General features: G+C 42.8%; 1 protein-coding gene across 2 annotated transcripts; it reads right to left on the bottom strand.

Annotated features, from left to right (window-relative positions):
* Window positions 1-15533: 15533 nt before the first annotated feature.
* On the bottom strand, window positions 15534-54358 carry DSP (desmoplakin). Of its 2 annotated transcripts, none has more exons than XM_014885856.2 (24): window positions 54138-54358; window positions 45082-45184; window positions 43278-43426; window positions 42753-42927; window positions 40051-40179; window positions 38848-38898; window positions 37711-37872; window positions 36684-36788; window positions 35404-35499; window positions 35065-35190; window positions 34149-34301; window positions 32965-33119; window positions 32430-32556; window positions 31679-31883; window positions 30989-31206; window positions 30092-30258; window positions 29641-29779; window positions 27537-27730; window positions 26507-26669; window positions 25817-25900; window positions 24801-24908; window positions 24072-24170; window positions 20936-23227; window positions 15534-19411 (listed from the first exon to the last, which is right to left on the bottom strand). In XM_014885856.2, exons 1-24 carry the CDS (start codon window positions 54341-54343, stop codon window positions 16220-16222), a joined length of 8598 nt encoding a protein of 2865 aa, XP_014741342.2. In that variant the 5' UTR covers window positions 54344-54358; the 3' UTR covers window positions 15534-16219. The 2 variants fall into 2 exon arrangements, with proteins under 2 accessions (XP_014741342.2, XP_014741343.2); XM_014885857.2 differs by having other exon boundaries at window positions 22262-23227; window positions 54138-54343.
* Window positions 54359-65105: the final 10747 nt, after the last annotated feature.

Here is a 65105-nt window from a genome sequence, read left to right on the forward strand (position 1 = left end):
CTCCTTCAGCAGGGCTGCCTTGGCCACAGCATGGCCTGGGCCAGCCCCACGGGGCTTGGTGTGCCTGGGGACCCTGCCCAGGCAGGAAGGAGGAGACTGAGGTAGTGCTCCCCACAAGCAGCATGGTGGCTCCAGGCTGGTTCTGCCAGCTTTGGCTCCTGCAAGCCCAGACAACATATCAGGCTGGAAATCTTGGTGGGATGGAGAGCCCCACTCCTTGGAGGTGTCCCGCAGCATTCCTTTGGTCTGGAAGTCAGAAAGTCTCAAGGTCTCTCTCCCACAAGCCCTTAGGATTGTCAGGGCCAGTACCTGTCTCCTTGTGGAGCAATGTTCAATAGTGTTGTGACCACCTTCTCAGGGTACTCGTCAGCCATCTTCACCAGCAGAGAGTCGAAGCAGTGCTGAATTGCTAGTTTCGGGATGTCTTGCAGGCTGTCATAGATGCAGCTCACAATCTTTTGCACCTGGAGGGGACACAGGTGAGAGTGGTGCTGCCGCTGGAGTGCAGCTATGTCCTCAGCTGCCTTTTCCATCCCTCTCTGCTGCCTCTAAGGTGGCTTCAGGTGCCTGAGACACCTGGGCTTGGGAGGGAGGGATGGACAGAGGAGCAAGGCCTGACAGGGCTGTAAGGCAGAGCAATCCAGCCACAGGTCACTTACATCCATCAGCCAGAAATCCGGGTCTCTCATGGCTACTTCCAGAATGTGTTGTGCCACCATCTTGTCAAAGACAGTGGTTTCTGTCATTACCTCCATGGCTGCAAGGATGATGTGTGTCCTCTCAGAAGGCGTGAGGTACCTTTCAAAGGGCTATGCCAGGAAGGAAGGGAGCAGAGACATGTCACACCAAGCACCCTGATGGTGTTGCTTAGCAGGGTAGAGTGAGCTGTCACAGGGTGAGAACCAGGGCAGGAGGGCTGGAGCTGGAGCTGCTACCTTAGTATTGTGCAGGTTGACACAGCGCAGCAAGGAGGTGGTGTCACCTTCTCCATGGAGTTGTGTGTTATCCTTCAGCCTTGACCTGCCTAAAGAGTGGGGCAGATGCAAAAGTCATAAGACACAGCAGCTTTGCCAGCAAGCTTTCCAAACTTGAGATCTGTTTGTGAGATGGCAGGAGAGAAGCAGTCAAGGAGATTGTGGAGGGTGTCATACTGGGCTTCACAGATCAGCAGGGTTGAAGATGGTGAAAGGATGGAGGAAGGAGACCAGCAGAGAAAAGATCCTGGATATGAGGAGAGCACTTGGCTTCAGCAGCAAATGACAGCTGGATGATATGGGAAGCTTCCAGAGGGGCAAAGACGGTCAAGCAGAGAGGCAGAGCTTTGAGGAGATGTCTGTGTGGAGGGGAATGAAGCCCACCACAGTGTCCCGTATCATTTTGCTTACAAATGAATTCACTGAGGTGATGAAGAGTGCTCAAAGCTGTTTCCTTTTCTCTGGAGGAAGTTTGTAAAAGGAGAAGACGTCCCAGCAGTTGTCCCAGGATTGAGATCTGGATGTCTTCATAGCAGACAGTGCAGTCCTTTTTTCTAAAGAGGTCCCAGTCCTGTGTGAGGGAGGCAGAAGAGCAGCAAGGCTAATAGGCAGCTGGTGCTGAAGCCCCACACCCAAGTGTGTCCAGGGCTGGATCCCTGGATTTACAGAGCCCACATCCCAGAGCAGTCAGCTGGGCAAGGGTGAGCAGCACAGCATGTCTAGATGGTGCCATGGCCTTACTTTCTGTGTGGAATAGTTGTACAGGAAACGGCTCAGCACTTCAATCCTGCCCAAGGCCCTTGACCACACTTCCTGTATCCTAGAGTTGGTGAAGTCCAGCAGCACCTGGGCAGAGAGAAGCTGGTGGTGAGCCCCACAGCAAACACCCACTTCAGCAGCAGCAGGGCAGCTCCAGTCCTGCATGGGACTTGCATTATCCCTCAAGGCTTCCTCTGGCCTCAAGCAAAGCCTATAGCAAGGCTCCTGCCCCTGGGCTCCCTTGCAGGCCCTGGGCCAACCCTGTGGCTGTGCAGGCAGGCTGGTGCCACCCTCTGTGCTCCTGAAGGAACCTGGTAAGAGCCTGGTGACAGCCTCTGCTTCCCCATGGCAGGTGGGCACTGTCTTGCGAGGCACTGGTCTGGGGGGATCACTCACCCACGAGTGGGCAGCACCTCCCCTTCAGGGTGAAGAGCAGCCCTGGGACCCCCACGCTTTGCCCAGGCCATACCTGCAAGATGTTCTGCAGCTCCTCGCTCATTCTGGAGGGAGGAGAGCTGAGCACTATTGCCCTCAGCATGGAGTCCATGCTTCTCAGGGTCTGCAAGGAGATCAGAGAGTGGTGGCAGTGATTCTCAACTGATCTGAGACTGATCTTAGCTGCCAGTGTCAGGGGAGGACGCCCATGCTGCCCAGGAGAGACCTAGGAGCTGGCAGCCAGCAGCGTTGGACATGGCTGGGCCCTGAGAAGGGGATGAAAGGACTAGGGCAGGAAAGCAAAACTGAGACCCTACCCTGCCTTGGACCTCTGGTCATGGGGCAGGAAAGCAAAGCTGAGACCCTACCCTGCCTTGGACCTCTGGTCATGGGGCAGCACAGAGCAGCCAGGAAGCAGCCCAGAGGGACTGGGAGCTTCCACAACTCCCCCAGGACTTACACTCTTTAGGAGGAGTTGTTGATCTTTGTTTAAATGAGAGTGTGGAGGAAGCCAGAAGACAGTTTTGAAGCATGTCTCTAGGAGGCTTCTCTTTTTGTCTACCAGCACCACTTCTGCTGTCTTGCTGAAAGAGAGAGCTTATCTGGACACTGGGAGCAGTGCCTTGAGGCCTTGTGCAGAGGGATGCTGTCCTCTGGGGAAGAGTCCCTGGCAGGGACAGGCAGGTACCTCAGTATTTCAATGGTACCTCAGTATTTCAATGGTGAGCATGGCGACCTGCCGCAGCTCTGTGGACAGCTGGTACCAGGGCTCATCTTCCAGCAGCACCTGCAGGGCACAACAGAGCTGCCACCTGCCAGCACCCAGTGCCACCAGACCCTAGCTCTGCCCAGGTGTGGCTCTCACGGGGTGGCAGTGCCCCTTTCCCTGAGAGCTGGGTGTCCTCTCACCTGGATCCTCTCTACCAGGCCATATCTGCGGCAGAAATCGATCAGGCGCTGTGACGAGCCAAAGAACGCCGTGTTTATGCACAGATCCATGATTTTGTAAAGAAGGGTGATCTTGCATTTCACATCCTGGCAGCCAGGGGATAGATATACAAACGGAGAGCATGAGACTCCAGCAGGACTGGAGTTCTGAGGGGCAGCACCATGTGGAAACAGCAGCTCTGTCCAGCCAGGACACCTCCAGCATCCATGTTCCTGCCAGCAGATGCTGGAACAGTCACCGTCCAGCTGGCCACAGGTACCTGGCTGAGGTTGCTGGCAAGGATCTGGATGGAGTCCACAACTTCCTCTTCCTCTCTGGACATTTGTAACCAGCTGGCATCTAACAGAGGGGTAGAGCAGGGAGGGCTACTGAAGGTCTGGCAACAGTAGGGAGCAGAGGAAGATCTGCTCTCTGCCCGCCCCACACACGCTCCCCTGGCATGGCCTTCCCGTGTAGCCCCAGCTGAAGGGGGCCCAGCAGAGGAGCTGCCATGCTGGAGCACGGCATGGTGGGGAAAATGCCAGGGCCCCAGGCTGAGGAATGTGCTGGCAGATAGACAGGAAAAGTCCAGTGCTCCACAGCACTGCTGCCTCCCACCAGCCAGCTGCCCTTTGCTGCCCACACCATGGAGCAGGAGCTGGGACCCCTCCCTGGGAGAGGCTGTGCTGGGATCAGTGTGCTGGGGCAGCCCTGAGCATCCTCAGCACTCAGGCATCACATCAGGTCCCTCCAGGACCCTCACAGCCAGCATGCCTGGGAAACATGGTGCTGGCATTGTGCAGGATGTGCTGGCAGCCCCAGTCCTGCCCAGTCCAACAGGACCCCCTCCCTCACCTGTGTGCAGTGGATCCACCACAATCATCTGGCAGAGATCTGCTGGAGAGCTGCTTTTCTGGGAAGCACCATCCTCCACCCAGGCCATCCTGGGATGGCTAGGGGGTGTCTCCTCCATTCTGCAGGAGAAAAAAAATGAAAAATAGGAAAGGGACAAGTGAGAAGATTTGTGAAAAGACCTCAGCACGATTGGGCTGCTGAGACAGCAGGGAAAGTTGGGCTATACTTGGAAGCTCCTCACCAGCTCCATCATCTTATCCTATCCCATTATCCTGCTGGACACAGCACCTGTACTGGCCACACATGCTATAGTGGGGTGTCACAAAGGGTCTCCCTGTGACCCACCACCTGCCCCTAGCACTGTTGCAATGTTCGTGGACATGGAACCAACCCCTAGCTGTGGGTACCAGCAATAAAGAAAACCATGCTATGTGATTTTACATAATATATTTTCAAGTTCATCTTATTTTAAAAAACACAAAACAATAAAACAAACAAAAAACCCACCAAACAAAACCCCAAAAAACTTTATTATTATATTGTTTAAAAAAAAAAAGAACGTATAGGGGGTTTCTTCCCAAACTTATTCAGTGACAAAAATCCTTGAATCTCTGAGATCTACTTTTTTTAAACTCATAGTAGATTATTGAACTGTTATACTTTTTGTAAACAATACTCAGGTCTTACTTCTAATTTTAAAAATAATTGCAATTTAAGTAAATGCCTAACCTAAGCCTAGTACTTCCCATTGGCATGCACTCAAGCCTTGCATATTCCAAGTATTATAACTAAGATGGTAAAAAGATTTCCCCCTCTGAGATGAACATATTATTTTATTGTAGGTGATAATTTTAAGTTCCTCCTGAGGGCTGCAACTCCTGGTGCTAGAGGCGTTTGTGTAAAAGAGTAAAAGACTAATTCCTCTCTAGGAAAAAAAGCTTTCTGCAAAAGCTGTGCAACACAGCATTTTATTGCATCTGTATACCTAAAATACTGCAGTAATTTACCTACCAAGAAATCACAAAAAATATGTATTAATGAAGGTGCTAAGTCTCCCTGAAGGGTAACTGTTCTTCTCAGCAGATTATTATGTTGCTTTGGCCTAGTGTATCATCACAGGACCATTGGATCATTCCAATGATCCAGTGTTGGGAAGGTCATCTAGGCCAAAATCACTTATCAAATACAAGGCAACAGTATGAACTCAGAACTTAAAAAATCCTGAAGAGTCCAGAAAGACACTGTAGATCTGCCATGGGCTGACAAACTTAGTCTTTCTGTGATTACACAGGTCCTGATGGTCTTTGGCTGTACCAGCAGTTTGGCCCTGTGACATGGATAACAGTGGGAGCCTGGACTCTAATCTGCCTTGCTGTGAAGCCATTCCACAGCAAAAGAGAAGAGCTGTCTGGACACAGTTCAGTTACATGATATTAAATCAATTAACTTAGTTTGACAAAAGGCAAAAGTAAATAGAGAGTACATCTATTTTTATTCTTTCCAGTTAGTTTATTGATATCTTCATTAGGTTTCCCAGATCTAAAATATTGTATGAGAATTATTTTATTTTTACTCATTTACCTAGATATTTCTCCTTCCTTAAAAGTGTTACAATATATTTAAAGCCCTCTTTGGTACATTTATTGCCCTTCCACTGACAGCCATAAATCCCTGTGACAGCTAGCATTAATGGAAAAAAATAAATTTCAAGAGGATTTCATAATGTTGCAGTGACAACAAAGAAGAAATACTTTTAAAATTGTCCTGTAGTTGGTTTCTAGATTTGTTCTTCCTGAGGAATACTCCATTGCCTTTCAGAAGGAAAAGGAGCCCTTCTAAAATGACATGGGAGATAAAGGGCAGAGAGGCTGACCAGTTCAAGCTACTTCTTCATGGGGAGAGCAAGGCAATTAGTATCTGCAGTGCAGCTGAAAAAGGGTCTGGCAGGGAGAGACCCATCTTTGAGAACATGGGAAAGGTTTTGGATGGAGCCTGGCACAAACTTGCAAGGGGAAAGGGGAAGCCTGCTCACTGTGTCAGTCCCTACAGAACAAGGAGGGCAGGTGGAGATGGTGCCCTGGCAAGGTAAGCCCAGGACAATGTCACTCCCTGGGTGATCATCAGGACCTTACTGTATATGTGATCTCCACTGGATCTCGGCTGCCAAGAATTTGCCTATGCATAACTTTGATTGTGTGCTATAATAGCAGGAATTTATTACTTCATCACCATTGGGATTACTGTGATAGAAACAGAGCTGTAGCTAGTGGTCTGGAAACAGTGTTTGTTTTACTTCAGGTGCAAAGGATGTGCTCACAGTAACTAGAAGTGACTGGCTCAAAAGTCTTTAAAACTTTTGTTGAGCAAAAGAGACTGTTGAGTGTGTCCTGCCTTTTGCTTTGGTTCCTCCAAAATACAGAACAAGTCTCTGTTCCATAGTCAAAATAGCTGTGGAGACTGAAACTGGCAGTCATGGCATTTGTCTTCCCTGTGTGGCTCTGACTTGCTACAAAATGCCACCATTGAAACAACACAGGGCTATCCAACCTGGGAAAAGCAACATAGGATTTCACACACAAAAAATTCTAGAAACTCACTTCCAGCTGAGATTGCTTCAGACCATACCACACTCCAAACAAAATGCACAATAGATTTCTTGATGTTTAATTTTTTCACAATTAGTTCTTACTATGAAAGCACCACCACATCAGAAATTCTCCCTATCCCATGCAGACAAATTCTCAAACTTACCGAAGTCCTTCTCCCACAAAATGGGAATTAGTTCAGTCCCATATTTGGGAAACTCTTGCTATGCTAGTGAAGGTGTCTCTGTGGATAAGCAGTCAGACTGGACCTAGAGAAGGTGTCTGTATGGATAGGGAGACAGACTGGACCTAGAAAGTAACTGTTCAGAAAGCTTAATACCTGTCTTCCTGTCCACTTATCCTGTAGCAATCTGTGCCACTGCTAGAACTTTTTGCAGATCATAGCATGGCAGCAGAGGAAACCTGCTGTGAAGTTCCTGGAGTGGTAAGCTGACTGACAGCAAATAAGACATCTTTGTTGTTTCTTTTCCCTGAGGTTTTAAACAAGTTAATTTGCCTAGCTTTCACTGTTGTTATTTCCTTCACGTCCTCCTTACAGGAAGATGAGCAGGCAACTTTCTTACTTTATTGATTTGTAAATATGGAAATTAGACATTTATATATATGTATTTTTACGACTTAGTACACACAAGGGAAGTGTATATCAAGTAATGCTTAAATGAACCAAGTTTAGACTATTTATTCTTTAATTGTTTGCTTTCCTTATTGCATATTTCTTCCCTTTACCACTAGAAATGAATGAGAGAGAGAGATAGTTTGGGATATACGGAAACTCCCAAAAGATTGGAGCAGTGCTTTTCAGAGAGCCAGGTCATGCCAGTTTTCCTGGTAAGAAGGGCAGACATTTACATTATAAAGCAGAGCAACCATCTAACAATACATGAAACATAAGGGGGTTGCAAGACATTTGCTTAAAAAATTGAATTTGTTTGAAAATATTAAAGGACTAAGGTGGAAAACTGGTCGCACTGGAATCAGTAGTCTGTTCCCTGTTCTTTCTGCAGAGCCAGAACTTAATCCTAGATCTCCAGAAGGCAAAGCCTTTCTCTTTATAGCTGCAAATCAAAGTACTTCTAATTCCTCTTAATTTACCTAAGATTACAAAGAGGTGTGGTTACCCTGATTGAGATCTGTATTTGAATCCAAGTGTAAATTTCAGCTCTAGAGCAAATTTAAATTCTCAGAAGATAGGCTTTTCCTAGTCTCTGAATATTTTCCTTCATTCTTCATAGGCACATTAGTTTTTACCAAGAGTGATATACACTGGGTTGGGAGAAGCCATAAATATCAAAGAGAGCAAAATGTTAGTATATTATATATTATTCTGTAATTCTACGATTCTAGGGAGGACAACCTAGGAGTGTAGTCAGACCTAGAAATAGCAAATAATACTTATCTGTTAAACGTTTAGAAAAAAATTTTTTTCATGCTCTAAATTTATTCCAGATATAAAAGACAGTATCTTGCATTTGAACTGCATCTAACTGAAAGTGATGGGGTCTGTTAATATGGTGACATGTATGAAATGCTAAGAATGGCTATAAAAAAAAACAGATACTACAAAAAAATCAGTGAGAATAACATTTTTGACAAAGCTGCCCACTCCTCCACCCCATGACCCACAGATCCCTTCAACACATTCATTGACTTTTCCTAGACAGCTTTTTAATCCAAAATTCCTTCTGTGTTTAGGTAATAAGTGCTTTCTTAATCAGACTAATCCTTATCTTCTGACTGCTAGTACTAAAAAGGAAAGAAAGTACTGAAATAAAAGTTATACTCTTGTTCCTGAAGATGCCTAACTAAAAGCATGTGAATGGAACACTTTGGGCAAAACTCCAGCTTTGAAGCAGTTCCTGATTTGCCTTGGAAATTACTATCTAGTGGTACGAAACAAGATTATTGAAGAATTCACTAATATATACAAACAATAGCAAAAAGATCTTCTGAAAGACTAGGAAATATTGAGCAAGGTGAGGAGCTTTATTTGGAGTGCTTTGTCATTTTCACAGTGATGAAAGGTACGTGGGATCTCAGGCGTGGATGGCAGTACAGGGAAGTGAGTTAAGGCTTGCTTCAAAATGCCAAAGAAACCACTTTTCAGGCAAAAAGGCTTATCCTGGCAAAGATTCCATTGTTTGCTCAGGGTCTCCCAGGGATCACAGCACTAGGAGGTAAAAAAGAATTTCTGGGTCCCAAAGACAATACAGTGTGTCTGGAGCATTAAATCAGTTTTAGTACTCAGAAGAAGTGGAATGAAGAATAAAAAGAAATAAAATTATAGCAGAAAGTAACATCTTCCAAAACTTTACCTTCCAACACTATGCAACTGACTTTAATGCAAAAATCCTTGCCAAAAATCTGATAGTGGCTAAAGAGCCCCAGATGATTTCACAGCCTATTTTTTTACACCAAGAGTCTTGCCATGCAATCCAGTAATATCCTTGGCTACTGCTTTCTAAGCTTCTTCCTCCCTGCTAGTCAGGGTTGCTGTAAAAATGAACTAGAAATAGATATTTTATGGTTTCTCTAGAACTAAAAAATAAATAGAAGTTTCATAATTCATGATAATTCTGACTTTAAAACTCTCTTAAGATTCACCTTAACTGCTTTGTGAGCTCGTATCAAAGTCTATTTCCATTAACTGCCATTTTCTGGAAGTGAATAATTCCAGATGTTTTCAACTGCCTTGGCAGGAGGTAAGAGTGAGCAGGGCCAAGGAGGCTCCCGAAGAAGACTGGGCTTTATTGCATTACACAGCACACACAGACTGCATCTTCAGTAGTGGAACTTGGGCACCAGTTTTAGGTCCCAGTGTGGTACCAATACATGTGATAGTGTATCTGCCATGTGCCAACATGGTAGGAAGCAGAATTTTTAATTTTTTTTTTTTTTTTTTACTTCTTCAAATACCATCTCCAGCTTGCTGCAAAGTCCAGCAGGACTTCCACGTCTGGAGGAAAGCTGGCAGATGGCAGGAAGATGCCCTGGTACTGAGGCCTAACAGCACCTTCTCAGGGAAACAAAGAACTACAATCTTCCTGTGAATTATGTGTATATCTGGGATATGGCTGGGACAAAGGGAAGCCCTGCTACATATCCCTGCTACAAGCAGAGTCCTACTTACCAGGTGCACATGGCAATATGCAACACTCAGAGCTCAACAAGGTGTGATGAGAATTGCACCTTCTGTTAACAGAAGGTGTTTCCAAGAGGGGGAAAGTCTTGTTTTTAGGAGCCACTTTTGTTTCCAGAAGTGGGGTGGAGGGAAGAAAGATCTTCATAAATATTTCTGGAGACCTGTTCACCAAAACTTTGAGAGAGTTCAAGATCCAAGTCTGAATTTAAGACAAAGATATTTCAAACACTAAAATTAAAGGACTGTAAAGCTGGCAAATCTCAGAAAATCTGCTCTAAAAATGACCTTTAGAAGAATATGCCAAAAGTGTCATATGGGGGAGAATAGGTGGTAGGGGTGGAAGGCAAACTCACAAACCTCGCACTAAGTATATATAAAAGTAACTAAAGAAAATTAATGCTCTATTAATGTCAAGTAAAATCAAGCAAATGTATAACTGATCTTTTCTGCAGCCTCTGTGCATATTAGTGGAGAACTCAAGACACTGCCTGCTATTTTATATCCTCTGGAACAGATCTAATTTCTGGTTAAGAGAGAACTGAAAATAGTTCTTGCTTGACTTGTGAATATAAGTAAAATGTCGACAGATGTAAATAGAGCCTGATTCAAACAACAGTGTGAAATCTTTGCTTGCTGGGAGCTTGAGAGTACTAATTCAGCTAGTAGCCTGTAATTGCCCTCATAGCACTTCCCACATGTACCTATAAGAAACCAAATGAGTTTAATATTAGTGGCATTTACCATCTCCTGAACTTGCTCCTCCAGATGTAGAATTCTCAGCCATTCATCACTGCATCAGCAAGTGGTGACAGTTTACTCTCATATCTAACAGTTATGTCCACCAAAAAACCTGATCTGCCTTGGCAGGTTATATTTATATCATAATTTAATTTTTATGGTCTTTTAATTTTTTATGGTCTTTTAAAAGTGACTCCTGAAATATTAGCCATTCTTTAGCTTCCTTTGCCAATAGTTCACATACCTGGTTGTGCCTCTTCACCCTTCCATCTTGAACTGAAGGGCAATACCCACTAATATGTGAGCAAGTCTCACCCTCTGCTTGAGAGCACCACCAGTTCTTGAGTGTCCTCCCTACCCCTTGCCAGAAGTGTGGCGTAGCTCACTTGCAACACAGTGATGAGCTTCCTGAGAGAAATGCCTCGATGATGCTCCATTCAGTTGTCACTAATTTTATCCCTTCTAAAGCTTGTAATCACACAGCCTCACATGTGTGCAACACAAGCAACTTAGTCCCATTCAAAAATTCCTATATTTGCCAGTCTCAAGGCCTTGGAAAGATGTGATTTAGCAAAGATATCTCCCATCTCCCAAGACAAGTTCCTCACCACCCACAAATTCCCAGATCACCATGATTGCTCCGGGGTCCCAAATAGAAGGAATTTTCTCTTAATCACCACCTGCCACAGGCCATAGTTGTTCAAACTCTTTACAACTACCAGATGACCAATCCTAGGATGTCACCTGACAACTGAGCAATTTGGTGCAGACTCTGGACCTGAGCACTACGAACCACTCCAGAAGGTGTGGCAATACCCAGACGTCCATCCCAAGTGCTGGAATACAGGATGGCATCACAGGTAGATAAGGGTAACCAAGTTCTGATCCCTCAAATTGCCAAATTAAGGGTTTATATGTACATGGCTTTCCCATTAACTTGGCCTGCAAAGTACATCACTCATGGGATAGTACATCCCTTCAAGATGTCCACTTTGTCAAATGGCTGCTCACCCTGCTTTTACAACCTGTTCAGTTTTTCTAGTAGAAGCAGCTCAAATATCCCAGCCCATGGGTCCACATATAGATATATCGAGGTGTTTTTCTGGAACTATCTGGGTCAATTATATTGAGAGATATGCTATTAATTGCCCACACCAGACAGCCACTGTTCACATAGCAATCCTTTGCAGGCTGGATGTAAAACTGTGGCACTTCTCCCCCTGTGTTTTGAGGTCTGTCAGATCACAAGAGACCTATAAAATTTCAGAAAAAAAGTTGTATTCCTCCCCAGATTTACTTAATAGAACCAAGTCATCTGCAAAGGCCAGTGTTGTCAAATGTGTCTAACAATGGTGAGACTCATTCCCTTCCTTCTCCAACTTGCATAGCAGAGGGTCCACAGGCAAGAATACATTTGGCAACATTAGATTTTAATCTCTAATAGCAACCTGAAAGAAATGGAAGCTCTAAAGTTTCCAGGCTATAGATAAGTGCATTCTTCCTACTCTCCTCCGTACACATCCCTCAAACTATTTTCCAGGAAAACTGACAATGCTAGATCAATTACAACTACTTTGAAACATGTGCTAAATGCTGTGAACAGTTTCACAGGTGAAAAAAGAGTTAGAGAGGTAAAAAGTTTTCCTACTATTTCCTAAATGTAAATATTTATAGCTACACTTTAAAATTGAACTGAATTTCATACAGTTTTAAAAATAAAACCATATGAAAAAGAAACTTTGGATTATGTTTTTTTAACTCCTTAGCTCAGCCAAGAAGTCAAGCACTATCCCAGTTCTACTTTTGGCTGCTTGTAAAAATTTTCCAGTACTTCGATTTCATAGGAGAAAAAAAAATAAAATAACAACCACATTACTTTTGGCCTAATTGAAAAAAAAAAATTAAATCTGCAATATTTTAAAAAAGAGAAACCTAATCTGCCTAGACTTAATGGTGAGCCTGACCCCAGAGGACCTGAGGGATTTTTTGGAGTGAAAGAAACAGCTGGGAAAGAAGGTAGGAATCCAAAAGCCCCTAGGGTCAGTTCACAAAGAAAAGTTGTGCCCAGATGTGCTTCTCTTATTTTGTGCCCTTCGAGAGACAAAGGCTTTAAGAGGTAAAAGGGCAATTTGGGTAGAGGTCTCTCTGGCTTAGACAGATGCCAAGGTCTTGGAGGTAATATTCACACTGAATGACAGCCACCTCTTATGGAATACTTTCATCCTATATTTACCATCAATTCAACCATTAAATGAAATGTTTTAGGAGTGGAAAGCTTTGCATACAGTATGGGGCTTATTTGTAATCATATAACAGAACACAGCAGCAGCAGCGGCTTCCATGTATTTACTGTTGTAGCTGTGCTGCAATGTCAGTACTCATTTAACCTCTGTCAGAAACTGACTTTGACAGTTTCCACCACGCAGGCAGATAATGGGATGTGTCCCTAGGCCTTGGTGAGAGAAATGGCACAAGTATGTTGAAGGAAAGGGAGAGAAAGATGCTTTGTCTCCCAGCAGCGTTTTCAGTGCCAGGGAACCCAGCCCACTCTCCCTTAAGCATCTGCCCTGTGGTGATCAAGTGATAATGACTCCAAAGCCCTAAACGTGGCACTTAGGGACATGGTTTGGTGGTGGACTTGACAGTGTTAGGTTAACAGCTGGACTCAAAAATCTTAGAGGTCTTTACTGTCCTCAGTGATTCTATGACTTGCATGAGGAGGGTGCTGCTGGAGAACCTAAGAGAAGGCAGGCCCTTACCCAGTGCTTTGCTGCTCAGTTTCCACTGACCTCCTAATCCTCAATGGTATTTCTCATGTGCATGTTCTAGGCCTAAATCCTCCTCAAATTTTACACTAGTAGTTTCACCCTCTCTCACAGAGTCACTCCTGGTCAAAGCAGCAGGAATTAGACTCATAATTTTTGGCCATGTAAAAAAAGCATTTTTTAGTGTAGCATTATTCTGAGAGCATTACACGCATGTAAATTCTGCTCATTTCAGAGCAGCTGAGGATCACAGAGAAGCCAGCAAAGTAAATGACTCTTCCAGATTTATATTATAAAAATATTAAAAAATTGGAACAAACTCAACCCACCTTCTGCCTAAATACTTACAATTTGCTAGTAATTTAAACATTGTTATACTAAGTCACGTTGTTGCTATTCTGTAAATCTCCCCACCCCTCTTCCATATTCATAAGGCTGGACTATTAATTAACCACGGCAGTACACATTTCCAAATAGCTTAAGACTGACAAAACTATGTCTTAAGCATTGCTGTTGTGCAAACCTCATGGTGCATGACAAACTTTGAGACCTAACCAGCAGTTGTCTCCCAGCCTCAAAACGAATTAAATCAATCAGTAAAACCCTCATGAATGAATTGTTATCCTGCTCAGAGCAAAGACCAATTCTGTAAAGAGTTGAGTCTGCTAATGACAACCTTCCCAGCCATCGTGTTGAGTCAGCACGCTGTGCACACATTTGCCTTGAACAGGGTAAGAATCACCTACCCCGAGGCACAAGGAAAAAGCAAGAGGCAGCAAATTCAGGAATGGCTGGAAAGTATGAGGTTGCCAGTGAGTACATCCAGCTCAGAACTTCTCCTGAACAGGGAAGTACTCACAGCTACAGGCTGAACCAGCAGGTACACTCAGGCTTTGCAATATCAAGGAGTTACTGTCTCAGCAGCAATCATCCAAAGCTGCCAGTCTTTCTTTTTAAAATGCATGAATGGAGTTAATTTCACCTTCGGTGCAAAAGAGCTACAGACCTTAAGAACATCCTGCCCCAAATACACAGCAGCAGCCCTCAACTAATGCCCATGCTCCTGCTACACCCCAGTACAACAAACCACAGCCTTCCTATTCTTTGACATCCAGGCAAGGCTCTCCTAGCCTAGAAATGCTGAGCACTGCTGCAAACACAGTCTCCACACTGCCCCGCCAGGTGTGCTCACCTGTCATGTCTCTCTGCCAGCTGACCTCTCCACAGGGCTGCAAATGGAAGAAAGAGATTCCTCCAAGAAAGGAAGAGAAACTTCCTCAGCACCTTTTGATGGTGGAGGAAAACTCTCATCTCTTTAGCATCCCACATCAGCAGTGCCCTACCCCACCTGCTGCCTACTCTGGCTCAGCTGCTACTTGGACCCCGGGCACCTGAGTCTCACACCTTTGGCCACAGAAAGTCACCACTAATACCACACTAGCAGCTGCTCCTGGAATATGTGCAATGAGAAAGCACTGTCACCATAATTTCTGTGATCTCATCTCCTATTTCAGTCACCATGAGAGGACCACAGCATGTCACTGAAGCAGCTGTATGAAACCATACTAAATTCTTGTAACTGATCAATCACTCTGCTGAGAACGTTGTGCCTACCCAGAGGTACCTGCACTGTGTGCCACAGGGGAGAGGACAGGACAGCCTCCATGTATACAAGTAATTTTCTGAGCTGGGTGAAGTGATTTCAAATCACTCTTGTGTCCCTTAATACAGTGGTCATTTAGTCCTGCTCTGCTTTCTCAACTCAGATAAGAGGAGTCAGCAGGATGACAGCAAGAGATCATGCAAGCACTGATACACTACCGTGGTCTTCTCAGCCTAGGCTTTCAGGAGTCAACAGAAGAGGCAGAAGGACGTTACAAGAGGCAATTGTTCAGGTTTTGAAAGATGTTCCTGTGCCACAGTTGGCCAGCTAAGCCAGCCAGTTTTTTGCTCTGCTCATTGTCCAAAGTTACATGGATGTGTAAGGGAAAATCTGACTCAGTCCCTTGTAGCTGCAGAGACAATGAGCTGGATCACAAGCAGAAGAAATATGCTTCCCATTATCATCATGAACTCTATAAACAAGTGTATAAACAGGCATCCTGCTTCTGGGGCATAGCTTCTATTATTGGTCTTATATTCATTTTTCTACTGAAAAATCAGAAGTCCTCATTCATAAAAATGATTGCTCAGCATCATGAAATGTAATGTGCCTGCACACTTTTTACAACAAAGCTGCTTTACAACAAATGTCTGCTTCTTTTAAATGTGGTTCTTTCTCTAACATGCACTTCCAAGAATGTCCATAGATAAAATTATTAAGTACACACCAAATACTTTAAAACTTCAGAAGTTTATTGTCCAGAATAGCTCACATGGTACAGTTAGATTTTTTAAATTTTCTTTGTTACAGGGAAATCAAGCAAAACAGTAGCAAATGTATATGGTTTAACAGTAAAACGAAAGCCCAGCCTAATAATAGCCCTTTACATCCACCAAGTTATACTTCAGAAAATGACTAGCCAAACATAAAGAAGTAGAGCACCTGAAAGACAGTTTCATGTTTATGGTATAGATTCTAAACCAGTATTAATGGCATTTTCTGTCCGTATTGCATATCTTTTTTTCATAATAGCAAATTGAGAAAGGTCTATGTGAATAAAAAGTTAACTACTGCAAGACTTTCAAACCTCAGTTATCACCTTATAGGTTGATAGTTACAGATAACAGGAGAAGGCACATAAGAGTCTTAAAATATACAGAGACCTATCAAAATCCAAAGACTAAAAGGAAATGGGAACCGAAACTCAAAATTCACAAATATTACTTTTGCATTCCCTAATCTATAAGTTTGCATTCAAGCATTTTACAGCTTTTTCAGAAGAAAAGTGTAACACGCTCAGAAAAGACTTCAAGGCTTTGCTTTGAGTTACTTTGTTGGTGTTTTTTTTTCTTTTAGTAAATGGAATATAGGATAATCTAAACAATAATAAAATGCAGACATATTCCCTCACTTGTTATTAGCGCCCAATAGATCCACTGCTGAAGGTTGAGTATGAGTAGGAATATGAAGAAGTTGCTGAGGCATCAAAGCTTCCTCTCCTAGACCCACTGCGTGAGCCTGAACGCGAGCCAGAGCGAGAGCCAGAGCGAGAGCCAGGTGCCGAGGAGACATTGTAGGGACTGGATATGCCTTTAGAGGAAACAGAGGCTGCTTCCAACAGTTTAAGCCCAGTGATGTCTTCCACCATTGACCGGTTCATTGCATCTTTGTAGGATATTTTCAGCTTGGTCTTGGGGCAGGTCAGAATTTTGGGATAGCTGTTGGTGTCTTGTAATTTCTGGGCAGCACGACCGTCAATCAATCCATTCCTAATGGCTTCTTCAGTAGTTATTCTTCCACGCACTTCTGGGTCCACAAGGCCTCCAGTGAGGTACTGGAATTCAAGGAACCGCTGCCCAGCCTCATAAGGCAGCCATTTCTCCTTCACTGCTTCAGCTGCTGACATCCTCTTGCGTCCGCCCTTTATGCCTTCGAACCCTATGAAAGCCTTCTGGGCTGGTTTGAGACGTGTGGCCATATCCTGATCAATGATGCCTTGGCTAGTGGCTTCCTGGAGGGAAAGCCTCTGGCCAGTGGTAGGGCATATTATGCCACCAGTGCAGGCCTGGGCTTCTAGTAACCGCTGCCCAGTGATGCTATCCACAATGCCCCGCTGTATAGCTTCTGAAATGGAGATTTTCTCCAAGTTTTCTGTGTCAAATATGGCTGCAATAGGACTGCACTCATCTGGGGTCTCTGAGAAAGAACCACTCCTGATCACTGAAGAACTCCTGACACTCAGCACAGTGGGAGACCGAGTCACAGACTCGTGCCGGAACACCTCGTCAGTGCCATTACGGCAGGAAATCATGTCTGCAAACTGGGTCAGGCTCAAGCTGCCAGAACGGTACTGGTCAAAAAACTTCCTCTCCACCAGGCCTTTATCAATGGCATCTTGGATGTCATACTGGCTACCTGTTTTTCTGTCAACGAGGACTACTCTGCTGCTGCCATCTGATCCCGTGATAGTTATTTCTTCCCACTCACACTCCTGTTCAGCTAGTTCTGTGTAGGTGTCATAATCTATGAGGCCCTTGCTGTATGCCTCCTGAACGGACATCTCCCGGTTTGTTTCTGGATCTACAATGACCACCCTGCGCTTCCTAAGGGTGTTCTTCTGTGAGGTGTGCACCACCTTCTTCTTCTCTCTCAGAGGCAGAAGGCAGAGCCCCGTTGCATCATCCTTTATGCATCTTTCTTTCAGCTGCAAGTAGGTCAAGTTTTCCTCTGTGTTGGGATCAAAGAACCCTTTGGTGTCATCACTTGGATCACTAAGGATCTGGTTGAGCTCCTCATTGAAGTAGCCACGCTTGTAGGCTGTCTCTACTGGCAAGCGGTAGCTCTCTTTGGGGTCGATGATCCCTCCAGTAGCAATCTGGGCTTCCAGCAGACGAATGCCATGGCCTCTCTCTATGAGCTCTTTGTTCATTGCTTGGAACAGAGAAATGATGTTTCCAGTTTCTGGGTCTTTGTACCCAGTGACAGCTCTTTCAGCAGAGAGAAGTTTCTCTTTAAATTCAATTCCAACAAGGCCTCGTTTGTAAGCTTCCTCAACAGGCAGCCTCACGTTGCTGACAGGATCCACTATGAACCCTGTGGCTGCCTGGGCTTCTAGGAGCTCAAGGGCTGTCCCCGGCCTAACCAAACCTATTTTCATAGCCTGGTAAATGCCAAGTTTCTCTTTAGTAGCCTCATTGTAGATACCAGCAATACAGCTAGAGCCTTGAAGGAAATCAATAATTCTCTCACTCACTTCTTCCACGGTAATTGCACCTCTTTCCAAGTCATTCCTTGTTGATTCCTTAATGATTCCAGCCTCAAGCAGTGCATCTGCTGAGACAGGCTGCCTGATCCCTTGGAACGACATACTCCTCTTCTGCACTGGAAGGAGGAGCAGACCAGTGTGTGGTTCAATCCTGCATTTTTCCTTCAGCTGCATGTAAGTGACTGCCTTTTTGGTGGTGGGATCAATGAAGTTCTTCGTATTGCCTTGGCAGTTGTTCAGCATCCTGTACAGGTCTTTGTCAATCAACCCACGAGATAAAGCTATCTCTTTGGGTAGGAAAACACTGTTGACAGGATCAACAATCCCTCCTACAGCCAGCTGGGCTTCAAGCAGACGAATTCCAGTTTCTCTGTCAACCAGGTTTTTCTTGATGGCTTCAGATACCGGAACAGTTTTGCCTGAGAAAGGATCCTTAAATCCTGTAATAGCCTTTTCTGCTGTATAGATCTGTTCTCTGTCATCAAAGTCAATCAGGTCTCTGGCGATAGCACTGTCCACTGTTAGTATCTCATTTCGGTGTGGGTCTATCACACCTCCTGTTGCTGCCTGGGCTTCTAGGAGCAGGACTGCATTTTCTGCCGTTAGCAGCTGATTCCGTTTGGCCTCAACAAAAGAGTACTTCTGTCTGGGTGAAAGGGACACCCCTGCAATAGCACCTGCTCCTTTGAGGTAGGGTTCAATGTCAGCAGCGACCTCTTCCACTGACCTCTGGCCCTTCAGCAGTTTATCCAATGTGAGTTTGTCAATCAGCTGGCACTCATACAGCTGCATGGCTGTGATCTTCTTCCGCAGCCCACTGAATACCAGCTTGGAGGCATCAATACAGAAGTCTTCCTCAGTCTGTGTAGATCTGTGAGCCCCATATGGGCGCTGCTTGAGTTTCTCAATCTCTCTTTGCAGCCTGAGACGCTCTGACTCCAACTCTGACTGGTTTTTGACAGCCGTCTCTTCCAGTCTGCACCGGTATCTCTCCTCAATCCGTTTGATTTCCATCTGCAGCCTTTCAATCTCACTCCTCAGGCTGTTCTTCTCCCTCTCACTCTTCTCCCTCTCACACTGGATCTTCCTTATGGATTCCTCTGTTCGGGAGTGCTGGCTCTTCCACTGATTGAGGTCATTCAGAATTTGCTGCTTCTCACTTTCCAGGCGTTGCTTCGAACGTGATTCTGACTCCAGGGTAACTTTCAAACGGTTCAGCTCCTCTTCTAATCTCTGCAGTCTGGCTTTGTCTTGCTCCAAAGCACTCATTTTTATCAGCAGGGTTTCTCTTTCTTGCATAATGTGACTATACTGATTTTTGGATTCTTGAATCCTACTGGATGCCTACAATTGGGGAGGAGAAATAAACCAAGAAAGGATGGTTAGAGTTTGTGCTCGTTAGAATTACGGCCTCTGCTACAATGCCCTCCAGCCTGTCATTTAACCTGAAGCAAGCTCCCACTGGAAAACATTCTAGTCACAGCAGTGCCTTACCCAAGATTATGGACACACATAAACCAGAGAAGGCACATTATGCCTTCACTTACAGTGTCTCCAGTACTGCCAGAGACTCAAGAGACTTCGTTCTGTTACCCACAGCCTCGATCTTCAGCTGATTTAGTTCTCTGTAGATTTTTGGTACTTCTCATAGTACACTGACAAATACACAGAGCATTTAAGACTCATAAATATCCTGATGCTTAGCACATGTCCTGGCAGTCCTACTAAACCAGGGGAATTTGCATCAGCTAAGGACTGGTCATACATGGATAAAAAGGAAACATGTGACTCAATTTTTGCTTTCTTTTTAGTTTCACATGTCACTCCAAACAATTTTACCTGCATTGCCTTCTGTTTTAATTCATGCAGTGTCTTCATATATGTATATGCACAAACACCCACAAGCATGCACATTTGTATGCAGTCCATATTAAAGTGAATCCAAGTTTATCTACTTGTAATACATGCATATATAAGTGTATATATACATATGCACAGATGCTATATAGTTAGTATTTTTTTAATATCAGCATAAAGATTTTTAGAATAAAGGGAAGAAAAATTGAATAAAAGAGATGAGAAAAGAAATATAAGGGACAAGTCTAGGGAAAAAAATCAATTTTCACACATGCTCATTTGTATATATTTAAAGAGTAGCTCTTTGTACAAGAAACCAGGCAGAAGAAAAATATATTTTAAGATGTTTTCTTTAACTTGTTTATGTTGTCACCTAAAGTTTAAGAAATAGGGGCCAATAGTAAAATTTGCAAATGCCCTTAGTGACTTAGGAACATAAATGAAAGATAAGCTTTTAGTACCTTAGGTACAGCTGACAACATGACTTTTAATCCTCACTTGGAATCAACATCTTACCCAGCAAATCAGCACCTTGACAGCTTGTTGGTTCTGGAGTTTTTAGCCAGTTTAATTTGTGACAGCAATCAGGTCAGCCTCAAAGGATGGCTTTAACCCATCCTGGCTGAAACTGCCTGGGAAGCACACAGCCAGCAGGGAACTGTTGAAGCATAGTGGTACTCCATGTGCTCCCACTCTTCCCTAGGATGATTTGCTGGACACTGTCACAGAACACAGATTTCTTCTGGGGCAAGGCCTAAGAACAAGGCTCTCCTAGGCGATGAGAGCTTATGGCTCCCTAGAACAGTTCCCAGGGAAAAGAGGCTCAGGATGTGGCCAAATCCTGCCATTTTTATTTAGAACTTAACCAAGAGGAAGGGTCATAAAGAGGATGTTAGTCACAAGTACAGTGACTTCAAACTGCAAAGGGTGAATTAATTTGTTCAAATTGACACTGCAATTAATTATATATTTGAGAAACAGTAAAGCTGGGATCAAAATATGTGTGAATACCTCTAGAGCTTGCTTTTGGAATTTTTCAATTTCCTGTCTCAATTTTTCCCTTTCTTTCTGCAAATCATTAAGCAGCCCCTGAAGTTCCAGGGTTTGCTTGCTGCTCATCTGAAGCTGATTCTTTAGTTCAGCAATGGTGGTATTTTTCTCATCAACTTCATTTCTGACCATTCTGAGGTCATCGTACTCCAATCTAACATTTCGCAGCTCCTCCTCCAGTAACAAGTGTTCCTTGGTAAGGTTCTCGGTGAGAGACTGAAGCCTTTCAATCTCTATTTTGCACTCATTCAAGGCTTTGCTTTTTTCCTCAGAGGATTTCTGTAAGTGCTCATATCGTAGGTGAGCCTGTTTTAATTGCTCCTGCTCTTGGACCAGCTGACGACGTAAAGTCTCAATATCAGATGTGTATTTTCTTAACTCCTCCATGTATCTTTGCTTCTCTCTCACATGACCATCTAATACTTCTCTTTGGTGTCTAAGGTCATCTTCATTCCTCTTCTTTACAATAGATACTTCCTCTATCTGCTGTGTGAGATTAGTTATTTTAACCGATTGGTCTCTCAAAGATCTCCTCATGCCTTCTATTTCCTCCTCCAGTTTTTTCCTCCTCGATGTTTCCTCCATTAAATTTTTGTTCTGTCTGCAAAGTTCCTCCTCCAGCTTATGTTTCTGGATCTGCAAGTCTTTTACAGTGCTCTGAAACTTTGCACTTTCTTGATCCCTGCCTTTTTTCTCTTGTGAAACTCTTTCATAGTCAATTTTCAGTCTGGCCAGTTCCTGCTCTTGGATCCTCAGTTTGTTAATTGTCTCAGTCGCACTCGTGTTTGCTTTCTGCAGGTCAAACTGGACTCTTTTCAACTGACTGTTCTCATCCTCCACTTCTTTCCTCTGACTTGTTTCTACATCCAACAACTTTCTCAGCCTTTCAATCTCTTTGTTTCTTTCCTTAATGGTTTTAGATGCATCATCAAGTGACTGTTTGTACCGCATGCTTTCATCAGAGTGTCTCTGAATAACTTGTTTCAGCTCGATCTCCAGCTGCTGTTTCTTCTGAGAAAGCTCTGAGCCAGCTGCCTTCTGCTGCTGAGCATTCTCTTCTATTTTCCGTAGATTATCTGTTGTCTGACTTATTGTATTCTTCAGTCTCCTAATCTCCTCACACAAATTTCTATTTTCTCTCATGGCATTATCAAGCTGTGTTCTATAATTATTTGTCTCCTCTTCCTTTTGCATGGTGACCTGGTGAATTGTGTTCTTTGTGATATTAATCTCAGTTTCATACTTGTTCTTTAAACTAATAATTTCCTCATCATAACTGTTTCTTACCTTAGCCAACTCATTTTCAAGTTCCCATCGGCTTTTAGCCTCTTCCTGAAGCTGAAGCTTTAGCCTTTCCAGCTCCTTAGTTTTATCCTGAATAGTTGAGGCAGCCTCCTCAAGAGCCTGCTTGTATCTCGAGTTGTCTTCCCCACGAAGCTGAATGATCTGTTTCAGCTCCAGCTCTAACTGATGCTTCTGCTGTGACACCTCAGAACTGCAAGCCTTCTGCTGGAGAGCATCTTCTTCTGCCCTCCGCCGTTGGTCTGTTGTTTGCAGAATGGCATCATTCAGCCTCACAATCTCATCCTTAAGGTCTCTGTTCTCTCTTGTCAGTCTGTCAACCTGGGCTCTGAGGCCTTTTGCATCATCATCTTTTTGTGCAGCTATCTGCTGGATTGTTGTCTTCTTAATATTAATTTCTGTTTCATACTTGTTCTTTAAATTACTCATCTCCTCGCTAAACTGGTTCCTTACCTTAGCCAGCTCATTTTCATACTCCCTCTTCCGTGTGCCTTCGTCCTGAAGAAGAACCCTTAATCTCTCTATCTCGTACTCCTTCTCCTTGATGACCTTCTCAGACTCTAACTTCTGCCAACCAAGGCTGTCTTTCTCATTTTGCCTTGTTTTTTGCAGTTGGTCATAGTCATTCTTCTGCTGCTCATATCTATCCTCCAGCAACTTCCTTTTCCTTTTCTCATCTTCAGTCTCATAAGTCAACCTCGTTATTCTGTCATTTAGATCCTTTATTTGGGCATAGCATTTGTCTAGGTTTTGCTTAGCAGAATTTCCATCCATTTCAGCTTGTCTTTTCATTTCTTCCAAACTCATCAGCTTTGCCTTGAGCTGAGAAATGTCCATCTGGTACTTCTGCAGATTTTGCTCCAGGAATTTATGTTTGTTGCTTGTCTCTGAATTTGAATCCCTAGCAAGTCTGAGTTCCTCTTCCAGGAGCTCAATTTTGGTGTTTTTCATCTGCAACATGATAGCAGAAAAACAAACAAACAGAAAAACTCCAATAAATATTTGTGACAATTGCTTCAAAATCATCACACGCAATAAAACACTAACACTAACAACTTAGACATAATTTTTTTCACTTCTTCAATGAGAGCTAAACCCCCTTCTTTTACTTAATGTCATCAAGACAAATTCTGGAATTTTTATTTATTCAGAGTCAAACCTTATTCAGAAATCAGCACATAATGACTTTTCAGAGGGGAAAAAATACTTGATAGGGGGAGAGAGGTGTGTTACTGATAGTAAAATGTGGTGTAGCAGAAGTTTACCAGTGAAGTATGAAATTATCACCTTTAGAACCTCCCCAGTTTTCAAACAGGTGAAAATCACATTCCATATATGCCACTTCTTTAATGGGCCTCTGTTTCACTGAGCTGTATCAAATCAGAAGTTGCTTCTTTCAAAACACTTTAGAATATGGTCTAAAATGAGGTGCCTCAACCATGAGGAACAAGTTTTCAGCACTGCTGAAACTGCTGGTAGCTGTGCTGTCCTTGAGGTCAAGGCTGGAATGGGCAGGGAAGGCTCGTTCTTGTGCCTTGATGAGCACCTCCTTATTTACCAAGGAGACCAGTTCTCTACCTCACTTCACACACGATCTTGGAGGTCACTTTGTAAAACACTGTACTATTCCACAAAAGATGCTGACACTGGTAATATGCCTCCTTTGTAGGACAACTCTGAATTCTGGATAAAGTTTTGTGAGCTATTTCACACTGTACTTCCCTCCTCTAACCAGTGATAGCTTTCTAATCTGTGACAAAAATTAAAGCGACAGAAAATAAAAGAATTAGAATACCTTCAAATCCTCCATGCTCTTTAACATTTCACTCAAGAATCTGTAATAATCTCCTGATCTTGTAAGAAGCTCTATATAGCGGGACTGAGCCTCATTAGCCTTGAAAAGAAATAGAATTGTTAGCAGCTTGTACTAGAGTTAGGCATGAACTATATTCAGACCGTTTAAAGGATTCCAATCTACTTGAGCAAACACATCACTTGACAAAGTAAAAAGCAGATTTTCCTCCTCACAAATTCACATGACTTTATGAGAAACCCAAAAGTGTAAATTCTTCCTTACAAAAAATCCACACCTTTTTTGGTTTTTCAGATTGTTTGCCCCCATTGCTGATGTGATATTAAATTCAAGCCTTCATCCCCTGGTTCATCACACTGTTCCTGTCTGACAGTCACAAGTAACCCAAGTTGCATTTTTAATAGCAGTTAATTCCCAGGCTGAAAGTGATTAAACCACTTGAAGCATGAATCTACCTTTCTCACAGTATATATGCAGTGGACACTGCATAGGAATGAGAAAAATTCCTGAGGGCTAATCTAATGTCTAAACAAGCCCAGGTCTGATTTTACAGCACAATGATTATTCTGCACTAATTCGTTGTGTTTATGTGCTTAGTGCACGCTACCAGTGACAGTGCTAAGTATTAGAATACAGCTGGGTATGACTCACAAGGGCTCACACAGACAAACAAATGTATTCAGAAGACTGAAGGGGAGGAAAGAAAGGTACCTCTTGTAGAATCAGCACTGCAGGAGACTGAACCACACTCTTCTTGATAGGTATGTTGAGCAATGTTTCTAATCCCGAACTGTAGGAAGCAACCTGTAGTTCATAATCCTGAAAAACAAGATAAAAAGCAAGATCCACTTAGAAACTGCTTAAGAATTCTCTGTGAATCTACTTCAGAAAGTGCAAGTTTTGGGGGTTTTTTGTTTTAGTTTTCTTCATGAAAAGCTAAGACTTTCCCTTGTTTATATTTCTGACCATGTACATATTATCCTCTGTCATAAACAGAAGCAATTCAACTACCCTATGGAGATTCATGGAGGAGAATGACAAGGGAAAAGGAGGAAAAACATTTTTCAAAAACAAGAAGGTAACTGTTTCTGTAAGTTCAGGGCTACATAGAGATGAAAAAGATTCATGGGAGTAGCTGATCTAAGTACTGTTATCCACCAAAACTTCATCAGAAATAACAATCTCTGCATCTCTTTTATATCACATATGCCATGTCACATATGTAACAAAATCTTTGTCACAGAGAGTACGACTGAGCTGGAGAAAGCACATATATAAAGGTGACACAAAAATGCAAGGACCACAAAACCATTCCCTCTGTATGTTATTGGTTTTCATGGCTATTGCACACCATTCCTCCTGCTAATCTGCATTTGTCTTGCCTCCTAGATCAGATCCCAATCAGACTTAATTCGTTAAGTACCAATCTGTTCTTGACCTCCTGATGCTTTTTAACACATGAACTGGAAAGTCTGGTCTGGCTAGAAGGAGGCTTTGCTTCACCTGAAGAGAAGCTCTCACTGGTGTCTGCTGCATGACCCCTTAGTCTTCAGGTGGCAAGTACACAAATTGCTTTCATTGTGGTTTGTACCCAGAATACTTCACCCCAGCAATTTCTGTACACACACATCAGGGAGCTGACTCTTCACCCGTCAGCAGAGCAGAGACAATGGGATGTGCCTGACCATGAAAAACCACACCCCACAAAAATGCTGAGATCCAAGTACCTTAATTGCAGCTGAGCACTGATCTGCATGCTTGAGAAGCTCCTCGACTTTGTCTCGCTTCCCACAGATTTCACTGTGCAAGTTCTGTCAAGAGAAAAGTGAGCTGTGAAACACTCCTGCAAGATTTACCAGTATTTCCTCCTGTACATGCTGCCTCCATCAGAAAGCACCTGCAGCAGGAGACTACTGCAGTCCCTGAGGCTGAGACCTGAAATGACCTGTAGATGGGCAGTTCTTACAACAGCAAGCACTTTGGGCATAAGAAGGTTTTTCTCAGAGAGAACACCCAGCAACTGAAATACCCCCAGAGCTGAGAAGGCAGAGTTCCTTGACTTTAGCTTAGATGTATTCACTTGATTTCTATTTTTCTGCTGTAATTTGTCCCATAAGTTGCACCATCTTACAGTCTCTTGAATTAATTCAAAGCTGATGTGTAAAAGTGTCAGTGAATGTGTAGGAGCCAAACACACTCTTGTTCATAATCTGTTGCAGTGCTGACAGAAAGTAATGAGGACAATAATATTTCCTCCCTCCTGCCTGCTACATATGTGGTGTCTTTTGGTAGCTTGCATACTTTGTAATTCAAAACAGGCCACTGTATTGCAGACTGTGTTGATACTGATATTTTCTGTATAACAAAACAATTTAAAACCCAAATAACTGAAGACAACTCATTCAGGTGCTGCATACCTTCTGATCATGTAGGTATCTCATGATGGTGTTGGAATCACACAGCTTCACGGACTCAATGGAATCCTGCCGGCGCTTGGCATCACAGATCCACTTGCACAGAGCCTGGTAGAGATCTCGGTAGGTTTTCAGCTGTTTGATCTGCCTTTCTAAATCCCATGATCTAGGAAAAAGAAGGGAAAAAACCTGTCAAAACGGAAAGTGCATTCTCTTTCTCTTGCTTTACAGAGTTTTCAGAAATAAGACATGGAAATAAACTTACATAAAACTATGGGAAGCAATGAGAAGAAGATTCTGAACAAAAATTATAAATAAATGAGAATTGTGCTGGCTATTAGTCACTCAATATGAGGATTTAATACATCACTTTTGAGTAACTCTGTAATAGAGAGAGATTGGGCCTTCCTGTCGAAGTGAGGGATGAATAAAACTTCCAGTGATAAAAATCAAGTTCGCTGACTTCACTACTCTAGTTCTCAGTTTTCACTGAAGAACCAGCAACCAGTTAGGACTACATCTTGTCCTCATATAAAAACAAAATAAAACAAACTAAAACAAGCCATACCCTAACCTCCACCTCTCCCCCTCAAACAATCAGAATATGCCTTCAGTTCACATTTCAAATTCAAGGTTTGATTTTGTTACTTAATTCTTAATGTTACATTTTTAACCCTCAAGTACAAGTACAGGGTGCTGAGGAATAAGCATGATTGTTTTTTTGAGGGGGAAAATGCTGACTGGAAGTATTTAATCCAAGGACATTAGAAAGAATTAAAAAAAAAATCAGAACAACTCTTTAGCACATAGATTAGACATTTGTGTGGCTAACTACATTTTTCTGCTTGGTCTTATACAATTCCTTTTGAAGTATGTTCAACCTATTCAAAATTGCTCGAGCCTTATTGCCCTGAGGTCACCATTTGTCCTTTGGAAGCAAAGATTAGTGCACATCAGTTCTTTTAGACTTCACTGCTAAGATGATCTTGGTAGCAACAGCAATAAGGAAAATGCTATGAAAACATCAACAAACCTGTTATCTATCTGCTTTTCAGCCCTCTGCCAGCGGTCTATTAGCTGGGTAACTTTGTCACAATACTTTCCAATGTCCATGTCATACAGGGTGTATGACTGGCAAGACTGTGAGTGAATCTGAAGTGTTCTCTGCAGCTCATTTTCCAAAGTATTCAGTAATGACTTCTTCATATTTAGGTCTGCTTTCATTTTCTGGAGAAAAAAACCAAAATGTTGTCATTTAATTTAGTCTTGAGAAGATACTGATATTTAACCAATTTAACAGCACGCATAATATGCTGGGATCTAAAGACGTTTTTAACTCAGTAAGGACTTGCCCTATTGAAAGTGAAACACCCATTTTGGTAAACAGTTTGGCTTAAAAATGTGTTTAAAGCTAGACTAAATAATTTGCAAAACAAAAAGCCCTCTGCTATTATATTCTGAAGCCAACATTTCAGTTTCTTAGAACTCTGTAGAGCAGTTATCAGAGCAGAACAAGAGCCTTACTTGCTCCTAGAAACAGCTGATGAGAACATTTCACTGCAGTACAAAAGATTCCTGCACTAGCAGCAGCTGTGGAATTAAGACTAAGGAGCGGCATATCCAATTTTTAAACACCTAAAAAATCTGCACAGATTTTTTTTTTCTCCTATTTATATTTTCATGAACATCTTCCATGGAGATGTTTCTTCTCACACACACTTGTTTAGGTACATATAGTCACATATTGTGAGCATCAACAAATGTAATATTCATCACAGGCAGTGGTATGCCTTGCATACCCCAGTCACAGGGATGGCTACAGCCTTCAGTGATATGCTCAAGCTTTTTTCTTTTTTTTTCTTTTTTTTTTTTTTGTGTAGCTCAAATTTATACCAGCTAAGAACAATTCCCAGCAACTGAACTGCAGCTCTCATTTGACATGATAAAAAGGTAACTGGGTTGTGTTTCATTTACACAACCTACACACTTTTTCTCTACTAAAGGTAAGAACAGAAAATAATGAAAGAGTTCTTGTTCTCACAAGTGTATTCAGTGTACAAAAGGAACAGCAAATAAAGGCAAATAAAAGGCTGAATCGGCAAGACAACTTTGTGCTCAGCAAAGCAGTTATTTCCCTTTTCCTCTTGTACAGGCTGGATACTTTTCACTCTAAGATTTGACACAGGCTCTATAGCAAAACCAGGACAGTCAACAACACTCATATTTACTTGATACACCTAGAGGACAACAAAGAAAATATAAATATTATAAATAAACACAAAGTATAGTGTACAAAAATGGGTTACAGAAACCTTCCATGCAGCTGCCCTTGCTGTGGGGGCAGCAACAACGAGGGAGTGGAAGAAGTAATAACCTGTATATTACTTTCAATAATTTAATAGAATCGCAGTTTCCTGAGTCGGAAATGACCCACAAGGATCACTGAGTCCAACTCCTGGCCTTGCACAGGACACCCCAAGAGTCACACCATGTACCTGAGAGCATTGTCCAAATGCTTTTTCAGCTCTGTCAGATTTGGTGCTGTGACCACTTCCCTGGGGAGCCTGTTCCAGTGCCCAAACACCCTCTGGGTGAAGAACCTTTTCCTGATATCCAACCTAAACCTCCCCTGAGACAGCTCCTTCCTATTCCCTTGGGTCCTGTCACTGGACCCAAGTCCAGTTACAAGAGATCAGTGTCTGCCCCTCCTCTTCCCCTTGTGAAGGAGCTGTAACTGCAATGAGGTCTCTCCTCAGTCTCCTTTTTCCCAGACTGAACAGACCAAGTGACCTCAGCCACTCCTCACACAGCTTCCTCAAACCCCTTCACCATTCTCACAGCCCTCTTTCGGAAGCTATCTAATAACTTTATATATTTTTTACCTTGTGGCACCTAAAACTGTGCACAAGACTCAAGGGGAGGCTGCATCACTGCAGAGCAGAGCAGGACAATCCCCTCCCTTAACCAGCCAGCAACACTGTGCCTCATTTAGAAAACATTGTATGTCTATACATAAAATACAATAGGATCAGCATTTCTATCTCCTGTGGTTTTGGACGGGTTTCCTCTGGCTCAATATATCAGTGCTGGCAGCTACAAATTTTGTTTTTCTGTGTCCTTGGATTTTGGTCCCTCACCTTCAGACAAGCCCGATAAGCCTCCACTTTATCAAGATCCAAAGGAACAGTCTCCTCTTCAGACAGTCTGACTTCAAAAACTCTGATCACATCTTCTGTTTGCAGAATAACCTGGAGCAGACACCTCAGTGCATTCAAGCTAAAATAAATGATACAAGGCAAATCCATTATGGACTAAGGAAGGAACAGTGATATTTTTAATTAATTGGAGATGATTGGCTGAAGAGAAAGACATTTCTGTGATACTCACGCTTCTCACTTTCTTTTTTTAAAGTGTTCCAGAAAAGAGAAGAAATTCCTATATCTGTTCATGTGTCTGTTTCTATCAACATGTACACAATTTGCAGAGAAGAAGGTGTAATTCTACACTACTGGTAACAAAAGGCAGCTTTCTGGACTAAGAATTATGGGAGAAAGTGAATATTTATTGCTATAGCCTCAATTTTCTTACCTGTCTAAGTAGCCAGCAGAAACACCATTAATATTTTCCAGTTTTTGAAAGAGGGCATTTATCTCTGATTGCAAGTACACATACTTCTCACAGCCTCTGAAGTTAGGCAGCAAGTCCTTGTGCTTATTGAGGGTTTCAGCCATTATTTGAGAGTCGTTCTGCACACCCTACGGAAAAAGAGAAGGCCTGGTTTACATGTTTTTGGTTGGCTGAATCATCATTCTATTCTATATTCATATGGAATTGGTCTCCTTATCCAAGCAGTCTGCTCTTATATAACCAGCTTGACTGAGGACTGCAGGAGTGGCTGAGCTTGCTTGCTTCAAGACAAGCACTATGGAGCAGTTTCTTTTTTTTGTCCACAACAGGTCATATGTCTTTTTGAGCATCCCTGCTCCAAAGCTCAGCTCTGACATGCCAAGGTCCTTTTGCTCTTGAGACCTTCACAACCTCATTGCCCCATGGGAATTTCTCATATGCTGAACCTGTTACTTTTTTTGTACCAATCTTCTCTCCGTGGTCTCCTACAAATCTGAAGAGCTAGGAGAGGGATAGTAAGTCTTGTGTACCCAGTCTGTATCCCACAGACAGCACTTTACAGGTAGGTGGTTAAGTGAAGTCCTTGGAAAAGGACTTTACTCTGGATGAGGCTTAACATGAATTCACAGGCATCTGACATCAGTCTTTCTGTATTTCTTGCCTGGCAGAATTTGATTTCTAAAATTCAAGAGTCAACTTTTTCTACTTGGAAGGCAAATTCTAATCCAAATCATTATGGTTAGCTTCCAACTGAGAATTTTCTGCACAGGATGTGTGTCTTTCCCAGATGATCATAAACAGAACTGCAGCACAGTCATACTGAGCTTGAGATGCTCAAAGACAAACATCCACAGTTACCTCTAGGTCCTTTATTCTGACTGAGAAGTCATGCATAGCCCCTTGATCCACTGCAAGAGGAGCTCTTTGAACCATCTGAATCTCAGAAGCTTCAATCTGACGCCGAAGTTTCTGAAGCTCCATCAGCAGCCACGCCTCCTGCTTATCATGCTCTCGGTTTCTCTCATTGACAATAATGGTGTTTGAGGAACCCACAGGACAGCTCTCAGTTGGGACCACTGTAAAATGAGTTGGGCAAGCATCAACTGCCAGAGAACAGAGCAGGAACACGTAGGAAGACAAGGCAGTGCCCAAGTGATCCAAGCACTGAGTTATCTGTATAACTGAGAACAGGTGGAAGACTTGGGCCCTTTGGCAGCCTGTTTCACGAAATAAAACCTCAACTTCACAAAAATACAAACTTGCTTCCTAATAACAGAAACATATCAGATGGACTAAATTCCTCTCATTCTCCCAGCAAGTTCCATGAATTCTGGAGCACTATTCCCAGATTCCCACCAAAAGAAGGAAGAACAAAATCTTCCTCTGTGTGTGGCCAGTTTTGTTATGTCAGGAGACAGCAGGACAGCTCTTGAACATATTCCCATTCATATGTTGAAGAGAACATTTTCACATAACAAGAATGCACCACCTCTGGAACAAAGAAACCCCAGCAACGCAAACTCTGCAAAAACCAGGATGCCAACAAACCTGTTTGTGGCTGTCGTGGTTGATTAGGCAGTTGTATGATCAAGGTTTGGTAGTGCTTCTGAGCATCAGTGAACTGAGTCTGGATCTTTCGCTTGTCTTCATCACCAAACATCTCTGAGCCTTGGCTGTTCCTGAGGAATTCTTGATAATGGATCTCCAGGTCGGTTATTATTTTTTGGTAATCTTCCTTACGCATTGTTTTCAGCTGAAATAAGGAAGAAGGGAATTTTGAAATAAAAGGAAATAAAAGCAATTGGGGAAGTTTTATGACTAGCTAATCATTAAGGAACAAATAAACCTACAAACTAATAAGCCTATAAAAAACTCAAAGTAATCACACTTTAGAATGAATCCTAACTAGGCTGCCTCTAAAAGTATGGTGCTAAGAGTTCCATCTGAGTTAATCTTCCTTGTTACCATCATTTCATAACTTAAGAGCAATTTAAAATTCTACCTCTCACTGTTTATCCACACCCTTGTACAGTGGGAACAAGTGCAGCAAGTATATAATAAATTCTCTAAGCTAATCTTCTTGCTTATCTGTGTTGTGTTTGAGTAGGAAAGCATTTTGTTTCTCCTTTAATAAAATTACCACTTCTACATGTGTGAGCGTTTGTGCAACCTAGCAAGAGGAAGGCCCATGGTTTTGTAGAACATACATCCACACGGGATACTGCAGGGTCTGCTTGGGCCAGCAGACATCAGGTCATGGATGTCTCTGGTCTGCAGGCAAGGCCAGCTGGTGTCTTACCTTGGCAATAGTCATGGCTCTGATTTTCTCAATGTCAATCATACAGTAATGCCAGGACACCAGGCTCTTCATGTTGATATACAGCTGGTTCCACAAAGCTAAAATAGCTTCATAGTATTGCTCAATTCTAGCATGAGGAAAAAAAAAAAAGGCATGATCAGAATGCATCTGTCCTTGCAGTATAGCTACAAAACATCTCAAGAAATATCCATCAGATGTGGAGTGTATTATGGCTCATTCTCTAAATTAAGAAAGGCTCATTGAAAAAATCTTAGAAATTAATTTATACCTGACTTTCATTAGTATAGATGAGAAAAGCTTCGTAGACATCAATGTTTAAACATTTCTAGGCCTCAGCCTAGATCCCAGCAAGTTTCACTGAAGTGAGTTTCCTCAAGTCTAGGGTCTAGTCCTTAATCCTCCACCTTTAGTGGCAGGGGGAGTGCACTCTGATCAAAGCACAGAACGTATTTTGCGACATTTTGAGTGAACTCTACCCCCAGAGGCAAGGGTCCAAACTCAGGCAGCAACTCACTTGGTAGCAAGATCCACTGCCAATGGATTGGGGGGCGGGATGATAAGACTGACAGATGGCACCAGCATATCCACTCCTCCGGGGCCGGTCACCAGCCACTTGCTGCGCTCATTGTTGTCCTTCAGGATGCACTCATCTCCCTTGCGCACCGTTTTCTGTAAGGGATGCAGAACAATGCTGTTCCTCAGCTAAGTAAGGTGAGGCTCCCAGGAGAGACAGACAAGCAAGATGCACCTAGATCACAGAAGCAGGAGTGCTTCCCAGCTGCCAAGCCTAGGTGTGTATCTCATATTGGGGCAATAGATTAGTACAGATAACCCCTTCTCCCTGAATCTATTTTCCACGTGAAGAAAACCCAAAAAAGCCCAAGAGTGAGCCAGGGAACACTCTGAGCAGTTGCCAGTCTGGTAGATCATCAGACCTGGGGCTTGCCCTGACAAAGACTGAATGTGGACACATGGCCTGGTAAGCTATGCAACCATGCATGGCTTTAAGCCAGTGAGATGAAGGCGTGAGGATATTTCGTGCTGCATCCATATTTGCAAAGGTACTGGGAGTGAGCGTGGCAGAGCCAGATTCACCAGCTTCAACTGCTAGAAATCCTGACACCAGGCAGCCACGGGTGTGGCCATGGTGCAGGAAAAAGCACATAAGCAGAAAGCACATCTAAATTTACTGTTAAAGAAAAAATACAGAAATAATCCCAAGAAGCCTCGGTACTGAGGAAGAAGAAAAAATCACCGTTCATTTCATAGCTCATCCAGAAAAGAAATAGGAATACTAATGAATAGCTGTATATTCCTCACTTTTGTTAGATGAATTGTTCACCTTAGGATCCAGAGAGGCACTGGAAAGGTGAACAATCACCAAAAAAAAGGTGTGGATGTTGAGAGGCATCTGTACAACAATTTTAATCCTATTATCAACAAGACTTTTATGTTCTAATTTGAAATATGAGTATTAATGCTATTTAATAAATTGATAATAGTAATTTTGACTAAATTTATTAACCAGTAAGAACCTACTTGTTTATTCATAATGGCAAGAAAGGCAGAGCTTCTTCTGTCAAAGAATTTCAAAGAGATAAAGGGGTTACACCTATCAGCTCTATGTTTTGCTTAGTAAGTAATTTGCAACTTCTAGTTTACATGACGTTCATGCTCAGCCAAAAAGGAATACAATACCAGATCCTGTTTGTAGTCACACAGAGCCTTGAGGATAATGGGCTTGTTACTTCGATAGTCTGGGTTACGTGGCTTCAGCTGCACAATCTTCCTGGATTTATTCACCAAACTCTGCACTTGCCTCTTGTATTCAAGAATTCTCTCTCGTTCATTCTGCAGAGATTAATTATATGTTATAATTTTATTCTAAAAAGAAAAGGCATCTAGTTCCCACTGCTTTATTAAGAGAGGGATACATGTGTAGCTTACAGTAGGCAAAACCTACTTTAGCTCCAGTGGAATGAGTTTTTGGCCGACAATGTAAAACTGCAGGTTTTTTTAAAAAGAGCATCTAACTAAGTATCTTTACAGCTGTGGCAAGGAGCAAAGTTTTCAAAATATGCATAGCACATTTTTCATACAGATCTTCAATGTGGTTAGAGTGATGTTTAAGAAACACAAGCATAAATTGAAAGAATCTAAAAAATGAATGCTAACAAAAAAAGGGAACAATTACACTTTCAAACTTAACTTCATCAATCGGCCTTGTATACCACTGACCATTTTTCTCTGATTTGGGACTGTAATGCTTAATTTATGATGAGAAAACAGCTGAAAAAACTTACTTCTATCCTTTCAAAGAGACTAGGGTGATAGAGTGACATGATGAATCATTTATCAAATGCATTTATCCTTTGAGGCAAAATCTATGCTACCACCTAAGAATAAAAGTATTCCTTTTCTTTTCATTTGTTAGCATGTCAGAAACTTGGGAATTTGTTGGACTCATTCCAGACTTAAAAATATAATGGTCTCAAGTTCATACAGTACTGTATTTAAACATTGTAGAGCACTTGGGTTTACATTTGGTATCCAAAGAGGGCAGCTGATTTCCCAGAAAAGCAGAACATAACCTGTCAGGCGAGTGTGACAGTACCTCCAGCTCTTTGATCTGCTCCAGCAAAGTCTGCAGTGACATGCTCTTATCACAGATGAACTTCTTTCTGATAGAGTCTTGTAAGTTTTTCAGGTAGCACTCTGTGGCTTGGGCCTCTTCAAAGAACTATGGGAGAAAAGTTGTGAATTTGGCTGTGCGTAGCTCTTAAAAATGTCTGCTAAAAATTGATGGGACTCCTTTAATAAGAAATCCCAGTTCACCTCTGGCACAATGGTAGCATTTATAACATGGCAACACTGTGCTATGCACAAAAAACGTACCTTTGATGGGATTCACACTTCTTTAAAAGTAGTGTTAATTTCCCACATCACTACTCACCTGGAAGTAAGCCGCATTCTCCTTCAGGTGAACATCAATACATTTGGTGATCTGAAGAATCCAGCTCCACTGAGTTTGCAATGTATCCATGTAGGCCTAAGAAAAACAGTAATATACACAATTCAGGCCACCACACTGATTTCTCTCCCACATCTAGACTCAAGCAAAATTATCTACGCTCCACACAAATGCAAATGAAAAATCTGCGAAAACAAATTCATGCACACCAGAATAGTGTAATTCATGCAAATTATTTCACAACTTCTAAGCATCCACCTAACTGAAATGAGTTAAATGCTTGTGAGACACAAAGAGAAATCTGTTCATGACCTGAATTTGTTTGATCAACATGAAGCCCCAGGTGCGTTAATAAAAAGGGGTGAAATGCACAAACAAATAAAGTGCAAATAAAGTATTTCAGCTGCAAATGGCCATGTTCTCCTTCTTTCAGGGAACACCTCCAAACATGATATTTTATGCTGGTTGTTTTAGATTCAAAATACTCAAGCAGCTATAATGTATGTTCTTTAAAAAAATAGACACAACTTTCACTTCACTGCTGGAGCTTAAAAGAATCTTTCCTTTAAGAGAGAAACTGACTACAGGAGAAATAGGATTTTACACAATATGGTAGCAGTTAACCAAGTAAACAGACTGAAAGGCAGAAAGGATTATTTTTTTCCTTTTAGCTTCTTCAGTTGCAGTGTTCTTACTCAAGTTGCACTCTTGAACTGCAACAAATGCAGCATTTCCTAATAAAATGAAATCTTCCAAATTGTTGTAGCTTTTTTAATTAAAGAGTACACCAAGCTGTGAAAGCAAAAGTGTCTTGGCTAAGCCATAGAAAGGCACTTTTAATTTCACCTACAGAAAGTATTTGCACCTGGATTAAACATAAACCCTCAACAAAGGGTGTGGCTTTTTTCAAAACATGCCTGCTAAGACAGCAGAACAGCAATGACATGTCTTCCTACCATAAATTCTGCTGCACTGTAGTCAGCTCAAATAAGATACAGCAATTTCAACACACTCAGGTAACTCCCTAAGCTTAGAATTAATTATTACTTGCATTTATCACCATGCAGTTGTTAATGGCCAGGTTTGTAGAGGAAGGTAGTAACATTTTTTAGAGAAGCTCATACAGTTGGGAAAAATGAACATGATTTTGGGCAGGCAAACCCCTCTTGAGCCCAAATGCAGCACTTTGTATGCAAACTTTCACTGAGAACTTTTCCCTTGCAACTAAAGGAGCAAGTGAAATCACACAAAGTCTAACTCACCTCGATTTTATCTGAAGCAGGATGCTGATTGAGCACTAGCTGGTCACTTTCTTGCTTCAGCTTGTTAAGTTCTTTTTCTTTAACCTCCAGTTCACTCATACGTTTCTAAATAACCAAAACACAGCATTAAACAAACTCCAAAGGTACACTGCACAGGATGATGTGCTTAAAATTTCCCAGATAGTTGTGATAATGTAAAATTATCCCCTCTAACACTATAAAGTGTTTCCCCTTAGGTGTATTGAAGTTAATTATGAAGACAGTAGAATCAAAGAAGGTGCAATCATCTCAATTCTAGTCTCTAGGCTTACTGTTGCAGAGAGCAAGGCACACAAAGTTCTGCCTTTCTTAAGAATGATGAAAGCATAAACGACTGCATCTTGCAACATCCACAACAACTGAACTAAAAAAAAAAAAAAGGCACCTCCATAATAGTGTGAACTTTCATTCCTTTTTCAATTTGGTGACCAGCTCCAATACTGGCTAAACAAACACACATGCTCAATTTCCCTACACACCCACAGACGACAGGGAGCAGGGCAAACTACACCTGGCCATGCATGCAATATGCTGCTGGCAGAACCATCAGAGGAAGAGAGGACAGCTCTGCTTCCTGGTGACAGATAATCAGGGCCAAATACAGGGACCTCTGACCCCTGCATAGTCCCAACAGGGAGAATTAAAACTGCCTGATTCGAGTCCCTCATTTTGGCACACCAGCACAATGACTGCGTGCACAAGCTGGAGGTGTTCGCTGGTCTGTAGCAGACTGCACCAAGAAGGCCACATTCCAAGGTCAAATAAACTATGACAACCCACTGAATGGGAGCAAAATCCTCCAAAAAATGTCCTGTCCTGACTCTAAAGGTTATTACCTAGTACTTTATTGAAAATTGTTGATAAAAAACCCCAGGAACTTCAAAAGAGTGAAGAAACACCCTGTGAGAGTCTCTCCCGAGAGGCTGTTCCTCCCTGACTATTCCAAGAGATGGCTGATAGAAAGCACGGGGAGGCTGAGCTATCTTACAGAGAAGGACTCCTGCTTCCTGGCAATATCAGTGTTCCTGTCACTCCAGTCATAGAGCAGCTCCTCTTCCTCACAGTCATTGATCCACATGATCTCTCTGCTGGTGGCCTGGATGAGGTTCTGGAACTGGCGAAGTTGATCCATTCTCTCAAAGGAATATTTCTGCAAGGAAGTACAGATGTGAGAAGCCATAAACACATAAATGCCTGAGCAGGGTGGAGAAAGGGAAGCCAAGGGCACAGCATGGCTTCTTTGCCCTTTTCTGTTGTTTGTTTTTTTTTTTAAATAACAGTAAAACCCACGTCTGTAAAACCTGTTGGCAATGGACAGCAGATGTGCCCAGGTTTATTGGACCATGAAATCTGTTGGCAATGGACAGTGGACAACGTGTCAGGATTTATAGAACAATGGGAACCTGATGTCAGCAGCTTCTCAAAGTTATTTCAAACACACATGTAGCAGACCTGTAGGCAGGCAAGCAAAAGGCATGGAGGGAAGCACAAGAAATGTCTGAACACTTAACATCCTTTTGCTTGCATTTGCAGCTCATAGTACAACCTTGATGTTATAGCAGCATCTTTTGTACAGTTGACACTTCAAGAAAAAATTCTTAGTCTTCACTTCATAATAACCATCCTGTTACTGGAAATCAGGTTGCCAGAAACCAGATTCTGATCCCAAGTGTTAAATAAGCCATTTGTACAAGATTCTCGCTGTGTTTTACATGAATATCTACAGCAGGGAAGATGCACAGCCCTACACAGAATTTGATTCTACTCCCACCTTTCAGTAACTTTTTAAGCTTTATACACAGCCTAATTTCATGACTATATTTACTTCTATTAAGGAGGTAGAGTTGTATTCTTCACCTGCTTAGTGACCAACTCCCTTCACCAGGTGCCAACTAGAAACTTCCTTGTGAGAGTAAGTCAATTATACAGCAGGCAATGCATTAATCTCAAGTCCATGACCGAAAATGAATCTTTCAGAAAATACAAAGCACTTTCTGTCTACTGCTGAATAGAATTATTTAAATGTGCATCTGTCACTCTGTCAAAACCTGAAGTGTCCCTTGAAAATCACACAGGTGATAATAAAGCAAACAAGGTCTCAGAAATTACCACATCCCATGCTTACCAGCAGGCCTTCATATTCTTCCTCCAGCTGATGAACTGCAGCCTTCTCCCGCTGGAATAGAGACAGTAAATACTTAGTGAGCCTTTTACAAGTTGCCTATTTGCTGGTATTTCCTTTACAGTGTCAATATCATAATAATTGCAGGTGGTAACCTACAAATGCCTGCAAGAGACACCTGTCAATAGCAGATTTGCTCGACTGGATGATTCAGGAAGTACAAAACCAAAGCTTGGACAAACATATTACTTTCAAGGATGCTTGGTATACAACCAAGTCTGCACATAATCTGTAACACCAAAACAACACTTGAAACTGGATTTCTTTCTGCACCAAACTCCTACACCAGCTAGTCCTAGAGCAAGCTTTGGAGATTATGAACTAGTATGAATTACGATGTGAGCAGACAGTTCCAGTCTTTATCCCCATTTCTACAGCTGGGAACCTGCCCAACCTTGGAACTGGTATTCCACAGGGCAGACTATCACCTTTCCTATCTGAAACAGAAGAGAAAAGGGAGAAAAATCCTTTTCACTCATCAGCTTGGTTGAGAGATCAAGGCTCCAGAACAGACTACCTTTTCTTTAGATAGAACTCTCTCCTGCCAAATAAAAGAAAAGATGAATGGAAATTAAATAAGCCTCCTCTCTCCTATACCTAACTGCTGGCATGATAGGAGAGGAAGTCAACACTGCATTTTCAGGTACTTCTTTATTCCAATCACAAAATTCAGAGGGCAACAGAATTCTCTGGTTAAAAAAAAAAAAAAAGAAAAATAATAACAGCACTCAAGAAAAGCTTTAATCTTAGCCTAGAATTTGGGCATTTTTCACAGAAAAAAAGCTGATGACTCAAGGCTGCATCTGAGCACCCACCTTTTTCTTTCACTTTCTTGTTTAATATACTGAGACAAAAAGTGAGAACCATAATTCTTAGTCATTTGTCTCACAAATAATATGGCAATATTTATTTGCCAGCCTTGGTGCACAACAACAAAAAGCTAAATAGCTACTAAATGTTTATTTCAAAATTCTGAGGACAGAAGTGAAAAACAAAATTATCAAGGAATTAAGAGCTGAAAGTGGTTGCTGTCACGACACCAGTGCTTCCTGAAGAGGATGAACTTTTCAACATTTCCTTTTTTAGTAGAACACCAGTAAGCCAATGCTATATACCAAGCAATGTGTAAGGGAGGACAGTAATTACCAGATCTGTTTTGACTTTGTCCAGGTGCCAACGATAGTCTCCAATGGCATTGTGAGTTCTCCTGTGCTCACCAATTTGTTGCTCAATGGATGCTGCATCAAACCCCCACTTTACTTGCTCCATTTCAACCTAGGAACAAGAAATAGGACTGGTACTTTCATTTCCAACATTATTGCCTAAATTGGAACATAAAGGAATGGAACTGAAGCAAACAGATTATGAGGTAGAGAGTAAAACTGAAATAAAGAGAAGTTCAGGATAGGGGTTTACAGTTTCTTTAAATTGCCATCAATTGAACTGTGTGACAGGCTCCCAAAGCAGAAGAAACAAAATAGGAAAAATATTTCAGTTGTTTATAGTTACACTAGATGAAGTACACTCAGTAGTGTATTTTCATCTGGTTTTCTTTGGACCAAATTGTTATTTTATGTTCTACAGTAAAATTATTTTCTTATCACTCTGAAAACAAACCATGACTTTATCAAACAATGCTATTTGTGCAATTCTTGTGAAAATGCCCAGTTAAGTTCTATAACCCAGTATACCAGATTTCCATTTTAATTTTGCTCATATAAACTTCAACAACCTCAGTTAAATGCAGTCACACTAAAAAAACTCCACAGACGATAAACTGAAATGATTAGAAAATGTGTTGTCTTGCATTTTGGCAACATTTATTGTAGGATGCCAAGCGAAAGTGTCTAGAAATAGCCTTGGAAAACAGTAATACACCTGCTAATTACTAACCTTGTTTCATTTTTTTCAAATATTAAAAGCCACTTAACTTTAAATTCAACTCCTCAAACTCTTTTATGCTGCAAAGATACACTATGACTCTGTCTGAATGCCTATCTGTGCACATGCCCAGTACAGAAAGAAGTATCCTAATCTTGGGTTGGGACTGAATTTGGTAATTACCAGCCTGGAGTCAAATCTCTATGAGTCAACAGATGATAATAAAGCCAGAACTCAAGCGTAGGGGTTCAAAGGCAGGGCTGAAAACAATCCAAGAAACGAAACCATTTTTCATTCAGCCATTTAAAAGTTAGAGGACTTTGACCCTTCACATTATATTTAAACAGTCTAAAGAGACTGTAGCAACAGTGGCAGTCGTGGCTGGCTGCCATATGTGAACAAAGGCTGTCTGGATCTCACCGCACTTTCCCCAGTTCCGCACTGGAAATTTGACCAACCCTCCCTACCAACTGATTCTCCTACCAGCAAACCATCCAGACAAAAACCAGAAAAACAGCAAAAAACTGAAGCTGCTCAGAACTTTTTCCCACATCTCATCACGTTATGAGGGGAAACATTATCCAAGTCTCAATGTGAGCAAGTAAAGGGACACAGGGAGGCACGACAGAAAGAAGCAGCATCGTGGCAAGTTCAAAATAAATTTTCCTGTTGAGGTAAGTGCTTACTGGCCCCACCTCAGCTTTGCTGTAGGGATGAATGGGAAAAAAGAGAGAGAGAGAGAGAGTCCTTTACTTTCACAGGAGGCTTAGTGTGGGAACACAGCTATAAAGCACTTGCTTATGCTCTGTGTGTTTAGCGAGGGGTGTTGGAGCAGGGCGTCATGTGGTGTCTTTGGGAGGTGCAGCCTGCTCACCATCTTTCATCGCTGGAAACGTGCCCAGAGTCTGTCCAACATCACTCCCCAAGCCACGGCAGGTCTGACAATCAGCCTCCTCTCCCACAGTATGTGTAGAGCAATACTGTTGGCTGTTGCTGTCCAGCCACAATGCTTATACACATTACCACTCAAGGAGTGCATCTCCCTTCCTCCCCTAAAACACACCACACTGAAAGACTAGACTATAACTAGCACTCACTTAAAAACACTGCAGCTCCACAGAGCTCTACCCTCCTCATCTGGTTTGCATAAAAGCCACCTGGCAATTGCCATATGCAGATAATAATGACAGAATCGCAACGCAACAACCTAATAAAGAGAGATAAAAATAATACTATTTCAGTTTGCAAAGAGTCTGCAATGTGTGACTTCAGTCACCTTGTTCCATCCTCCCTACCTGTCTCTCAGAAAGGGCTGTCCAACCACAAACTCACAACTTTCACTTCAGCAGCACAAAACCAGTGTCTGTTTTCCACTCCAGGTAACATCAGCAACAGCTGTGAATTGGCAATTTTTTTCTCAGATTGCAACAAACAGTAGCTTCAGCACTTCTGTGTGCATTTCAGCACTGACTTCTGAAAGCCTAGTCCTGTGGCAATCAGCTCTACCTCTCTGTGATAAAGACAGACTAGAGGGGAATAACAACTGTAGAACATGACAATGGTTAAATCTATAAAGATGGTCCTGTCTGTGTAAAGGGTAAAAATAAATATGAATCAAAGGAAATCTGTGCAAGGAAGGAAGGAAGGAGGGAAATACTGAGCACAATAATCTCTAACCAAATATGCCAATGCCTTCTGTTATGTTAATACCTATGTTTCATTTAGCTTTCAAAACTAACTTCCATACATTTTCCTCTGCAAAAAAGACCCCAATCCATATTTGGATTTCAGTGAGAATTCACTGTATGTACAATACTGGGAGGTAAAAAAAAGGAACTTGGAATAACATGCAAGCATTCATGTGTACCTTTACTTCTCTACTGACACCCAAAACATTACTACCTATGAGGTGATATTCATGAAAACACCAAGTTTTAGCATTGTCCCTGCGTTTTGCACAGATTTACCTTCTGCTGCCTCATCCAGCTTAAACATTCACTTGTGACACGTTTCGTGTACTCATCCCAGCCTGAGCCACTCTGAGAAGAGAAGCAGCCACCGCCTTTGGAGCTGGCCCTCCTGGCGCGGGGAACACTGATGGCTTTGTACAGGGCACGCATTTGCTCCTGGAGCTGAAGCAGCCTGAAAAGGAAGAAACCACTTAGTGTCTGCGAGCAAAGCACCCAGAAAAAAACACACAAACAATGGGATTTATCTCTCCTACTCGACCACCAACTATTCAAAACAGAGTGTTGAAAGCAAAGACCGTAGAAAAAATATACCGGCTAAAATTTCATGGAGACAACTAAGGCATGAATTTCTATCAGAAATATATTCTTGCAAGATCCTTCTCCATATTAGTGTGACCAAAAAGATTTAGTTCAAGCTTATTGTTTTCTATTACATCCTGCAACATCAGGGAAGGTGAGCACTTGAGGTACCATGAACTTTTATCAATCACATTCCTGACCCCAACCCTTCCCTGACAATACCTTTTCTGATACATGTCACAGGGCTGGCCCATCTGCCTCATCTCTCTGATCAGCCCATCCAGGATGTCCATTTGGTCATTCGCCTGTGCAAAGCAGTCTTCCAGATCCCTGTTCCCTCTAAGTGGGACACCATCTCCATATTTCAATTCCTATTGAAAAAAAAGGATGAGAGATTAAATTAAATATTCATCACCTTTGGTTGTCTTAAAAGAGATGCTATGAGGACTGTTTTTTTCTTTAGGAAGCATGACAAGCTTCAACTGCCAGGTCTCTGACTGCCAGTTTTAACTGGCAGAAGGTTGACAAGCAAAGGATCCACAGTCACTGGAAAGTGCTTATTAAAATAAAATATGGAAGAAAATTATTAAAATGTAATATCAAACAAAACTTTCCATAAAGAGCAGCACAACTTGATGTTTACTTCAGCGGAGCCAAGGCTTCACATGGTGTGCTAACTTCTTAAGACATTATGCTTTTGTGTTTAGAAGATGAGAAGGAAACATTGTCCTAGCAGGAGATGGTAGATATTGCTCCTGATTTTCTACAAGGTTCCCTGACATTCTAAGACTTCCCCCTCCTGCAAAAATGTGAGCAGTATTGTCTGCCTGGGTCCAGCTCCATGCCCCACCACATTTGCATCCCACCTAATCACCCAAAGTGTAGGCAATTTCCACGTCCCCTCTCAGAGCAGTTGGACCAGCATGGTCACGGTGTTTCAACTTGACCTCATGCCACACTGACACAGCCATGCTGAACAAAACATAATGCAGCTGTGACCTGATTCTGCAAATAGAATATTATGGACCTCACTGCTCTATCCCTTAGAAAGAAAAGAAAGAAACAAAACAAACAATGCGTGTTGTGGCACCAAGCTGGAACTAAACATCTCTTTCTTTCAACTTCACTAAAATAATATTAATCCTGAACAAAAGGCAGTATTTACTCTGGCATTGATTTTTATATAAACATGCTCACACGTCCTGTATCTCTGAAAAGAAAATGAACTCCTAACCACAAAGTTCATTTCTGAAAGAATTTTCTGTCCACAGAGGGTCCACAAATGCACATTAAATCACATCTACTGCCAGAACTGTGAAAGCATTTCACATCTCAGTGGCCTCAACAGCAGGATGCATTCACCACCCTGCACCTCCTCTGACTTCAGCAGAAACAGAGGACACCCCATGCTCACCAGGAGTGAACATCAGTGAGTAACCCACCCCCAGGCACTCTGGGTTTGTACCAGAGTAGCATACTGCAGAAATTATTCATATGTACTGGAGCTGAAACAGCCAGGAAGACTTTAGTTTTATTTGTTTCTTTAGGAATCATCTAAAATGAAAATAAATAAAATAAGGAGAGAGAGAAGAGAAATAAAATAAAGGTTTTTCCTAAGGTGGCTCAGGCTCATTATGGCCCTGAAAACAATGACAATATCCTACAGAACACACTAAGAGAGTGTAAGTAGTCATCAGTAACAGGTGTTAACCCTGACAGTAGTCCTGATCTAAAACTGAAAAATAAGATGTAGTAGAATCTGTTTGAGGGTGGGTTTGTTTGTTTTTTTAAATCAAGAAGACCCCTTTTAATAACCACATGCATTTCAATCAGTTTTACTGAACAGAGTACAGACAGAAGAAGGAGACCTAAGAAGGAGGTATGCCATTCCACTCCCAGTTGTCTCACACAAACAGCTGACAGGGGAGAAAGGAGATGAAGAAGCAGAGCCTGTGAGTCCAGATAACACAGAATATGTATTAAATATCCATAATCACTTTGGATAAGAAGAACAAGAAGCACTCACAGGCTGTACTATGAGCTCAGCTCGCGTCAGGCAATCTGCACAGTTTTGCAAAAGCTCCTGGATGGTGTTCTGACGTCTGGACATGGTGCAGGTCCCATTCTGGCTGTTGTGGGGGAGAAGAAGAAGATGAAGTAAATACAAAGCAACTGTGCGTTTTGAAGAAATACAAGAAACACAAATTCAGAACAGTTAAGAGAAGTTACATGAAATAATCCACCTCATATAGGTTCACATAGACAAACACACATTAACTGCACTGTGAAATTTCAATGACAATTCCACAATGGCAGAGCCACTTCATAGTCCTGCAACAGCAGACATGAGTGACTGTACCACAGGATAGAGTAGAACATGGAAACTGGCATGCCATAAAGGAGAAAGCTTGTCTCCAGCACAGGTATTTGTAGCTTTGATCGACAAAACTTTGGCAGTATTACAGCGAGAATGAATTATTCACAATCTTTGTTAAAGTCAATACATTAGAGCATAGCTTTTGTGTGATGTAATTGTTCATGTTACCACACCAGCCATCAAATGTCACGGCACACAAGGAAAGCAAGATCCTCAGCTAGGCAAGCACAGGAGCACACAAGTCCACACAAGTGTAAGAAGGGCCATTTTATCAGCAGAAATGCACAAAATCTAGTGCAGGGTCTTAGGAATGAATTGCAAGATACACAAGCTGCTACAAAAATAGATATAGGGCCTGGAGTCAGAGGCTTTCTTACAAAAACATAAAGTGTGAGTTTGGCATCTCCAAGTAAAACTCCAGAACGAAAAACACTAGTGAGGGAAAAAAACAAGGCAGATAACAGGGTCATTACTGCTGTCTTGCACATAATCTACTGCATCCATACTGCCAGAATGCTGCTTTTACAGCACTTAGGATTTAGCCATCAAAGTGAGCCACTGTAGTTGAATGGGGGTGAGGTGCTTCAAGTGAGGAACCATTCTTTGGCGATGGGATCAGACCTCCCAAGCAAGCCCAGGCGGCTCCTAAACCCAAACACTTGCCAGTGAAACTAAAATAAACCACTAACAGACAGTAAGAACTAAGGTGTTTCCAAGCCTTGCCTAGTTTTCTAACTCCTCACAGTAGGTAACCTTTTCCATTACAAATCACTGAAGAGAGAAGCATTCCTTACAACACTAATGCCAACAAGAGTACCAGTGTGAACCTGTCCAACCCAGAGCCAGCAAACAATCAGGATTCAATGGAAATCTTTCCACTGACTTTAACAGACTCTGACCATCCTTCACAAAAGGAATTGTGACAATGAAAAAGTAGAACTGTCCTTGGAAAATCACTGGAGTGGTGAGAAACATTCAATATTTTTAAGAGCTTTTCTGCTCTTAAGAAAAAGCTCTGTGATTTTCATGCACCATCAGCCTGCAGTTGTCCTACCAGCTCATCTGGAACAAACAGAAAAGGTTTGAGCAACTTTTCAGCAGCTTCCCCCATACCAGGGAACAGACCCTCAGAGGTGTAGAGGCAGAACTGCAGAGTCACTGGATGACATAAAACAAGCTGTACACATGCTGCCCCCAGCTTGTACTGTGACCCTGTGGCTGCATAAACGCTGCGCCCCACTGTGCTATGCACCCCTGTGTATCTTGGAAACAGCTTAAAGAAAACAATTATGAAAAATAACATATGGGTCTGATTTTGTGCCAGGCTTTGTGTCAGCTTCCTTTTCTAAATCATTCCTTCTCCTTAGGCATCACTGCTGTGTTTAGATATAGAAATATCTGATTGTATCCAAAATTTACATTTAATTACACCCGCAATTATTCTCATGAATGAAACATAATAAAAAGAAGAGAGAGGAACCTTCTAAGCAATTTTCTCTTTTTAGAACATTGAAAGAGTATTTTTTTCTTGAATCACTTTTTCCATCATGTTCTGGCAGCTACAAATGCTGGATATCCATTAAAGCCAAATGAAGTATAGATGGTGACCAGATTTATACTGTAACCGGTCAGTCTATCTCCACTGGCTTCAGGAAAACTTCACTGAACTCAAAGACATTTCTCCACAGTGACAAGAAGTCTAAACAATAGCTATTATAGTTAACACGGTAAGAAATTGTGAAGAAAAGCTATTTTCAAATGAATCAAAATATTAAATTAAAATATAAGGAAATAGAAATACAAGCATTTTGTGTTCATTCTAATGATGCTTGAATGCCACACCCATATATTGCCCAAATAATTTAAAAAATTGAAAACCTGAAGATGGCTGAATATAGATGAACAAAACTGTTTCAAAAGCAAGAGCAGAGGCCTTGAAATGAGAGGCTTAAGTACCCTCTATCTAGGTCTTCAAAGAGATTAACAAGTTATTTGTTGATAGTTCATGGAGACCTTCACAAGAAGAAAGCAGCACATATTTAAGGCTCTCCAATCCAGCAGATAAAGATATAACCAAAATAATGGCAGAAGCCGGAGCTATACAAACTGAAAACAGAAAAGAGCACACTATTTTATTAATGCTTTCTTTGTTGTTAAAAATCTAACCAGTTTTGCCAGTGAAAATACAGAGATCAATCCTTTGATAACGATAAAAAGGTCATGGTGTGTTAGAGGCACTGGCTTTCAAATCTGTCAGAAGACAAAACAGAGCTACATGGCGTTATTGGGGCACAATCAGAAACAGCAGATGCCAGCATAGCAGCTGATGTTTGATGGCATAGCTTCACCAAGCCAACAGGAATCAAGAACTTCAAATTTGAAGGAGATTTAGCTGTATAAACATGCCCAAGGGCATAAATCAATCTCTGAACTAAAAATAACTAAAAATACTTAGCGAGACAATACTTCAACAGACATATACTAATTGGATACAACAGATGGCACTACCACAATCTCACAGGGACACATCTTCAATACTTTTCACCCATGTGACATGAAGGTTCTTCATTAGCAGTTTCAAAGTCCCTCAGTATAATCTACCTCTTAATGAAGCCAACAGGCCTTTAATGAGGATGAACAGATCAAAGCCGAAACTCCAGTTCAGAGTAATAAGACAACCAGCCTTGAGGCAGTAGGAAACAGACAGCCAAAGTAAAACCATACCCAACACAGAAAATACTGGACCAAAGAAACTGAGGCAAACCCTGAACATGCTAGACAGCATCATAGCATGGAGGCAAGAACAAAGCTGGATTTTTAAAGTAAAAAAATGCAACCTACATGGTACATAAAAACATATCTATGTCCCTTAGAAAAATGTAGGATACCAACAATCCTCAGAGAACACAGATTAAGTGGATTACTTTACACAGTATTTTGTCAGTATCTCTCTTGTTTTGTCTGATTTTGTTTACATGAAACTGAATGAGTTCAGAGTAATGTTTGGTCATTGTAACACCTACTGCTGCTATGACAATCTGATTTAACTGGCAGCATTTAAACCTCGAACCTATGAATAGAATCCTGCTGTATCCAACACCGTAGGCTCACCATGCAGTGAAAATATGGGCAGATTTTTCATTTGTTTTACTGCACCTCTGAAAATGCAGTATATGTTACCAATCATTCCAGTAGAAATGGAAAGAGCTGAAGGCTGGTCTTTTAGCAGGACTCATAACAAAAGAGTGCACGGTCTACTACTAATAAATATATGCATTTGCAATAACCTGACTATTTGCTGTGCTGCTTTGGTTTTGTAAACCCTGCAGAACACTGCTGAGTGAAACAGACTGGACTGCTTTTGACCTTAACTATGTATTTGTCCCTACAACTCATTTTAGACCATGGCACTTATTTGGAAGGCAACTCATTAATTTCAAAAAGGTCCTATTAAGCAGAGTTCTTTATTAAAATAACTTAATTTTAATAGTCATTAACTATTAAAGGAACAAAGGAAAACAAAAGGGGTTAGCGTCTTGGTTTCAAAATTACGAAAACACTTCAAAACACAGATGAATTGCTTTTACTTGGGATGTTGAAATGTAGGCCTGTTGCTCTCCACTGTCAGGAGAGCTCTAGGAAAGGCATAGCATCTCCCTGTTGTCATTCTGTACAGGAGCCGCCCTTTTCAGTGCGTGTCAAGGCAGAACACATTGCTCCATTGCTATACTACCCTTCTGCTCTCCCTGAGAAATGAGCAGAAATGCTGCCACTGGGATTTGGGCAGGACAGCAGCTCAGGCAACACCTCCCTGCTGGAATATACCCTAACTGAGCTAAATCCAGCCATCACTTTACTGTTGAATCCTCAGTGTCTGAACTAGGATTTGTGTTTAACTGATGAGCAGTACCCGTGATCCTTACAAGACCCCCAGCTCTACTGAAACAAGAAAGAACTATTCCTGCTTTTCCTGAAAGGGACTGAGAAACACGCTCCAGGCCATATGATGAGCTATGAGTGTGGAGGCAGACATGTCAGCAGTGCCCACATCCTCAGAAAAAAGCAGGGCTGAGTACTGCTGGCACCGACTTATTCAAGCAGGCAAAAAATTATCCCAGGTGATGAGTGATGCACTTTGAATAAACCAAATACCTTCCCAAAACACTCGGCTTGCACCCTCACAGGCGCACTGTGGGAGCTGATCTCATCACTGCAGAACCCAAGGGGCAGGGAAGCCAGCTACCTTCTGCTTTCTCATTTGCCTCCTGCTGCTGCAGGACCTGCACACCCCCAGCACAAACACCTGGACCGTGGGGGCTGCTCTGGTGTCTGCCTTTGCTGGTGCACATCCAGAGGCTGCTGGGTTATCCAGGGTGTGATCAGTGCCCAGAGAAGCAGGGCAAAGGAGACACAGGAACACATCCAGCAATTCTGAGAAGCCTTCCCACAGCTTCATAGCTCCCTAAAGCTTTGGGAGCACAAAGAGGTTGCTCTTGTCCTGAAGATACTATTTAAAACAAATTAGAATAATCTTTGTTAAATTTTCCAAGCCCTCCACAAAACTTCTAGTCTTTTAAAAATTCAAAGCTTTTAAATGTTTTTATTCATTCAAAAAATGGAGGAAGCTTAAAAAGAAAGTATTTTGGCAGATCCAGAATATTGAATGATTCCCTTAACTCAACAAGAACAACAAAAAAAAATGCTCTTCTTTTTCTTGACACTTCCCAACCCCCTCCACACAAACTTGTTTGAACAAGCAAAAGATTCATAAAGGGATTACCTGGTATGCCCAGGTAGGCAAGTCAGAAGAAAAACCTGACCTGGAATCTGCATTCCCAGCACAGAGCCTGCACATACCACCGCCCATCCGCCACCACCTGCCAGCTGGGTGTGTGTGTGCTGGAAAACGCAACGGCATAAAGCTGGCGAATCACGACATCCATAAAGAATGTAACCAGGAGTTAAAATGCTGCAGTCCAGTTTTCCCCCTCCTGCCTCAGAGGAGGTGAATACAAACTGTCAAATCATCAAGAGCTCTCCCCATATGTCTCTGCTCTAACTAGGACCAGTTTCAGCACACCACAGCCTCACCAAACTAGTCCCATCTGCCAAGTATGCACATAGACCAGGGCTTCCATGATGGCTGGGAACCTCAAAAAGACCTCTGCATTTGGCACAATCAGGCTCTAAATACCATTAAAATTGTGCAAAATAATCTAGCAGGCACTAGTGAATTATTGAGTTATTAGGACCCCCGAGGCTTAGTGCCTTCAGAGCATGCAGGGTTTCACAAGGGATGGTGCCACACCTGTTCACAGAAAGTCCTCCTGCTGTTTCCCACTGGTATGAATCACCAGGAGCAAGAGAAGCGTTCCCAAAGGCCGGACCTGCCCGATGCAGCAGGCTGCTGCTCACACGCTGCCTCTGCCGCCTCCAGGAGAGGCAGGTGCTAAACACTGGCTCTAGCCTGGACCATGGAAATACAGCTCTGCTGGAGAGCAGCAAACCCCCTGCTCCTGACAGAGGCTTCCACACCTGCACGTCCCTACAGGCACACGGGAAAGGCACAGCCCCAGTGCCTCCTCCTTTCTTTCCCTGCCAGCCAGAGCCCGGCGCAGGCTCTGCAGGGCAGAGCAGGCAGGGCAGGTATTCCCCAGCAATTCACACATTCCTCCCTTTCTCCTTTGAGCAGCTCAAAGGGGAAGTTACCACTCCAGCTCTTCCACTGCTCATCTTAGCCAGGACTCTACAGATCCTTACGAGACTGATGGGAAAGGCAAAAGTGTGGCTCTGAGTCGTTTTCTCACGTTTACTTTGTTTATTGGTCCCTCAAAGCAGTGTCAGGGCAGGGAAGGTAATTTTCTAACTGCTTTTCTAACTTGAAGCACAGAAGTTACATTAATCCTTAAGTAGAACTGTGTAAATTAATTTATGTTCATGTCACCCAGTGACCGTGAATCCTAGGCTATTTTTTCCCCTAATATCAGCAATGATAAATAAAACTGCACGACTTTGCGTTTTTTTCTTTTCTCTCACAGTTTATCAGACTTTCTATCTCCATAGCAAAGGCATTGATAAATATTTGACTGATGAATTGGCACTTTAGCAGCGTGTGACTCACTGTCAAGCTGAGTATCTGTACTCTGGGCCAAGCTCATCCTGAGTTCCCAAGCCAGAAGAAACCGGGAATGTTGTAAAAGCACCTTGCTGAGCCCTAAGGGTAGGGAGCGTCTCATATTGCTCTGTGAGTAATGTACTGCTCAGCACAGACTTGTTTGGCAGAATACGCCCCAAAACTTACAAGACTAGACCCTAACTTGAATCCTGCTGCATTTAAAAATTAGGGTAGTGATCTTCCCCATTGAAAAAGGAAGCCTCAGTTTTCTAAGTTCAGTAGATGCCACCAAACTTTGGCACCGAATATGTCAGGCTAAATGCAATTAATAAAACCAGTTCCATAGATGATGGCCCTGATCCCAATCAGGGATCAACAACAAGCAGAGCATTTAGTGGATTTTCAGCACACAAACACGTGCAAAATCAGGAAAACCTGCTTTTTTCATTAACTGACAATAAATGCCTTGCTTTGAAATACATTTTAACTCATATCAGCACTGCTTAAAAATAAGCCTATGCAACTCAGTAAGGTGGTAAACATACTCTGTTGCAAAAAAATATTTAAACTATTTGGAATGGTCAAAATTTTTCACATAAAACAATATGTAAATGAATACATATACACATACATTTTTTAAAATCTCAATAGTAATTGTCCTTAGTTCCACCCACCAGTCTCACAATAAAGCAAACAGGAGCTTTCATGAAAACCTCCTTGCCAGACATACCTTCCCAGAAAGGAGATATGAATATTATGTTATAAAAAGCAAATGAAAGAATGTTGATATAAGGTTGTTAACCTCTTGATCAGGTCTGTCCTTTCCACTCTTGCTACACCACCACTGAATGCTACAGAAAGAAGAGCCTAACAAACTAGAGACTGGCTTAAAATATGTAACTATAGCCAAAGAATGCTAAATTAAAGGAAAGCATTTGTCCTCTAGTGAAAGTCGGGAGTGATATGGAAATCATCCTAGTGAATCCAAATAGAGTTGCACCAGTGTAAAGAGAGGAAAAAGAGAACGGTCCAGAAGTAACACACACTGCCATTCATTTTTCATGGCTGTCTCCTGTAAACAGTAAAGGTATTTGCAATGAAGCACCACTAGCAAAACAAATCCTCACGCAGGCAGTGCAGCAATGGCATTTGGAGTCCTAGTGAGTGCACTCCCCAATGCTGCAGTACTGAATCGTTCTTATTATATAGCAATAAATTGATATTCTCATAGTACTGTATTGGTAACTGGATATGTTTGTTGCAGCTGTTGTAACTAACTTACCTATGCACACAACAAACAGAGAGTCAAACAAAGAACTTAAACTAAGAACTGGGCAAAGTAAACAAAAAATCCGTAGAATGCAAGTTTTGACATTCATTCAGTGGTCCTCTAGCAACTGGTCTGACATACCTAAGCAGAGCATGCTGTTCTCTCTCGGATAACCCTAATTTTCTACGGCCACTTATAGATAGATCTGTTTGATATAAAAAAGCCCGCTTTTTCTCATCTGCTGTTTATTTACTATGTATGTTTAATTCTCAGCCTTTTGCAATCTAATTATGTACTATCCATAAAATTAGGGCTTTAATTCTAATACAAAATACATGACAGGGCTTCCACATCAATTCCTGAGTCAGTGGCATCCATAATTAGACCAATAGACTTAATACAGCCATTCCACACACACAAACCAGTCACCACCAGCTGTGCTTTGTGATGGTGCTGTACCGCACACCAGCACTGCTTTCTTCAGTGACTCCAACTGCTGCCTGCTTTTCAGTCCTGTGAACTCCCAGAGAAGGAGATAAATGGAGAAGTCTCCATGATTACTGCACTCTGCAGAAAGCCCTTGTCAGACTTGATGTGCACAGATTGCTGGTACAGCTGAATTCATGAGAACAGCCAGGATTCCCTTAGCCAGGATTCACAGCTGGCACCCTGCCTACAAGATCTTGACTGTGCTCACAGCACCAGGGCAAGCAGAAAGTTAAAAAGGTAAGAGGCGAGGAGAGCAGACCGATGTTACTTGTCATGTGTCTCTGCCCCCTGCCACCAAATGTCAGGGATCGCTCTATAAAACATCATGGCTTAAACTCCCAGGCTTTGCACAAGCTAGAAACAAACTCAAAAATTAACAAGAGAGCATTTCCCACTAGTTAAAACTGTTTTACAGCCCTAGTTATGCAACTAGTTGGGGAAGGCAGAGCCCGGGTGTATGGGGTATAAAGCAATTCACTTCGGTTCACCCTGTTTTGCGTCACTGAGCAAAGTGGGGGTTTATCAGCACACAACTGTTGGGTCAATACAGTCAACACAGACCCATTTACAGCCCTCAGTGCAAACGGGAGACATTGTTTTTAGTCCTGCTACTCTCTTCAAGGAGAGTCACCACCAAAAGCGGTTTTTTAAAAGTAAGTTCTTCGCTTGCATTTAAAAGCCTTTTAGAAGTTAAGACGCCTCAGGGAGGAACAGAAAGAAGAAACTTGGAAGTTCCCGCACGCAGGGAATCCCACCGCGAGCGGGCTCACGGCATCTGTCCGAAGGCGGCCCCGAGGGAGCGGGCCGGGGGCCGGCTGGACCGGCACCTACCCGTATCCGTCGGACGCGTAGTCCCCCCCGTAGGTCTTCTGGTAGTAGTAGGTCTTGTGGGTGTGGGTGGTGCCGCCGCCGCCGCCGCCGCCGCCGCCCCCCACGACATGGGAGCTCATCTCGTAGCGCAGGTCGGTGCCCGACTCAGCCCGCGCCATGCGGCCCAGGGTGTTGATGCGCGGGTGGGACCCGCCGTTGATGCTCATGGCAGCGGGGGAGCCGCCCGGGGCGACACGGGGCGAGGGGCAAAGCGACGGGGAAAACGAGCCGGACCCGACGGCAGGAAAGGCATTCACGGCCGGCAGCGCCCGCCGCGGTGCCGCCGCTCCCTCGCAGTCCGCCGAGGGCCGGGAAGAGACGGGAGCCGGCGATCGGGGCGGCCCGCAGGTGAGGGCAGGGCAGGAGCGCCGTGCGGAGCCGGGCGGGCGGCGAGGGCTGCTGGTGGCGGCGGCGGCAAGAGCTGAGGTCCGGTCCCGTCCTGTCCCCTCCCCGCCGGCAGAGGAAAGGCGAGGCCACACCTTTCCGTGGTGGTTTTAAGCGGCGCTCCTGGGCGGGGAGCTCCGTGCTCCGCTCCTCCTCGGCGGCCGCCCCGGGCTCCTGCGCTGCCCCGGCCCCCGCCCCGCCGCCGTGCCGCTCCCCGGTGGCCGCCCGGCTTCTGTCACCGTCGCACCGGTGTTCCCACCGCCTTTCCCGGTGCGTGTGCTGCCCTCAGGAGTCGCCAGCGGAGGTTGGAGTCCGCTGGAAACTTCCTGCCGACCTGTCCCGTGTTTGCGGGCTGGCGCTTGCCCTGGAGCTGCGGTCGAAGCCGCGGGGCGTGGGGCGGCTCGCCCGAGAAAGGGAGAGCTGCGGGGAGCATGGAGGGGGGCAAGGTGTCCTCGACGCCAAACACCTTCGTGCCTCTCCGGAAAGAACCCGGCACCTGAGCAAGGCAGCGCTGGGTAAATCGGCGCCATTCCGTCGAGGATGGGTCCGGTCACTGGCAGCTGCCCTCTGCCCTGCACATCTCAGGGTGTTGATGATACATGTCGGGAAAACAACGTGCGTGTTTCATCAATTCCAAAACACACAGGGTCCGACATTCAGGAGGGCTTTGGGCACTCCAAGCCCGGTGTGGTTCTGAAACAGGGCTGAAACTTGTGCCCCAGTGCGTGAAATGTTGGACTAGTGCCATGCGCTGACTGCGTTTGTGCCCGAGAAAGAAGGCGTTCAGAAACAGGCATTTAAACTTGTCTTTTCTCCTCAGATTTTCTTGATTCCCACCTTCTGGTACTCTGAAAGTTGTGTTTGACTTTCGAATAGGCCATATCTTAGGAGACAAAGTCGTTTTAACACATTCATGCATGTACAGTCTGTCGGCAAAGGCAGTTTGCTGTAGGATGCCCGGAGGAGCCTTTTTTGCCAGCCAGTGACCATTGGATTAGTCTCAAGTGTCAAGTGAGCACCATTTCTTAGCTGGGCTCAGTGGCACTGCCTCAGCTGGTCTGGCCACTTGCCCGTGGTGTTGGAAAACAAAGATGGTCAGATTTTAAGAAGCAGCAGCCGCTCATGAATAACCGTGCCAGGTTTTTCTGAAATAATCTTGAGGCTTTCATCCCGATGTGTAGTACATGAGCCAGCCGTATCAGCACTGATGCTCTGTGACAGCACACCTGCTGGAAGTTTTTTAAACTTGTGTGAGATTACCAGCAGCCCACACCATGCATAAATTCTTGGGCCTGTTTCTGTCTTTTCTGCACTCCTCATTCTCCTGGTGTTTTAAATCCAAGTGATGGGTCATGGGGCAGTAAGTAACAACTAGATAAATATATCAAAGGATATGATTTCCTCAACTATTCAGGAGAAAACCCGAATGCGTGCAGTTCTCCTCAGTGCCGCTGAAACTGCTGGGACTCTGTGGGAGCATCATGGCACAGATCACATGAGAACCTGCCCTGCTGCTGGAGGTGATGGGCAAAGTGTGGCGTGGAGGAGGCATAAGAGCTCCTCCAAGCAAACCTGTGGTTGCTTGGTCCTGAAGGGCAGCCTGGAGGCACCCCCCAGAGCTGTAAAGAGTGCTATGGAAGAGGCAGAATGCAAGGTGGCTTATTATATGTGAAGTCATACAGTGACTTTTATATTGTAATATATAGCCTGCATTATATGTAATGTGAATCATTATATATGAGTGCATATATATATGTATACAGACATACATATATATTTGTGTATATATGTGGATTCGGGATCCTATTTTGAATACAGATTACATCTGCACGATTGGATGGTTTGACATTACATTTCAAAGCCATAAGGGAGCAGAATACAAAATAAGGATGAGTAAGAAAAACAAATATAGAGGCTCAATGATGTAAAGAAGGAAGGAAAAAAGTAGAATACAGATGTAGAATAGGCAGGAAATGCAGAATGAGGGAAACTTGAACTTTGTGCTTTGATACTCCATCCAGTCCAAACTTTTTGAAACGTAAATACAAATCTCTGAATTAGTACCACTAATATACACAAAAGTCAGATTTTTGCATGGTGTTGTATCAAGCCAGGCATTTGTATTTAGACATACAAACATAAAGCTTTTTTCTTATATTTTCCTTATTTTCCCAGCAAGTCCCTTTGAAAGCTGTCCATTTATACGTATGCATATTTAGAGATCCAAAAATATTACACTGATTTGAGGTTCTTGCTGAGTTTTAGCACCACCTCCAATCAGCCCCACCTTTCAGCTTGACTAGTGTGCCAGCTCAGTGAGACACACCATTATCTGTGATGGAGACAGCGTGCCTGTGATACACCCAGAGGCCTGGATGAGTCACTGTTACCTGGGCACGTAGAAAAATCCTTAAATACTTAAATAATGACAGGGTTCTGGTGGTCCTATTTGCACAATTAGCCCCACTGAAATGAGGACGAGAGGATAAGACTGAGATGATGCTGTGAGCAGCACAGTTCTCCTATCTTAGATGTTTTAATATATAGAGAAATGAAAGAAATAAATACAAATAATTAAATTTGCTGAAATAGTCAATTTTTCTTGGGTTCTTATCCTAACTGGACTCAGTTATCTTGAAACAGGATCAAGTCACATAGATATTGCTTGAAATTCATCTCAATGCATGAAAATATCAGTGTAATAGCTGGATGATCTCACTTAAACCTCGCTCCACTATTCCTGGAAAGGCCCAGTCCTGACATACCTAAGGCCACATCCTAAGTTCCTTGACTTTCTTTGGTATCAAAGAGTTTTTGAGTGCAAATAGCCAGTAAACTGCAAAGTGCAGTCTCATAGTGTCCCTCCCCATGGCAGTGGGGTTGAAAGTAGCTGATCTTTAGGGTCCCTTCCCACTCAAACTAAACCACGATTACATGATTTTCATCCCAAAGAAAACTACATGCAGGAGAGAATAAAATGCAGTAATTTGGAGTTTATAGTTATCTCCTTTGGCAGAGTTCTGTCTCCTATGATAAGTATCTATTAAAATTGTGTAGATCTTAGGAGCCCCTATTTAAGCAAGTGGTCTAAAGGAGATATAATATTCCCTACAGGCACCAAGCTGGAGCTAGGGTCCATGCTGCAGCCCTGCTTCCTAATGTGCCTCGAATTGCAGACACCATGAGGATATTAGGAGACAATATCCAAAGAGGCAAAGTGTCAGGAGCTGATGACTGCTTCAGTAAACAGAGGGAATCTCCTTTATACATAGCATTAGTGCTAGGCATATCTCTTTAGTTTTAATAAAAGGCTGCTTTCCAACCCCAGACAGTGGACTCAAAAGCCCTATTTTAGGCTTATGCTGCTGGATAGTGAGTTTTTACTCAGGACACTACCTGAAATTAACTTAACATACTGTGTTGGTCCCTATCTGTACCAGAGAAACCTCTGTATTTTATCTTAAGAACTGAATTCCCAGGAGCACACTGAAATTCCCCTCAGTGGTTTGTTAATTCATTGCTTTTGGCAGTAGTTGCCAGCCCCTCCTATTTCACGTGGCTTCTTCTGAGCTTATTTATTGGCATCCTCTCTTTAATGCCCTCCTTGCCTGGATAGGAACCAAATAAATTTAAAGTAGCTGAAACACATTGATAACCAGTGACATCTGACATTCAAAGTACAAATCTGAATGTGACTTGGTGACTGATTTCCATTATTGTAGCTTGCAAAAAACCAGCTCCGACCTTCCAAACAAATTAAATCATCCAGGTAAACCAGTATGTGACTCTTGTGTTCCTAACTCCTACACTTTTGGGCAGTAAGGACAAGTTTGCACGTGCAAGCCACTAATCTGGCTATGTGTCTTTGTAAGGTGCTTGATAAGCACCACCCCTCCTGTGCAGGGGCTGCCTGGGAAGAGGCAGCTGGGGCTGAGTGTCAGCATTCACAAAGCCTGTGTTTGTGATGATGTGAAAGTCGGTCCTGGGAATTTGCACTTCCTCTCTTTGCTCAGACAGAATTCTCCCCAGAAAATTGACAATTAACACTCCAGAGTATGTGCTGTGCATGTGAAGAGAGGCTGGTGCCAGTAGGACGACCTCTGAGCAAGAGCATACATGGTCCAAAATGTTATTAATAACAAACTGAGAGGGCTCAGACAACTTATTCAGCTGTAACCCTGTCATGGGGAAGAAATAGCTTAAATACACGCAAATGGTGTCTAATTATGGGCAGATTTACAGGCCCCTGCAGCAAAATGCACTTTAAAATGTAGATGTGCCCCAGTGAATGTTTGGAGAGTTTTTGGAGGGCAGGGTACGATTGGTACAAGGTGCTCACTGTGAGCCTTTGTCTAGTCAAGTCCAGAACTACCTGCCAAGAGCTGTCATTTCCAGGTTCCTGAACAGCCACTGTGCTCCTTTCAGACAATCCCTGGAATATTACCATCTCAGTCTCTGGCAGGGTTAAAAAAAAAAGGCTTTGAATTCATCAAGAGGAATGAAGCTTCGAACTGCACAATTCCTTCTATACCATGCAAAAGTAGAGGGTGTGGTAAGGGATGTGTCAGCCTTGTCAAACCTGACTGACTACTGAGACAAAAAGTTTCAGGATGCCTCACTCTTCAGCTTCAGATGGAAGAGACCAGGATGGGACATTGTTTTCCCAGCACGGTCCTACCATCACCCACAGAGCATGCACACAGTATTTCTACACGGTTCTTTATTTCATGTTGCTGCAAGTAGAGCACTCAAACAGTGACTGTACAAGCTCAAATATTTAATATTTTACTTAAATTTTAATGTAATTTAAGTATGTAATGTTACATTATGATGGTTCCTTTAAAGTCTCATTTCACCATTCTGTTTCTTTCACCAACACCTGGTGATGTTTGCTAGAGTTTGAGAAGTTAATATATCTCAAGATACTTAATAGTGCTGAGAGCAATACAAGGCTATTTCTGGCTTATTATTGTTTAGTAGTTGGACAAAAATATTTTCAACCACATGCCATGCATTCAAAATGCATTCATTTATGAAGTGAATTATTTTAATAAAATACGAACTTTTGGCAAGGTGCATCTGCCCTTCATTATTCAGATAGTTTGATAATTGGTGTTAGATACCACAGAGCTGTTCAACCACACACAGCACAAGGTGAGAAGTAGACAGTAGAAGGTCTCAAGGGATCTTTACACTTGCTTCACATTGTAACTGCTCTAATTTACACCCAGGTGTCTATCCCAAGGGGATAAGAAACACCATGATTTTATTGACACCCATCCCTTTCTTCTGCTTGTGCCCTCATTCTTTGAAATTAAAGTGAAGGATCAAATGGGAGCCTCTACAGTTGCCCTGTAGACACCCAGGGTTCCCCCTCATTAGAGTGAATCTTCCATCAGCAAGGTTGCACATCGTAACAGATGTTTGTCATCCCAGCATCTCAAATAACTGGGTTATGGCACTGGCCTGAGGCACTGATAGCCTTATTAAAATGTTACCACCATAATTTAAAATGCCTTGTAAGAGAGAATACCAGATCAGAGCAGTTATAAAGGTTCCAAGCATCTTTACCAACTTAATGGAGGAGGGAAGTGTAGAACTTTATAAAAATATTTTCATGCACATCTCCACTATGCTGAACTTTTATGGCATACACAAAACTGTGGAGGATAATGGAGAACTGGATGTAACATATATAAAGGAATGCCAATTAACTCATTTTGCACGAGTTTTTGCAAGCAGACCTGTCATTTCATGTTCAATTTGTGGGTCATACCACAACTATTTTGATAACAACCAGGGAAAGTAAAGATTCAGTTCTGGACTGTGCCAGAAGCTTTGCTTCTCACAGCTGAGGAGTGGAGGTGTCATCCTTAAAGGAATATTTTGTTCTCCAAAACCCTGAGGCTATGGAGGGCAATTTATCTTCTGGTAGAATTGGAAACCTCCTTACCAAGACACCTTCTGTACAAATTCCAGATGTTATCACGGTGTTGTGTGCTCCAGCTGTGCGTGCTTGTACACCCAGCCAGCAAGAGCTCACCACACCAAAGGGACCTTGTGCTCCTTGGCAAAGACAGCTTTAAGAATTGATGGGTGCGGGAAAAGCCTTTTCAAATAAATAAAATTTGTCTTCAGAAAGTTTCCTAAGAGTCCTTTTTATTCTCATCATTCAACAGGGGATTTTGTTACTATCGAGTTTGCAGTACAAGTGAGAAAAGAAAGGAAAAAGAGTCAGCCTTCTCTCTCACACACTCCCCCTTAACTCTCTAATGACAAATTCAGAAGTGAGAAGTTAAAGTCAGCCTCTCTCCTCCCTCCAGCTGAGTCATGTTGATCAGAAATGGGAGGTCTTTTATTCCAGCTGTATTTTCCTCCATTATAAAGCACAACCATTGCTAGAATTCATTTAAACCTCGAGCCATTGTCATCAGAGGGACCAGAATACTACAAGGCAGACACTGGGGATCATGAAACATCTGTGATTTCTACAGCTTTCAGGATGTGGTGATGTAAATGTGGAAGTGTTCTCCAGACTACACCAAATTCCAGTGCTGCCTAAGGTTCTCTCAGACTTGCAATATTCTCCTCCTTCTCGTCCTCCTCACTCATCACTGTAGTTCTGCTGCTCAGCATTCAGAAGCTGGTGTGTTTTGCTTCCTACCCCCAAACACCTACACAAACCCTTGTAGTTCAAATAGCAGAATCAATTGCATTAATTTTCTGCCTTCTCATTCTCTGCTCCATGTAATTATAAAAGTCTGATAAAGAGACCAGAGAATTAAAGTCCTAATATGATGAGATGCTAAAGAAGCTACTTTGCATCAGTGTTTTCTTCCCAGCTCTCCATCTGATTTGGTTGTGTGGGTATCTATGATATCTTCTCTATGTAAGTAGGTCTGAGTAATATATATAGGAAATAAAGTTATTGTTTTATTTCCTCTTTTTCTGTTTAGATCCACTTTGCTGCTAGGGTGATTTAGCTCCCTGTAGGAGACATAATCTGTTTCCATAAAAATGCTAATCTTTTACATGATTAGCAGCATAAGAACCAGCAAGGCTGACATCTATGTTGGTTTTGGTAGTAGAGGGGCTGCAGAGGTGGCTTCTATGAGAAGTTGCCACAAGTTTTCCCTGAACCAGTGCCAGACATCTCCAGGACAGACCCATCACTGGCCAAGGCTGAGTTAACCAAGAGTGAGAGTAACACTTCCGTGGTAACATATTTAAGAAGGAAAAAAACTTGTTGCAGAAGTAATTTGCAGCCAGAGAAGAGCAGAGTTAGAATATGTGAGAGGAACAGCCCTACAGACACCAAGGTCATTGGTGAAGGAGCAGGAAGAGGTGTTCCAGGAGCTGAAATTCCCCTGCAGACTGCGGTGAAGATGACAGTGAGGCAGCTGCCATGGAGGACCATGGGGATGCAGAGATCCACCTGCAGCCCATGGAGGTGACCCACGCCAGAGCAGGTGGATGCCTGTGAACCTGTAGGAAGCCCCCTGGAGCAGACTCCTTTTTCCACCTGTGGATCTGTGGAAAGAGGAGTCCACCCTGGAGCAGGTCTCCTGGTAGGACTCATGACCCCATAGGGGACCCATGCTGGAGCAGGCTGTGCCTGAAGGACTGCACCCTGTGGAAAGGTGACCCCTGTTGGAGCACTTTGTAGAGAACTGTCACCGTGGTGGACTCACACTGGAGAAGTTCGTGGAGAGCTGTTTCCTGTAGGGGGGACCCCAAGCTGGAGCAGGGGAAGCTGCTCTCTGAGCAGTGGCAGGAACAACCTGTGATGGTCTGACCATAACCCCCATTCTCTATCTCCCTGTGCCACCATGGCAGAGGAAGTAGAAATGGGAAAGAGAAAGGGATGGGGGGGAGGTGTTATAAAGATTTATTTTACTTCTCATTATCCTACTTTGATTTTGTTAGTAATAAATTCAATTAATATCCTCAAGTCTGTTTTGTTCTGTTTTGATGGTATTCAGTGAGTAATCTCTCTCCTAGTCCTTATCTCAACTCATGAACCCTTCATTCTGTTTTCTCTCCCCTGTCTGCTTGTTGTGGGGAGTGATAGAATGGCTTTGGTGGGTGCCTGGCATCCAGCCAGAGTCAACTCTCTAGATACAAAATTACTTCGGTGGGAAACAAGGAAGAAAAAGGATTACTTTGTGTTATCTTTCTTGGCATAGCTCTGAACTCCTATGCTGGCACTGAGGAGATCAACAGTTTCGTTTTTTTCTACGTGGATTCCTAGAAAATTACCTTCAAATGGCATTGTAGGAATCCAGATCAGCTCACTGTACAAATGCCTCATGCCTTGTGCATAGGTCTCAGTGACCTAGGTGTGCTCGAGTAGGGTTTAAAACACCTGTGAACAGATACTATAAAACCACTCAATATGAAAGACTATGTAACACACTGTATACATCATTTCCTTCAACATAAGCAGAAATTTCATTTGCCCGTGCCACTCTGTTAAATGTAGTATATGAGTTTAAATTAAGAACAAGTCCCATCCTGCCAGTTGCACAACTAGTATGGCCTCACCTCCAGGACAGACTCTAGCCACATCCTCGAAAAAAGTTTTGTCTGCAAGAAAGCAATAAAATAATAATTATTAACTAGTCTGCTGTTTGGAGCACTGCACTTTCTTGTGCTTTTGTAGCTAATGCACCTTACTGATGCAAGAGCAAGAGGAAGAACAACCTGGCTCTTCTGGAAGAGGCAGGAGCACTGAGGGCTGGCTCCACCTCTGTATGAGCTGGGCAGAGGGCACAGATGAGAATTGGCATGAGAGACACTGCCCAAGGAGAGTTCATCTGCAGCGGCGCTGGGCAGGGGGAGGAAGGGATTTTCATGTGTATTGGACATATTTGGCTGTGGAGTTTTGCCTGCAGAGCTCAGCAGCAGCCTGTACTGCTTCACCCCAGTTGCAGGACCTCACATTTGTCCTCGTCAAATGTCATGAGGTTCCTGTTGGTCCCTTCCTCCAGCTGCTCAGGTCCCTCTGAGTGGCAGTGCTGCCCTGGCATGTGCCAGTCGCTCTCCTTTGATGGGTTTGGTGTCAGCTGCAGGCTTGATGAGGGTACACACTGTCTCCACTTTCACATCGCTGACAAAGATATTAAATTGCTCAAATAGATCCCTGAGGAATTCTGCTTATAAAAGCCTCCAAGTAGAATATGAACCCTTTAAGCTCAAAAAGCAAGTCAGTTTTTCACCCACCTAATAATCCACCTGTCCAGACCAGAATGTTCCAGTCTTGATACAAAAGTGCTGAAGGAAATCATACCTAACATAAAGTTAAACTCAGAGCAGATAACAACCACTCTTCTTTCCTTATCACACAAAACAATCAGTTTTGTCAAGCAGGGGAAATTCCCAGTCAATATTAGGGAAAATAAGTTTACCATGAGGGTAAACATTGAAGCAGGTGCCCGGGGAGGCTGTGGAGTCTCCACCCTGGAGATACTCAAAATCCAGCTTAGCAAGATCCTGAGCAACTTGCTCTACCCAGACCTACTTTGTGGAGGGTGGGATGAGAGACCTCTAGAGGTCCTGCAAAGCCTGTGTGATCTGATGATCCAGCCTTGGTAAATCCATGTTGACTATTCCAAACCAACACCTTCTCATTCATGTAACAAAGCTTTTGCATATACCACTGTCCCTCAAAAAGTTTTGCTAGCAGCATGATCACACCACATCTGCCCTGGAATGTCCTTATTCCCAAGGACATAAATCACCTTCTTTGTTATTCAGTAATATACACACAAATTCTGACAGACTCAGGAGAGACCCTGATACTTCTGCCTTTTGGGTGGATGAAGACAAGGCTTTTCCTAGGGTACGTTTTTTAAAATTTATTTCTTGTTGCTAGATGATAGCAATTAGGAGAAGATGGAGCTGTTAGCATTGTTTTATAATGGAAGAATAAGGGACATAGATGTGTCCAAGTGTTAGTGATGTTCACATTCAAGCATGCTAAAACATTAGAGCTGGTCATAATTTTTACCAGTAACAATAGTGACAAAATACTTTCCAATAATCTCCCCTGTATTTTGGCATCTCTGAGAGGTGCCAAAGGAGCCAAAAAACTAATGAGATGAGACAACATAACAGCTATGCTAACATTAGAAATGTAACAAGCAGAAAACAATGCAAAATTCTTATGAGTAAACAGCAAATAAGCTGATTTACAGCTGAAGATTAATGTTCATTGCTTACAACAATATGCTGTAAAACCATTAGGCATCATCCTTAGGACACATCTACACTATCATTGCGGTTTGCTCCCTCTTTCACTCCTGGGCCCCTGATTGTCCATACCACTTATATGCTGGGTTGCCCCCAGGCTTCTACAGTGAGAAAATCAACTCTCTCCCTCCCAGAGGGCACAAAATTCCCAGGTCCCAGCTCCAAGGACACAAGATGCTCCACTGCCTAGGTCAGACTCTTCTTCCTGAGGCGGTCAGGGTTTGCTTCCTGAGCAGACCACGGGTTGTGTAGGCTCGCTCGTAGTCTCTCGTCATACTGAGATACTCATTTTGC

Source organism: Sturnus vulgaris, chromosome 1 (assembly GCF_052056855.1).
Source record: "Sturnus vulgaris isolate bStuVul1 chromosome 1, bStuVul1.hap1, whole genome shotgun sequence".
Classification (NCBI taxonomy): Eukaryota; Metazoa; Chordata; class Aves; order Passeriformes; family Sturnidae; genus Sturnus; species Sturnus vulgaris.

Coding starts and splice junctions, on each gene's coding strand:
- DSP (XM_014885856.2), bottom strand. CDS start 54,343: ATGAGCATCAACGGCGGGTCCCACCCGCGCATCAACACCCTGGGCCGC. Junction 45,185..54,137: donor TACGCGTCCGACGGATACGG/GTAGGTGCCGGT, acceptor CCCCCACAACAG/CCAGAATGGGACCTGCACCA. Junction 33,120..34,148: donor GTGACTACAAACAGGATCTG/GTATTGTATTCC, acceptor CATCCCTTACAG/AAAACGGTGCGCAAGGGAGA.